We start from the raw sequence: 64,017 nt of genomic DNA, 5'->3' as shown, positions 1-64,017 counted from the left end.
TCAGGCCCGCGCCTGGGATTTGAACCTGCAAACCTGGGCCCGGAATGCGCGGACTTAAGCACTATGCCAGGAGGTCCTAAGTAAAGTGCAACCCCATGACTCTAAACAGAGGCCCCTAAATGCCAACTCTGGAGAATCAGCTCTTTCTCAGGCCCACTTCACTTCACCAAGGAGGCAGCAGGGGACTAGGGGACTGGTTCTGGGACCCTACACCTCTGAAACAGGGCTCAGGAATGAGGGTCTGAGGGTGTCTAGGAGAGCCCCTTACCTGGGAAGGGTGAAACACCACACTGGTGACCTTCTTGGTATGGCCTTTGAGGGTGGCCAGGATTTGCTCAGAACTCTTGTCGAAGACGACGACATTTTTATCCGCCCCACCTGGAGAGAACCCAAATGAGATCCAAAAATGAGTCAGGCCCACCCAGGTCCCTTTGCTGAAGAAGGTACTCTTGTCCCCAGCCCACGCTGAGGACAGGAGCATGCACCCTCCCCGCCGCCCTCCCCACCTTACTCGGCCCGCTGGGCCAGGCCGGCTCTCACCAGTGAGGATCTTGTTGGTGTCGGAGGGGCAGAGGTCCAGGGCAAGGATCCCAGGAATGCTGGCACTGTGCAACCCCTGTGCAGAGAGCGCCACACCAAACCCAATCACGGCCAATAATCAAGGCAGGCCACAAAGCCATGCAACTCCCCCATTCCCATCCCCAGGGAAGGGGAACAAGAGTGACTTCTGTTCCTTATCCATTGTGCTTGGCTTTGTGCCTGGACGCAATAACTCCCTCACTGCATGACTGGGAAAGCCAGGGCTGGGCTGGAAGAGAAGTCCTGACCACTTAGCTGCCACCAAGGCTAGAAACAGGGCCAGGGGTCCTGGATAGCTCTCCACCCACTGCTCTCCATGCTGGCCTGCCTACCCCAGAAACAGCACAGGCCGCCCTTGCCTCCAAGTCAGTGGGAACCAGCCACTCACCACGTGGGAGGCCACCTGCCGGTATTTGCTGAGCTCTTCTGGCTTCACCAGCTCCTCAGGCACCGTCTTCCCTCTCTGAGAAAAAGAAAAAGCCCCGCAGGAAAAATGGCAATGAGTGTAGGATTCACCTGTCTCCCTTTCTCCTAGGGTCAACCGCCTCCCACCAGCCAACTCTCTCCCGGCTCTGGGAGAGGACTCACCTTCTTACGCTCCGTGGTTAGCACAGTAGCCTTGTCTTGAAGCTGGGAAAGAAGAGGGGAACAGGCTCAACGCGAGACAAATCATTTGGCCATGACAACGGCACACTGGACACTGGTCACAGCTATGCTTTCAGAGTCAAGAATTCATTATCTGCCAAGTTCTCTGCTAAAGGCTTACGTGCATTCTCTGTTTCTACTTTCACCCCAACCTTCTGAGGTGGGTGATGATGACCTTATTTCACAGAGGAGGCAACTGAGCCTCAGAGAAGTGAAATCACTTGCCCAAGGCCACATGGCAGAGCGAGGACAGAACGAGGTCTGCAGAGCCCCCAGACCAGGTCTGCTCCACTAAGACGAGAGCTGACATGCATGTCGACAATCTGAACTGCTGGGAAAAGACACCAACTATCAATTCCTACAAAGGAGGATCTGTGCGTATAACAGAGCACTGGACCCGCAATCAGGGGCCAGCTCTGCCTCTTGTGAGCTGAGCCTCTGAATCTCAGTGTCAGACTCTTCATCTGTAAAGTGAAAATGCTAACTCCTGTCACATTTCCCTCAGAGAAAGAAACATGAAGACACGTAATGAAGTGTTTTAATATCTGCAAAGAACCCCAATAACAAAAGCTACACAAGTTGCACTTATCAGTAATTAAAATCTTTTCAATTCCTACAAGTCTATAAAGTAGATACCACTATTCTCATTTTAGAAGCAAGGGACACAAGGCACAGAAGGGTTGGTTAAGGCAGCCCAAGGTCATAAAGCTCCTAAGTGGTGGCAGCAAGATACAAAGCCAGCCAGTCTAGTCTGAGTCTGTGCTGGCACCGCTCTGCTTTATCCTCATATGGATACAATTCTTTTCTTTTTGGTGAGGATTGGCCCTGAGCTAACACCTGCTGCCAATCTTCCTCTTTTCTGCTTGAGGAAGATGAGCTCCAAGCTAACATCTGTGCCAATCTTCCTCTATTTTGTATGTGGGATGCAGCCACAGTATGGCTTGATGAGCAGTGTGTAGGCCCACGCCCGGGATCCGAACCGGTGAACCCTGGGCCGCTAAAGCAGAGCATGCGCACTTAACCACTATGCCACCGGGCCGGCCCCCAGATAGGATTCTTATTCATATTGGACTCAAGGGAGATGGTGAAAAGTGAGGGCCCTCAGCATTCCCATCAACCGAGAGCAGGACATACCTTCTGGATAATCTCGGGGGTCATTCCCACAAGCTCGCCCAAATCCATTGGCTCGCCTGCACCCTGAAGAGAAGAGAGATGAGGGTAAGAGAGGCATAGACTGTCGAAGACACTTGCACAAGGAGGGCTGCTGGTAGGGAAGGGGGACACACTCACCACGACACTTGGCTGGGAGCTTGGCACAGCCTGGGGCACGATGAGACCCGCCTGCGGCTTCAGGGTAGCCAGGGCTGAGAGAGAAGATAATGTTAGAAAGGGGATATGACAAAGGTGGACCAGCCCAGAGTGGGAGTGACGGGGGAGAGGCTGCACCTTCTCGGGCCGCAGTGACTTCCTTGGTGAGACGGGCAATGACACGGCAGGCGGCATCGTGCTGGTACAGAGCATGGGACAGCTCCTGGCGGGTTGTCTGCAGCTGCTGGCGCAGAGTGAAGCTGTGCAGCATGACCGCATCCTACGAGAGGGAGACACCAGTGTGAGGGGCTGGGGAGGGGCAGGGAGCATCCAGCAGAAGAGCCTGCCCTTGATAAGAGGACACTGCCTCCTATGCCACAGCCTAGACCAGTATCAGTGATGCAGGCAGCATCTGAGTGACCCTGAATGCCAGTGCTGGCAGCCACTCCCGAGCTCCTAGCTCACGCCAAACACCAGGCACACAGACAGGAGTGGGAGCCAACTCTTTTCCATCCCCCTCGTCTTTAATTTACCAGCAAACCTCAGATGGCATGCTGTCACCTCACCAAAAGGGAATAATAATGCCTCTGCTGCTATTTATTGAATGTCCTCATTGTGTCAGGCACTGTCCCAGACAGTCCCTCAAGATGTATGCATTCATTTATTCATATTTTAGAGCACCTACTATGTACCAGGCGCTGCTCTCGTGCTGAGGACATATTGATGAATAAAACAAGTCCCTGACGTCACAAAGTTTATACTCTAATCTTATTCTGATTCTCCCAACACCCTAAGAGGTGGGCACTAATCCATGTCACACAGTCAGGAAAATCAAGACTGGGATATGAGGCACATGACCAAGGTCACACGGTAAGGGAGCAATGGAGCTATGCGTGAAACCCAGATCTGTGTGATTTCAACAACCGGGCTCCTCCTCTGCTATCATCCTACCCCTCAAAAAAGAAACTAATGCTCCATCCCTCCCACCCCCTAGTTCTAGTCCAGTGATCCATTCTCTTCGAGTAGGGAAGACATCAATTCTCATCCAGGGACTCACCCACTCATCCTGCAAGGCTTTCAGAATGGCTGGGATGCTGGTAGCTGAGGGAGGTTTGGGCCGGATGGGGTGAGCAACTGCCAAGAGAGGGAAAGCAGGTATGAAGATCCATAACCCGGGGACTCTTCCTCTCCACCACTCTTTTCTCTTTAGCCTGCATTAACACACAACCATCTCCTCCTCCAGTGCACTGGTACCACCTCCCACCCTCTCAGGCTCTGAGCTAAGATGGCCCTGGACTGAGGCCAGCCACTGGGCACCTTTGATGTCGATGAGCTGCTCCTCGGACAGAGGCTGGTTGTTGATGGGGTCTGTGCCATTCTCTGCAATATACTTCTCAATGAGCCGCCGCTCGTAGACATGGTGAGAGACAGGGGACACGCACGGGTGCTCTGGCACTTCATTGGAGACTGCAGAGAAAAGGCAGGCAGTGAGCAGGGGTGGTGAAAGGGACCTTGGGCCAAAGAGATGCCTCACTCACTACTGGCCCCCACAAGACCATGCATCCCCACACTCAACTCACAGGAATCAAGACATGACACCAAGCCAGTTTTGTCCTGTCTCCAGAATGCTTTCCAGCTACATAACTGGCTTCTCCATCAGTCTCCTGACACTCAGATAGTCAACAAGTAATTATTGCACAACAACTACGTACGAGACACCTAAAGAGCAGTCAATAACCCTGCCCATCTTGTTTTTGAACAAAGATGCTTAGTCACTCCTTATACTCCAGGACATGGAGATACACATGAAGCCACTCAAATCTCAGTCTAGAGCCTAGATGGATTATTAGACAAAGAAATTACAAAGCAATATGACAAGTGCTATAAGAATAAAAAACATTTACATGGTGTTTACTAGGTACCAAGCACGATTGGAAACACTTTCCAGAGATTTAATTCATCCTCACCACAACCCCCAACAGAGGTATCATTTACACGCCTGCCTCAGTAGACTGTGCACCCCTGAGCATAGGGATTACAGCTGGTCTCTGACTTCCAGGACAATGCAGATGCCCAGCAGGCACTGGGTTAACATCTAACATGAGCGAATGAGAGGAAGGATGGTGGTGGGGAACACAGAAGAGAGGTTCTTCAAGATACAAAAGAAACAATGAATGGGACAATACTGTGCAACCTGTAATTTTTTCAATGTGAAGGTTCCTCTTTCTAGACATCATTTTCCTTCCTTCCTTATTCCCTCCCTTTTTTTTGATTTATGGAGAGGTTCTGAGAAGAGTCAAGGGCTTGACAATTAGGACGCAAATAGAGAAAAGGATGAGAGACCAGTCACGGGATGAAACAATAACGGAAAACATCTCTATGCCACAATAAAATACCAAAAGGAAAGACAGTACAAGGCATGAAAAAAGCACGGATTCAGGGTCAGAGAACCCAGCTCCATCACCCAGCTCTGCCAATTACTAGCTGTGCAGCTTTAGATAAGCCACACTCTCCTGGAGCCTTACACCCTCATCTGTAAACCCGGCCGGGACCTTTATTCCTGCTTTGGAGAATTCTTGGGAGGATAAAATGAGATCACCGACTTGGAAGTGCGTTGTAAACCAATAAAGGCTTCATAAATGCACGCTGTTTTTATTAGTCGTGCAAGATGAGGTTGGGAGCCGGAGACCTGGCTTCCAGCCCTGTCACTGCCTCCATCTCACTGCGTGACCTTGGCAATCTGCAGAAGCTCTGACTCCAGGGCGGGACCTCAGACAACATCCAGTGCAAAGCCCTCATTTTGCAAATGGGGTAACTGAGGCCCAGAGGCTTAAGCCAGGTCACAAAGCCAATCTGAGGCGGCTCCTGCACCAGCCTTCGGGTTCCCCGATTCCTGCACCAGCTCCCCCCGTCCAGGCCCCAGTCCCCACTACGTAAACGAGGTGGCTGGCCCCAGGGATGCCTGCGACCATAAACTTGAGGCGTTACGTAAACTGTGAAGCGCTGCGCAAACGCACCCCCAGCTGAGGGGGAGGAGAAGGACCCCCGTGCTGACAGGCCGCCGCCCGGCCTCCCGGGAGCCCTGCTTTCACCTCCGCCCCGACCCCAGATCCTCCCGCTCGGCTCTCCGGCCTCCTGCGACCCGCGATCGGCCGCCGCCGATACTCACTCGAGCAGATCAGGGACATGGCGCCGTCGCCGCGCTCCGAGGCGCCTCGCACCGAGCTCCGGGATTAGCTTCTGAGCCGCCGCGGGCCACTTCCGGTTCCCGGCGGCTTCCGGAACGCTCCGCGGCGAGCGGGGAGCGACCCGCCGAGCGATGCTCGCGTCGCGCTTCACGTGGGACTGCGGCCGGTCGCGCGCCTCAGCCTCCAGCACCTAACGGAAACTGCCCTTTCCCAGAATGCAACCGTGCAGGAAAGGGCCCGCCAGGGAGCACTCGTCTATTTCCGGACTGACTCGGCTCCTTCCGTAAAGCGGTCCCGCGGCGAGGGGAGAGGCGAGCCGAAACTACATTTCCCATGATGCAGTTGGAATTTAAAGCCAAAGCAATGCAGCAACGCTTTTCTGAGACTGGCCCTCTGCCGGGCCATGGGATCGTACGGAGTCTTGCAGTCTTTGGTGTGCGTGAGAATTTACTAACGAACTTGTTAAAATGCGTATTCCTGGGCCTGCCTTGGAAAGTCTGCATTTTCAGTGCATGCCCCATGTGATTCTGAGACAGGTGTTTCTCGGACTACCCAGGGACACTGCTGGGTGACACGGTGAAGAAAGTACAGATGCAGACAGGTAGAGAAACTAACACGGGTCAAGAAACTGTTCTGGTCCTGCGTTTACTACCAATTTGCTCTGTGATCTTGGGCAAGTCATCAGCTTCTCTGCCCCTTTCCTACATGGCTTCTAGGTCCTTTCCAGCTCAGATCGTGTGGGATTCTTTGTGGATATCTATAAGTGATAAATAAATGGCAAGCAATAGGATATATTGGAGCATATGAGGAAGCCATTTGGTGTAAAACTAATTAGGCCTGAGTTTGTTTTCCCAAAAGGGCCTGTCACCATTAAACATGCATTGTGTATCTGCTTTACCATGTCCCAAAGAGAAGAGTAAATGTCCTTAAGATAAGGATGCAACGTCCCCCACATTGGCATTTCCTTAAGGATAAGCATTTCTCCTTAGGCTAGGATTTGATTGCTGCACTCATCCTGTGACCACCCAACTTGAGAACAGACCTGCATCCAGCCACGCCCATCGAGACAGCAGACCTGCCACGCTCTGTGTCCATCAATAGCTATTCTGGCAGGGCAATCTGACACGGCGATCTTGTGGCTATTGTAAAAGGGACATTGCAATCATATGTGATATGTGCTCTTTGACAGTATATAACTGCTCTGTACACCCCACTTCTCTGGTGCCCCTCCTTCCTTGGGGAAGGAAGGTCCCAGGCTATGGTCCTCAAAAGTTGGCTCGTAATAAACCCACCCCAATTTTGATTTATAGATTGATTACGGATTATTTACGTCGACAAAGATAAGATACTTTCAGGAATCATGTACAGAACATGTGGTGTGGGATCCAGACAAAGCAGCAGGAGAGACAGGTGTGGTCAGTGAAGTCTTCTTCACTGGAGAGGTGTGAACGAGCTGGACTTTGACAGATGGGCAATATTCAGATAGAAGAGAAGGAGACTAGAGGGCAGCTCAAGAGCAGGTACAGCATAAGCAAAAGCTTGGAGAGAAGAAGAAAAGTTGCAGGTATGAAAGGCAGACAGCATAGTGGCCAAAGGCGTGGACTCTAAAGTCGGATTGTGTTCTAACCCCAGCTCCACTCAGCTAGTAAGCTGTGTGAACTTCTCTGCCTTAATTTCCTCATCTGTAAAATGGAGGGAGTGATAACAAGGGTTGAATTAACTCACAGGGTTGTTGTGAGGAGTTAATGTTTAAAAAAATGCTTTGAACTAAGCCTGACACATAGTAAGTACAATATAAATATTCATGTTTGTTATCATTATCCCTAAAGCCAAGCAAGATTGTCCAAACTACTATCATCTCTCCCCTGCACCAATAAAATAGCATCCTAATTGGTCTTCTTGATCCCAGCCTGGCCCCCTTCTAATCCACTTTCCTCAGAAGAGCCAGTGATCTACTTTCAATGAAAACTCTATTCCCGATACTCCCCAGGCTTTTCATTCATTCAGCAAATACTGGTTGGGTGCCTCCTAGGTGCCAGGCCGTGTTCTGATAACTGGAGATACAAATGATGAACAAGAAAGACAAGGTTTCTGCTCTCTTGGTGCTTACATTGGGTTTGGGGGGTGGGGCAGCATAGACAATCAGCACATAAGAAGAAAATTCCAGAGAGTAAGTGCTAAGAATAAAACAAATCAGAGTAAGGTGGATAGGATGGATCAGAGGGATGGACTATTTTAGGCAGGATATTCAGGGAGGGCATCTCCGAGGAGGTGACACTTTTGCTGAGACCTGAATGAGGGAGAGTGGTTCTGGCAGAGGAAACTCACCCCCACGTCCTGCACCATCTGGCCCATTCTGACCCTCACAGTCTCACCTCAACTTCTCTCCTGCCATACTGGCCTTTTAAGTCCTCAAACTTACCCACTCTGGCTGGTTCCAGTATTTTTGTCTGGAACACTTTCCCCAACTCCCTCTTTTCTTCTCCTCCCCTCCCATCCCCTCCAATGTAAACACCAGTCTCGCCTTAAATGGCACTTCCTCTGGCGCGTTTTTCTTGACCCCTGACTGAAGTTTGGTCCCCACAGCACGCTGTAATTCTCCTCTGGGCCACTCTGGATAACTAGAATCATTTAATTATTTACAAGTATCTGTTCGATGTCTGGGTTCTCCATTCAACTGTAAACTCCATGATGGCAGAACCATAGTTGTTCTAGCCACTGTTGTTTCTGAGAGTCTAACATGGTGCCTGACACATAGCAGGAACTTCATAACTATTGTTGGTTGGATGACAGGCTGCCTGACAGGCCAGGCGTCTTCCGTACTTGGACATGGTAGGAAATAAAATGGATCCATTTACGTGGAGCCTTGAAGCAGAGGTGGTTAGACTTGATTGGGCTGGCAGCAGAAGAGCAGTTGAGCTATGGAGAGATAACCACACATCCAGAAGATTCCTCTGGAAGACACTCACTGGATGGGTTGGAGGACAGACTGGAAGGAGAGAGATGCAGTGGTTCATTTATTGGACAAATATTTATTGAGTGCCCATTGTGTGCCAGTAAGGCACTGTACTAGGCATTGGGGATTCCACTGTGAGCAAAACCAGAGGAGTCCCTATACTGGGGAGCTTATGGCTGTGACAGAAGAATGGAGGAAAAAGGGAGTCCTTTCAAGCCTTCTGAGTTTCAAAGCCAGCCCCTCATGGAATAGAAAGGATTCAGGGCGACTGATTTTGGAGTAAATATTAAACAGGTAAGAACTCAATCTCAAGCCAGGGCCAGCCCCGCGGCTTAGTGGTTAAGTGCGCGCGCTCTGCTACTGGCGGCACCGGGTTCGGATCCCAGGCACGCACCCGATGCTGAGGCCGCGTCCCACATACAGCAACTAGAAGGATGTGCAACTATGACATACAACTATCTACTGGGGCTTTGGGGAAAAAAAAAAGGAGGAGGATTGGCAATAGATGTTAGCTCACAGCCAGTCTTCCTCAGCAAAAAGAGGAGGATTAGCATGGATGTTAGCTCAGGGCTGATCTTCCTCACACACACACAAAAAAAAACCTCAATCTCAGATTTCTCCCAGTCTCCCCCTAGAAGAGATAAAGATTCCCTAGGCTGGGAAAGGAGACATAGGGGATAGCTGTTGGTGGGTCCCCAAGAAAGGAACTCTATGCCCTTCTCCCCCCCGCCAAGGCTGCTGCTGCTTGGGAAGCAAGGGGACACATTGGCCAATAACCCAGAAGAAGCTCTGTTTCCCAGGAAGATTAAATGGCAACCTGTGTGGACAAGTGACGGAGGATCAGGCAGGACGATATAGCTCAAACAACTGACACTGAGGATTCAATGAATTCCCACCCCCACAACCTTGGCCCTAATTAATTTTCCAAAAAGTGTGTACAAGCTGAAAATCAAGGGTAGGAAGAACCCTGAACTATCTGAGGAAGAACCCTGAACTATCTGAGATTGTTTCTACAACACTTAGATGGAAAACAGAGTTGAACAGAAATGAACTCCTTATAGGAAAAAAAGAAAATTATGTTTCTTGCACAGGGAAGTCTGTGATTTGAGATTGGTAGTTCTACAAATCACAAATCTCACAAGCAAATGTAAAGTTGCAACTGTTAGAAAGACTGGAAAGTGAGGCTCAGAATGCTACCAGAGCCTGTTCTGGAACAGAGACCCTTCGCTGATGCAGGAAGTGATGAGGGTCCAGAGGAGGATGGATGTGTCTGAGAAACATCTGAAGGAAAGGAACAACTGGAAGAGGTGACAGACTGGATGCTACTAGAGTGTGTAGTCTGGGAAGAAGGCAGAATTAGAAGGCTGATTCAGGAAGCGGGGGACAAAAGAGTTCCGCTTTAGAGTGTTGGGTTTCAGGAACTGTTTTAACATCAAAGGGGCAGCCTCCCTATGGCAGTCAATGTGATCAAAGCATTCCCAAAGCATCTTGGATGTTTTTTTAAAATGTTCACTCTCGTTATTTCATGAATCTCCACACCTACAGTGGAGCGAAATGGTATTTTTAGAACTTTATAATACTTTATAGTAAAGTTGAAATAACTGAGACCCAGAGAGATGAAGCGGGATGCCTAGAATCACAAAGCAGGCAAGGGATCACCTTTTGCCAAGTCCCTGGTCGTTCCCCCTCGTACTGCTTGCTGCCTTTTTATAGAAATGGGGTCTGGGAGTTGGTTCCTTTTCTTTAAAATTGAGTGAACGTTTGGGAGCTATCTGCAGAGTGCTGGTGTGGAATTGCTCTCAGAAGGAGCAGATGCATTTTCCCAGCGTTGTGTGCCTCTAACTTCTTCTCTAACACCTTTTTCCTTTGTGCCTTTTTAGCGCGAAAAGTTTCTCAAAACACCAGGTGCCCTCTGGCGCCTCTTCGTTAGAACTACATTTCCCACAATGCCCCTGGAGGCATCTGTAGCTCGAGAACTACATTGCCCGAAATGCCGAGGGCCTGAAGAGGCGGATAGGCTTCGATCCCAAATTCAAAGATCCAGTTTACGCACTTTACAGCCCAGCTATACAGTAGTCACTTCTTCTCCTTTCCTGCCAGAGACTTTCGTTCCCAGCTCGAAATTCCGATCTCACTCTTCTCTCGGAAGGAATGCTTGGGGGAAAAAAACGTAATCGAGAAAGTACGGCGCATGCGCCCACTGCCGCGGTCTGAACCGTGGAGGAGGCCGGCGGGTCCCCGGGCTCCTCCCGCCTTGCGCGTGCGCAGACGATAAACCAACGCCCCAGTATTGAGGCGCGGGTTTGGTGGCGCGTTTTAGCGAAGTTGCACGTGAAGGGCAGCAGTAGCTGGAGCCGGGTGAGTGCGACCCGAGAGCGGGGCTCGGCGGCGGCACGAGGGACGGGAGGGCGGCAGCCCCTGCAGGCCGGGGCAGGGAGATGCCGCGAGGCCCTGAAAGCATGACTGGGGAGGGGTCCTACGTCGCGCGGCGGGGAAACAAACTGGGGACCCGGATCCTCGTTGCTATGCAACAGGGGGCGTCGTTACTAGGTAACAGGGGAGGCATGCGTTTCCGCGGAGAGGAAGGTTCCGAGCGCTGCTCCGAGGTTCGGCCGTTCCGAGCGCTGCTCCGAGGTTCGGCCGAGCGGGGAGCGGTTGCCAGGCTGGGGGGCGAGATTAGCGCTGAGCCCCTAGTCCCCGCCTCCTGCCCCACGGCCCAGTCTCCCCTGGCCTTGCTCTGAGCCCTTTGGGGTACCCTGAACCTATGGGCTACGCCGTGTCCCTTTCCAGCGACGCCACCCAGCAGGGCTTGGCAGGGGACACGCTGTTCGAAATAGCACATGCCACTGACACCCTGTCTCAGGCTGGGCCCTGGGGAGAGCCCGGCGCGGCTGGGAAGCTGCCCCTTTGCCCGTCGCCCTGCCCCCAAACAGTTGCTGGGCAGCAGCTGTCAGGGGTTTAGCGGGGGCCGCCCCCACCTGCCAGGACGCTGACTTCATTCTCCTCAGTGGCAGCATCGCCTCATCTAGGAGCTTCCCTTTAACGCAGCTGTTCTGTTCCGGTGGCCGCTGCATATTTAGATCCACTGTAAAATAAGCCCCCTCTCCCTATCTCTCCATGGCTCCCCATTGCTACCCTCACGGCCTCTTGGCGGACCTGTAATATTCATTTAACAAGCATTTACTAGTCATGGTTCTATGCTAGGCGCTGGGGATTCCAAGAAAAGTTAGTGTCAGCCGGACCAGCAGGTGCTCAGTCTCATGGAGGAGGCAGGCATATAAACTAACTAATGCTACATTGTAATGAGTTAGGTATATTGGCAGTTTGCGTACTGCAACGTTTCTGTAGATGTTTACAGTTTACAGAGTTCTTGCAGAAACGTGTTAACTTCTTGCAACGACTTTTTTTTTTTTTTTTTTTTGGTAACAAACTTTATTCCTATTCCAGCTTGGTATTTTAGAGTTGTTAGCGTCTCATTAAATTCGCTTAGTTCAGTTGTGAAATATTAAGGTTTAAATTCAGTAAATTGTAATATTAATTTCTTTTTTTTTATTTTTTGTTTATTAAAGTAACATTGGTTTATAACATTGTAAAAATTTCAGGTGTACATCATTATACTTCTATTCTTGCAAGGACTCTTAACCTCCTTTTACATTTGAAGAGACTGAAACTCAGGTTAAGTGATAGGCATAAGGTAGTGGCTTCTAGTTTGTGGCAGAATTGAGCCTGGGACGGAAGTGGAGGGTCCTTGGTACACTGCTGCACTTTTATTTTATTTTATTTTTTGACTTTTTTTTTGTGAGGAAGATAAGCCCTGAGCTAACATCCATGCCAATCCTCCTCTTTTTGCTGAGGAAGACTGGCCCTGGGCTAACAACTGTGCCCATCTTCCTCTACTTTATATGGGACGCCACCACAGCATGGCCTGACAAGCGGTGTGTCGGTGCACGCCTGGGATCTGACCCTGGGCTGCCAGCAGCGGAGCGCGCACATTTAACCGCTGCGCCATGGGGCCGGCCCCATACTGCTGCACTTTTAGACCTTTGCCTAAAGTAGACTTTGCTGCTGATCATTTGTGGCAGCTGTCTGGTTATGCATCAGAAATCCCTGAAGAGCTCTAAAAACAGAAGCCTGAAAGCCCCTCTCTGGGAGAGTCTGAGTAAGTTGGCCCCGGATGCAGACATTCTTGCTTTAACGGGCTCCCCTGTCTGTTCTGATGGGTGACCAGAGCTGAGAACCACTGCTCCATAGGGGCAGCTCTGAGCAATGATGGGAAAATCAGGGCCAGCAGAGGGCACCAAATCAGCTGCCCCTCCTGCCACGTAGTGATTCAGAGTGTGAAAGGAAACTAATCAGAGGAACAAGCCTTGGCAGAGGGTGTGTGGACTGCCCCACCCTGCCCTCTTAGCAAACCACAGCTAAACATATAGTGCCCATCACCACCAGAGTAAGTGAAGCAGGCTCCCCAGCTCAGCCGGTTTCTCCTGGCCCTGCCTGTCCTTACTGCAGCTGCCTGAACAGAAGTGGCAGGTCTCGTCCCTGTTTTTGCTGCCCTCATACCTCTTGGTGCAAAACCATGACCTCTAAGCCCAGCAGGTAGGTCATCTCCTGGTGTGTGGTCTCCTCATGGCAGTCTGAATGTCCTCTCCCTTTGAGCTGGTTGATTTGGGGCAGAACCCGAAGCGCCTTGAGGGCAGGGACCATGTCTTATGATCAGCAGCGTGGGGGTGTGGAACAAGCCAAAGGATAAGATTTAGATCCTGGGTTCTGGAGTCAAGTGCCAGTTCTGTTGGTGAACTTGAACAAGTCACTTGATCTCTCTAAGCCATAGTTTTCTGAGTAAAATATGGAGAGTAGCAGTACCTTATAAGATTGTTGTAAGAGTTAAATGAGATGGTGACATAACAAGCACTTGGTAAATTATAAAGCAACACAAAAAATATGTGTGTTTGTGTGTGTATACACACAATTTGTTGTTGTTGTTGCGTGCATACTATTTGTCTGAGGCTGGGCACTGCGGGAGGTGAAGACCTTTAAGACATACTTCCTCTCAGAGCAGGAGACTGCTTAGCTCTTGACTACATGGCATCTCTTTATGAAAAGTATTTGATTGGGACGAAGTGAGGAGGTGTAATGGCAGTGGGTCAGGTTCTTGCTGCCTGAGATTAACCTGGAAGAAATGAGAAGGAATCCTGTTAAAGAAAACAACTTCAGAAAAACGGACCAGCCAGTAACCTGCACTCTTATCTGCACAGGGCACATTCCAGAATCCTGTTAGATTTGGTTTCCGGTGCCTTTCAGAAGGTCAGCTAGCAGGGCAATGCCAGCCTCACTGTAGAGAGTTACTTCACAGTCCCCCAGCTCCTCTCGACCAGGGCAGATGGCCGCTTAAAAGTTGAGGCTGGCACAGAATGCAGGAGGCTGCCATGGGGGAAGCAGCTCACATCACCCTGACCTTTTAGAATGGAGGAGAAGACATCTGATTCCTCTTGGTGGAGGTCCTTGGATATAGAATCCAGCCCAAGATAGCAACCCTGCTCTTTAGTCCCCAGTGTGGTTATGACCCAGATAGCTCAGGAACTGACCTGTGCTGTCCTCATCGCCGACCACTGGCAGGCAGGAACCATCTGGTTCTTGATTTGTGCCAAAAAAGAGTAGAATGCTTCTCAGCCTGAGCTCCTTCCACGGGAATTGTGTATTTTGCAGCCCTGCTTGATCCTACAGGTCTCTGGAGGGACTTAGAAATCCAGAAAGTGGGGCCTGCCCAGTGGCATAGTGGTTAAATTCGCATGCTCCGCTTTGGCAGCCTGGGTTTGCAGGCTCGGATCCTGGGTGCGGACCTACACACCCCTCGTCAAGCCATGCTGAGGTGGCGTCCCACATAGAGCAACTAGAAGGATGTACAACTATGACATACAACTATCCACTGGGGCTTTGGGGAGGAAAAAAGGAACATTGGCAACAGTTCAGGGCCAATCTTCCTCAAAAACAAAAAGAAATCCAGAAAATGCCTGAATGTGATATTTTTAGATTCCTTTCTTGGACCTTCCTTCTTCCCACTAAGCAAGACTGGGAACATCTTCTCTTCCGTCTCCTCCATCCTGGTGGTTCCAGATCTCTATCCAACTCCCTAAAGTTGCAAAACTTCAAATACTTGGCTGCTCCTGCCTCTGGGATGGCTTAGCCTCTGATCCTTGGGTCTGAATCATGGAAACTCCCTGGAGCTACAGGTTCCTTTCTGAGCCTGGAAGAGAACAGGAGATTTGCTGGTGCTGTTTGCCATTTCTCAAGCATGGTGGCAAATAGAAGTCAGAATTGAACACATTTTTCTTGGCTGATCCTCATCTGCTTCAATGAGTCCGTACCTGTTGGATCTTAACTTGCCTATAGCATCCTGTTACAGATGAGGTCAGAGCACAGAGTGGTTAAGTGAATTGTCATCAGTAATTCACAGAGATGATTGGGACATCCCAAGTCTATTTACCTCATGAATAGTCCATCGTATGACTGTCTAAATCATTTCGGAGGCTTAAGTTGGAGACGATACAGCAGTGTGGTGTGTGTGAGGGGGTCTGGCGTCAGAGGCACCTCCATTCAAATCTTGGATTCCTCACTTACTACTTATCCTGTCTTGGTTTCTCCATCAGTAGAATGGGGGATAATAGCAATACCCACCTGCTGGGTTGTTGTGAGAATTAAATGAGATAGGTGGCACGTGGTTAGCTTTTTATTAACAATATCTTTCCTTAAAGGTTGTGTGTTAACCCTTTGCCTACACTGGGGGCTGGAGAGTTGAGCTCACTCTGTGTCAGTGGGTCTCGACTTTGCACAGTGGCATCACCAGGGAGCTTTTATAGGTCTAAGCCTGGGCCACACCCAGATAGTGACATCTGAGCCTCTGGGCTTGGGACAGAAGCGTCAGTATGTTGTGACTCTCCCAGATGATTCTAATGAGCAGTCACAGTTCAGCTCCACTGCATTGCTTTCACTCCCAACGAGTATGCGATGGGGAAGCAGAAGTTTGGCTTCAAATTCTGGCCGTTCTCCTTAGCCTTGTGACCTTGGCAAACACTTAACTCCTAAGTCTCAGTTTCTTCTCATGTGTACAGTAGGGGCGAGGAGGATAATAGCACCCCTCATGATGGTCCTGCAGAGCAAATGGCATCTGTGCAGTTGTAGTTTTGCTGGAGCAGATAACTGAGCGCTTTTCTTTACATAGTTATACAGTGGTAATCCTACTTGTGTGCTACTTTTTAGTTTTTTTTTTTTTTTTAGAGGAAGATCAGCCCTGAGCTAACGTCCACGCCAATCCTCCTCTTTTTGCCGAGGAAGACTGGCCCTGAGCTAACATCTATTGCCAATCCTCCTCCTTTTTTCCCCTTTTTCTCCCCAAAGCCCCGGTAAGTAGTTGTATGTCGTAGTTGCACATCCTGCTAGTTGCTGTATGTGGGACGCCGCCTCAGCATGGCCGGACAAGTGGTGCGTCGGTGCGCGCCCAGGATCCAAACCCTGGGCTGCCAGCAGGAGAGCGCGCGCACCTAACCGCTAAGCCATGGGGCCGGCCCCTAAGTTGTTTTTTATATCAGCCTTATCTTAAGTAGGTTATAACCTCCTTGGTGACAAAGCCTTAGATTAGAGTCTTATCATTTTTTTATGCCCATAGCACCAAGACACAGAGACAGGCTTTCAGACTTTTAGAACTGGAATAAGCCTTAGAGAGATCTTCTCATCTACCCTAAGGCGTTGAATAATACTAGCTGGCTAATTAATATGCAAGTGGTAAAGAATGTGGAAGAGAAACCCGTGAATCAGATGGTTGTGCCCAGCTTTAGTCACAAGTCCCAGTTCTGCCTTTCTCAGTTAACAGGGTAGGGGAGGACGAAGGTGTTGGGGCAAGTCCTAGCTGGGACAGTGGGTTTCTATGCCACTTCTGGCTCTCTGCTCACTCTGTGCTTCTCTCCTGGCAGACCCAGCCATGGCAGGCACAGGCAGCAGTTCGCCATGGAGCAAGCATCTGTTCAAAGTCATCCTGATGGTCCTAGTGGCCCTCATCCTCCTCCACTCAGCGTCATGCCAGTCCCATCCAGACTTTGTGTCACCAGGCCAGCAGAAGAGGGAGGTCCCGGTTGATCTCTTGAGCGAGATAGGTCGATCTGTGCGGGGAACACTGGAGGCCTGGATCGGGCCAGAGACGGTGCACCTGGTTTCCGAGGTAAGGAGGGTGGTCCTGCTGTGACGACACACACTGAGGAAAGATAAAGGAGGAGACGTTGTTCACGGCCACCCCGTCCTGGCCCCATGTCCTCTGTGTGTCATAACCCCTGGTGCAGAGAGCCCCACATTCCGCAGAGTGAAGCCAGACAGTACCTGCCTTTTGCACTCTCGTTGTTTGCATCCTACCCTAGGGCCTTTAGCTCCACCCACATCTTTCCCATGGTCCTGACCTTTCTTTGCCAGAAAGGCTGGGAAATGAGCCATCTTTATAAACCCATGCCACTGGGTGACTACAGAGCCTGACTTTGGTCTAAATCTGACCTTGAGTCTTATTTTAGCAATCAAGACCTGAGTGCATTCCTCCACCTGTCGAGGTGGGGGTGGGGCTGACTCAGGGGCTTCAGGCAGGCCTGTCTCTTCTACCTGATGGCATCCTAAGCATGGTGTCGCATACTTTTGATAGGTTGTACTAAACGGCTGAGCCGATCCTTTATAAAATCCATAATAGAGTAGAGCTGATTGACTCCTTTTTCATTAAAACATCCTAGACAGATTCTTTATAGATCTTTACAGGTGTTACTTCACACACCTCATGATTCCCTTGGAGCCTAGGGGGACCCCAATTTTATAGGGTGACTACTACAGGATTTGATGATTCCCCCCCACACACGTACACCTATTACTACCACCAAAGTATTCTAGCAAATCAGTTGAATGAGGGCCCAGATGTCCTGGGTTCCAGTTGAGGAAGGAGAAATGGCCTGCCATCCATCCCTGTCCCCTGGAAGGTGGCTGTGGAAGGGACCCCTTAGCCAAGCCCGGGTGGGCAAACCTCTGGCTGAGAAGCAGGTGAGACACCTTCCAGCCGAGCCTTGCCTGGGCAGTGGTGGTGAGGCTTGGAGGAGAAGAGCATCATTAATTATGAACTCACCTCAGCCCTGCTCCTTCCACAGACCTTGTCTCAGGTGATGTGGGCCATCTCGTCAGCCATCTCCGTGGCCTTCTTCGCCCTGTCTGGGATCGCTGCACAGCTGCTGAGTGCCTTGGGGCTAGATGGTGAGTGGCAGAGAACTGGTTGGGTCAGCTGGAGCTTGGCCGGTCACTTCCTGTTTGTGGGAGTTTATGTTTTCAGGGTCTAGACTTTTCCGCAGCTGCTCGACCCCTCCTGGGTCTCCCCAGAGGCACGCCGAGGAGCAGGCTAATTACCACCACCTCCCAGGCCTTCGCTTCATGTCAGACTAAGCAAGGCACCCGTAGTATCTCATTTAGCTGTTACCACAGCCCAGAGCTTTAACCCCATTTAGTAGATGAAAGAGGCTCAGCCAAGGGAAGTAATCTACCCACAGCTGGCAGGAAGCAGAACTGAGATTCCTGCTCACGTCTCTGTGACCTGTGGGAAGGGGTCTTCCTTTGCAAGGGGGTTAGTTCCTCCCCCTTTTTTGGTTCCTGCCCCCCGGTCCCCTCACTACTCCAGGTTGACTGATCCTGCGATTCTCCTCCTTCCAGGAGATCAGCTCACCCAGGGCCTGAAGCTCAGCCCCAGCCAGGTCCAGACCTTCCTGCTGTGGGGAGCTGGGGCCCTGGTGGTCTATTGGCTCCTGTCCTTGCTCCTCGGCTTGATCTTGGCCTTGCTGGGGCGGATCCTGTGGGGCCTGAAGCTTGTCCTCTTCCTGGCCGGCTTTGTGGCCCTGGTGCGGTCTGTGCCCGACCCTTCCACCCGGGCCTTGCTCCTCCTGGCCCTGCTGACCCTCTACGCCCTGCTGAGCCGGCTCCTTGGCACCCGGGCCTCAGCCCACCTGGAGGCCAAGGTGCGTGGGCTGGAGCGCCAGGTAGAGGAGCTGCGCTGGCGGCAGAGGCGAGCGGCCAAGGGGCCCCGGAGCGTGGAGGAGGAGTGAGAAGGCAAAGTGACAACGCCAGCCACCTTGGTTGTACCAAAGAGCTGTGCCGCTTCTGGGTCGCACAGCCCTCCTTCCAGCCCTCCTGCCCTTTTCTTGCCCTCTGACCCTTGAGAACCTTTATCTCTGCGTCAGACCCCCTAGCTGAGACAGAGGAAGACCGGTCCCCCTGCTGGTCCTCTGTCTGGGGTTGGTTCTCTTAACCCTTCCTCTGCTCCCAGCCTGTCCCGGCCAGTGAGAGTCAGAGGGGCCTCCCCTCCAGCTTCTGCATCTGCTCTCAGCGAACAAACATCACTGCCATCGGGCTCCCGCGACTCCGCTGCTGCCTTGCCTTCCTTGGATGGTCTTGCTCTTCTGTCTTCCAGCTCCTCCTCTTGGAAGTCCTCAGTTCCCTTCCTGTTTGTCTCTCTCCAGCCCTGTTCTCCCACCAACCCCCAGTCCCTCAAGGCGTGCTCCTGTCCCCTTCATTGCCCAGCCACGGGGAAGAGGCTTGGGAGCTGAGGGGATGGGAGTGGGGGAAGTTCTCACGTGGGGCTGGGGCCGAGGATGTACACTGAGTCCCTTACAAGTGCCTTAATCCGAGCCAGCGGGGCCCTCCGCTTGCCCGCTCCTGTACTGAATGTAGGAAGGTGCACTGTGGCTGCTTTGTGTCAAGAAGAGAGTGGTCCCTCTCAGAAGCTTGATTCCCCTTCAGCAAAGCAAAAGATGACCGCTTCCTAGGCTTGTGCTGGCAAGTAGGACCCCGCAGTGGCCATCAGATCCCCTGTGGGGGTTTCAGAGACCCTGAAGGAGGAAGGAGGACTCATCTCCTTGTCTGCACAGCTCCAGGCGGTTCTCCACCATCTCCCTCCCTCAGTACCACCAAGGAGTTGCTGATCAGGACCCACCCCAGTGGCCTAGGAAGCACAAAGCAGACCCACCAGAAATGCGCACACAGCTCTTTCCCTCCACTTGCTCTGCGGGGAGCAGGGGAGCCTGCCGGCTGACCCCTCTCCATCAGGACTCTTATTCTTCCTTTGAGGCTCTGGTGGAGGTGAATGTCCTCTCTGCCAGGCCCAGCACATGATATGAAGAATAAACGCCCAGTGCTTACTGTTCAGGTTTGACATGGAATCACAGCTACGGTGATATATATTTTTATCAGCGCTTGGTTGGTTTTAAATAAAATGCACGCTATTTTATTATCTTGTTCTGTATAAAATGTATTTACTCAAAGTCCGGATTGCTTTGATTTCTTGCTCTACAGCTAAACCCACTTCTGTGGAGCCGCCTGGCTTTCTAGACTTTTCCCTACATCAGGCAATGTGAAGCTAGGAGAAAGGGGGGAAGGGAGGGAGCACAAAGAAGGCCTCCAGGAGTGAGGAATGAGGAAGGCATGCCCTCATTACAAAACTTTCAGGAACTGACTGGCCCTGAGCTGTTGGAATAGTGTGTATGTGGGGGAGGAAGGTACCCCTTTCACCATTGGAGTGCAGGAGTGTCAAAGGCTGGCCCATAGCCTGGAGACCTGCCTGCCCCCCCCCCCGCCCCCCCAGGAGTTTCCTGCACTGTGATTCTCAACCAGGCCCATAGATTGGATTGGTTTTGTGGAGGGGCCTGGGGTATGGCTTTTTGTTTTTAAGCTGCCCAGGAGATGCTAATGTGCAACCAATTGCCTTGCTCTGACCTGTCCCACACTGCCTGGCAGGGACGCTGGGCCTGGAGGCCAGGACCTGGGAGACAGGCCTGCTCTCAGGAGCAGAGACCAGCCCCCACCCTTCCTAGGCCCACAAGCCTCTCCCTGGGATGGGGCTGGACAGGAAACTCCAGCTGCCTGCACCTGGAGCCCTTCCTCCACAGGAGTGGCCCAGGGCTCTGTCAGGCAGGCCCAGGTGGCTGTCACCTGGCCCTTTGGCCCTCTTTCATCCCCTTTACACCCCTGCAGCTCAGTTCCCCATGTCCTTGAGTTCTGGTTCTGATGCGGGTGTCAGATGCCTTCATAGGTGAGCTGCTTGTGGGGTGGGAGTGAGGCAGAGGAAGTGGCTTTTTCCTCCTGGGTCAGGAGCCTCCGAGAGGGAGCGAACAGAACCTGTGATGTCTCTCTTGGCAGAGGCGGGTCGGTTGCCTGTTGTTCAGTCCTCAGGGAAGTGGCCTGCTTCCCGACCTTGAGCCTAGGGGTGCTGTGGGGCTCGGGATCCGCAGGGCACTAGGACCCGGCGGGGCGGAGGGGCAGTCCATGTGCGGCGCCCGCTCGCTCCCACCCCTGCTCCGGCTCCGGCTCCCGCTCCATTGTCTGCGAACTGCGGCCGCGGGGCGGGCGGCGGCGGGGACCCAGCCCGCCGGGCGCGGAGAGGGCGCGGGAGATGCCGGGCGGGCCGCGGCCGCCTGAGCCGCTCGCCTAGTTCCCGCCTTCCGTGGGAAGGATGTGCGCCCGGATGGCGGGGCGCGCGGCAGCGGCTCCCCGGGGGCCCCGCGGCCCCTGGCTCTGCCTCCTGGTGGCCCTCGCCCTGGACATCGTGAGAGGTCAGCGGGAGGGGTGGGCAGGGGCGGGGCGAGGGGTGACTGGGCGGCCGGGAGGGATGCCCGGGAGCCGGGAACCTGCGCGTTCTCGGACTAAACCCCGAGCGGGTCGCCCCGCAGCGTGCCCCGAGGGCTGGAGAGGTCTCACCCCCGGGATCGTCCCCCCAGCCGCTCGCCTCTGTTGCTTCACTCACTTGCATAACCCGGCAACTCCTTCCTGACCCAGGACCAGCCGGGTCCGCGGGCTCTCACCGCCTTCCTCCCACCCACCCAAGGAAGGTGCCCGGTCCCGCACCTTCCTTGAGCTTCCCTTCCAGCCGGGGCGTCTAACCCGGCTGCCCTGCCCCGGGCGCACCAGCTCCCTAATCTGCGGTCCATGGAGCTGCACCCCGTGTTCTCTTCCCTCCACCATCAACCCACTCCCTACGGGAAGCAGCCCCTTTGCCTGGGAACTGGGAGGTACAAAGCCACCCTCCTCCTGCTCCAACGAGGTCTCTGACCTGGGAGTCTCCAGGGATCGCCCCATCCGTGCCTTCCTGAGTCCTTATGGGGATCAGGAAGGAGCAGCGACTCCCCTGTGCCTCGGGGTGGGGGTCAGACCGCCCTTGGCATGGTCTGTGGCTGCTACGTGGACGATGCCACGGAAGAGTGGAGGAGAGTGAGGCATTCTCTCCCGGCCTCACCCCCCACCGCTAGAGCTGAGCTCTGGGTGATGGGAGTCCGTGAGAGTCAGGCCACAGAGCATCTTGTAATTATGGAGGCAATGGAATAGGAGGATGGCAGGCCAGGGGCTGTCCCCAGGGAGCCATAGTCACTCACCTGTTGCTTGTGGGGGCGGGATGGATGGAGCATCTCCAATACGCGCTCCTTGGTGGAGAGGGTCTTGAAGGAGGGTGAAACCATCAAATCCCCCTCCCAGCAGTGGAGCTGAGAGGGAGCTGGCTCTAGGGCTGCTTTCAGCCACCTGCTCCCCTCCCCAGGGGACCTGGCGGGAGCCCTAATAACCCCTTACACAGAGATGAGGAAAGCCTCGTCACATCCATTAGCCAGCAGCAGTAACCCCTCCCCCAGACAGCGCTCCACTGTTTACAAAGCCCTCCCCTGTCCACAGCCTCACTAAATGCCTGTTCTACTCGTGAGGAAACTGAGATGTTAAATGACTGACCCAAGCTTCTTGGACGCAGAGTTAGGACGTAAATGCAGGTCTCCAGGCTCCCCGGACATCCTCTCCAGGGAGAGCTGCCCAGCTTGGGGGATTCTGGAATGAGTAAGACAAGTCCCCCTGTTGATAGATAGGAAGATAACTAATTCAGAAGAGGCAACCAGGGTGCAAAAGACCGAGGGGACTGGTGGGAGGGCAAGCAATCAACGAGGGCTTCCTTGAGAAGGAGGCAACATTCCATCTTGGCCGGGAAGGAGGGGAGACCCACAGTCCAGGGAGTGAAGGCTACAGGATTACCGTTGCCAGCAGCGCAGGGTGGAGAGAGAGGTGGAGGGTAGAGTAGTGGTTGATGCCTGGGCTCTGACTACCAGCTCTACCACGCTCTAGCCGTGGGACCACAGGCCACTACCTTAATCTCTCAGCCTCACCTTCTACATCCATAAAATGGGATTAATAGTGATACAGCCTAGTTCTCAGAGTTATTACAAAAACTGAAAGAGTTAATACATATAAAGTATTTAAAATAGTAGCCTGCATATAGTTAGTGTTAAAAATTGTTAGTTATTATTATTAGAGCTAATTAGTAGTCACTTGGTAGAAACCATGGTCTTAGTGTTCCTTTGTCCTTCTAATTGTTGAATATTTGACTGTTTCCCCAGGCTCATGGTTCCCATCCCCAACCCACCCCCCATCGCACTCTTGCACTCCAATACCCAATTGGGACAGGGAAGAAGGGAGCAAGTTTGGGAAACCAGAGCGAGGTTGCCATGGTGATGATGTAGGGGGAGGGAGGGTGGATGCCCAGCCAAGTTTGGCCAAGGACCCACTGGCAGAGAAAGGGTCTCTACCTGCAGCTCACCTTGTTCTCACCATCTTTTACCACATAGGCCCTGTCTGGGGAGAGCTGTACCCCACAAATGCCTTGGTGTCAGGGGCAAGTAGATAGGAGGCAGGAATGGTGAAGGAGGAGACATGGAGAAGGTTCTGCGGTTCTGCTGGAGGGAGGAAGGCCTGGATCTGTGGGAGGTAGAAGGAATGGCTCGGAAGATGGCATCTAGTCCTGGCCTCAGATTCAAATCCTGGCCCTGTTACATGCTCCCTGTGTGAGGCTCTCTGTGCCCCAGTTCCTCGTCTGTGAGATGGGGAGATTCCCCCCACATCCTGGGGGGAGGGGACATGTATAACCCCTCTCTCCCTCCACTGCCCACCACCACTGCCCCAGGATGGCACTCAGCTCAGCCCCTGCTGGCTCTGGAGCTGTCACTGCCTCTACCCCTTCTCCCTCTTCAGTGGACTGTGACCAGGACCCCCTGGACCCCGTCTACCTGCCTGCTGCCCTGGAGCTCCTGGATGCCCCTGAGCACTTCCGTGTGCAGCAGGTGGGCCGTTACCCACCTGCCAACTCCTCTCTGGGCTCCAGATCTGAGACCTTTCTGCTCCTGCAGCCCTGGCCCAGGGCCCAGTCACTTCTCCGGGCCTCCTACCCACCCTTTGCCACTCAGCAGGTAAGGAGGGGGCACCAGGGACTCCCAGGCTAAAGGACTCAGAGGTCTGCTGTATGTGGCTCAGGGGCCTTCCGCAGTCCCAGCTGTGCTCCCATCTTCCAGAGGGAGAAACTGAGGCCCATAAAGGCTCTCTCCTGCCTGCCTGGGATGGGAAGCCTGGCATCCCATCTTCCATCCACCCCCTCCTTTGTTGAGCATCCCCATTCCCCCTCCAGGTGGTCCCTCCTCTGGTCACTGAGCCCCACCAACGGCCAGTCCCATGGGACGTGCGGGCTGTGTCCGTGGAAGCAGCCGTCACTCCAGCAGAGCCCCATGCCCGCGTCCTCTTCCACCTCAAAGGGCAGGATTGGCCGCCGGGACCTGGCAGCCTGCCTTGTGCCCGGCTCCATGCCACACACCCTGCGGGCACTACTCACCGAGCCTGCCGCTTCCAGGTGAGTGGGCCAGCCCCACCTAGGCTGGCCTTGCTGCTGTGCCAGCCAGAGTGTGGTCCTGGGGTAGGGAAGAGAGGGCTCACCACTCCTGGGAAGTTTGAGGTTCACAGACCACCTGACTCCATTCCTGCTCTGCCAGCTTTCACAGGGCCCTATGAAGGGTCATTTAGGGCCCCATAAGGAGTTCAGTCCATTGTATATGACTTTGGGTAAGCTACTTAATCTCTGAGACTCAGTTTCCTCATCTGTAAAATGGGATAATAACAATTCCTACCTCATATGGAGTTAGAATAAAGAATCAATGAGATGAATGCAAGAATAGCTGTTAGCACAATGCCCTGTACAGAGCAATCCCTCAGCGAGTGTTTGCATTATTGTTCGTATTACTTTCATAATCGCAGTTTCCACTGTGTTAGAGCCTAGCACAGGCATCCGCTGGCGAGAGGTATTTCACAGGCTTTGGGATTCTGAGAAAGCTGAGCTGTAGTCTGAGCGGTCCTGGGGCACGGGTAGGGAGGCGTGGGGATTGGCTCACTTTGGAATGAGACTGTCCCCAAAGGTGGAAGAGTGGTCTGTGGACATGTTCTGAGACCTAGCTCCAGCCCTGTTCTAGTTGGCTTTGTCACTCTGGTCCTTGCTGGTCCCACCTTTCCTGGACCCCTCCAGCTCTAGGTTTCCTGCCATGGATGCTAGCCACTGCCATTGTGTCTTTGCAGCCGTCCCTGGGCGCCTGTGTGGTGGAGCTGGAGTTTCCCTCACAGTGGTTCCCCCAAGGCTCCCCAACACGGGCCGAGCTGGCCTACACACTGGAGCCCGCAGCCGAGGGCCCTGGGGGCTGTGGGCTCGGCGGGGTGGAGGACCCCGGGGAGCAGGCCCTCCCAGTGGGCAGCGTGGAGCTGCGCCCGGCGGACCCCCCACGATACCAGGAGGTGCCCCTGGATGAAGCAGTGACTCTGAGGGTGCCCGACGTGCCCGTGCGGCCCGGACAGCTCTTCAGTGCCATCCTCCTGCTTGGGCACAACTTCACAGCCAGCGTCCTGACCCTGCGGTGAGCACCAGGCCCCTGGGTGTGGTCGGAGGTGGGAACCTCTACAGAAAGACTGGGCGAGTACCTACTCCTCTTGGGGTCCTTACTGGAATCCTTGACCTCTGCAAAACATGGGTCCACCAAGCCCCATCCAGGCCAAGCACTCTGACTGCCCTGGCAGCAGGCAGGACCCGGCGATGAACTTGGAGTCAGAAATAGGAAGCCCCCCTCCTGGCACCTCCCTGAGACTCCTTTGTGGGGCTAACTATGCCCGCTTCATAGGGCAGCTGCAAGGCTCCAGGGAGGGGAAATAGGAAAGGGCTTAGAAACTGGAAAGTGCAATACCCGGGGGTGGTTAATGCTCTAATGCCCCAGGACAGGTATCTGTCCCAGTCACATTCATCTGCGTGTTCTCCCACTTGCCACCCTCGCCACGGGTCCCTAGCCTTTGGACAGGGCATGCTGCTCCTCACAGGAAGGCCCTCCTCTTTGTGGCCTTTTCTGCAGGAAGTCCCTGCAGAGCAGCCCCCACCCCAATCCCACGGATAAGGATTTGCAGAGTGTGACTTGCCTCTTTCATATTTGGGTTTGTGTGTGTCCTGTCCTGTCTCCCTGTCTCTCACGCCCTCCTATGCTCACTTGCACACTCATTAGATTTTTCCTGGACATTTAAAATATGCCAAGCCCTGTGTCTCCACCCTGGAGCTACGAGAGGAGCAAGGGCTGGTCCCCATCTGGCACTAAGGGGCCCCCAGGGTAGGGAAGGGAGCTGGACGGGCATGAACTGGATTATATGCTCTGATGAAGGTATAAAGTACTGCGGGGGCTCGGGTTAGGGGGTGGAAGAGGGGGAAATTCATCCTGCCACAGGAAAAGCTTTCTAAAGGAAACAGTGTTTGAGTTCCTGGAGGCTTGAAGAATGGGCAGATGAGGAAAGGAAGGGCAGACCAGGCTGAAGGCACAGCCTGAGCAAAGGCGTAGAGGCATGAATGGGCTTTGTGTATGTGGGGAAGAATTTTGGGTGTAGCTGAAGCCAAGAGTGATGGAGAGACGTCACAGCTGAAGATGAAACTGGACCAGACCCTGGAGGGCTTCCACCGCCAGGCTAAGACTTGACCTTGTGGGCAGTGGGGAGTCATAAGTGATCTTTGAGTGGGGAGAGCTGTATGGCACGACGTGCATTGAGATGGGGTCTTTCTGGGTTGGAGGATGGCGAGGAGGACATTCAGACCGGAGTAGGGGAGGCTAGACAGGAGGCGTCTTTAACCTCTTGTCTTCCTTGTCCCATCCAGTCCACAGTTCAGTACCCACCTTGACAAACTGGACCTGTGTCCTCTCCCCCAGGATCAAAGTGAAGAAGGGGCTGCATGTGATGGCTGCCCGCCTAGCCCAGCCCACCCTCTGGACTGCCAAGCTGGACCGCTTCAAGGGCTCCAAGCACCACACCACCCTCATCACCTGCCACCATGCCGGGCCCACAGGGCCGCACTCCAGGTAGGCAGCTCCCTCCCCTGCTGGGCAGAGGAGGGAGGGCTGGTCCTAGAGTGCTAGTGAGCAGATTGATGGGACCCCAGGGTTGGGGGCTGCCAGGCTGCCTCCATATTCCCATGCAAGCAGGCCCGAGAACAGACTCCTTCAAGGAAGCAGCACAAAGCAGATAACACTGTTCATTCATTCACTCATTTAGCTACTACTGACCCATCCCCAGCCACGTGCCAGGTACGGTGAGTGTCTGTGAGTCTTATTCCAGGGGATGCCAACCTCTCCTGGTCACCCAAAGACAACCCTCACAGCCACTACCCCACCTTTTTCTGGGCCATTAACATTCCCCAAAAAACCCAGCTATAGTTCTTAACATTTGTGAACTCTTCTTATTCACGCTCTAAGCCTGGTCAAGGCCATGGGCTTTGTAGCGCCTGTTTGAATCCTGCTTCGGACACTTTTTGGATGAATAACCTTGGGCAAGCCAGTTATCCTCCCTCCATCCCCCCACACTCCCCACCAGAGCCTCAGTTTCCTCACTTGTAAAATGGAGATGATAATGCATCCCTTAGGGTTTGTGGAAATAAAATAAGATGGCACATAGCAAGCACCCAGGCCAGTTCCTGGCACATAGCAGGTGCTTGATCAAAGGAAGCTGTGAGTGTTATTAATCAGGGGGTCGAGTACCAGTCCCGGGGCTTGGAAGTACATCTTCCTCCTTGGTAGAAATTGACATCAGGTGCTGTATGCCACCTTGATGGCTGTGGAAAGCTGAAGTCCGAGTAGAGGGTCTCAGGAAGGCAGGAGAGCCAGCAACCATCTTGGGGAGTGGGTGGTATTGAAGTGGCTACATGGATCTTGTCAAGGCCAAGAGTGGACGAGAGCTTGGCTCTAGAGCCGGGATGCTTGGGTTCAATCCCAGCACTGCCACTTTTCACTGTGTGACCTTGGACGAGTTATAAAACCTCTGTTTCCTTATCTGTAAAGTGGGGATAACCATAGGACCTATCTCATGAGGACAGGAGGCGCTTACAACAGTGTCTGGCCACTAGCAAACACTCAGTTTCTCTCTCTTCTGGCCAGCAGCCCCCTTGAGCTGTCCGAGTTCCTGTGGGTGGACTTTTTGGTGGAGAATGGCACTAGCGGGGGCGTGGCGGTCACTCGCCCTGTCACCTGGCAGCTGGAGTACCCAGGCCAGGCCCCCGAAGCAGAGAAGGACAAAATGGTGTGGGAGATTCTGGTGTCGGAGCGGGATGTAAGAGCTCTCGTTCCACTGGCCAAGGTAAGGGGTCCCCCCGCTGCCCGGCCGGGTGGGGGGCCAAGTGAGGTGAAGAGCTTGGGGCTCAGCTCCTCCTGCTGTCTCCCCTAGACCGAGGAGCTGGTGAATACGGCGCCACTGACTGGAGTGCTACGGCGTGTCCCTGTGCGCCTTGTCACCGTGGACAGTGGGGGGGCTCTGGTGGAGGTGACAGAGCACATCGGCTGTGAGTCAGCCAACACACAGGTCCTGCAGGTGAGTGTGCATTAGTGTGTGCAGTGATGCCCAGCTTTCCCCCTTCCCCATTTAGGTCTCCAAGAGAACACCTTCTTCTTGACACCAGAAACCTCATGAAGGAACCACAGCTTCAACTTCTTTCCCGCCACCTCTCTCCAGAGTCAAGTGGCAGCCTTGTAACCCCAGTAGCCCCCGACTGAGGCACTTCCATGGTCATTACTGCACTGGCAAATGAACTGACGTGGGAGAGTTAAGAGCATGTACTTGGAGATCAGAAGGTTTTAGTCTGAATCCCATCTTTGTTATTAACTAGCTGTGTGATTGTGGACAAGTCTCTTAACCTCTCTGAGCCTCAGTTTCTTAAGCTTTAAAATGGGAATCTATTTTAGGGCGGTTGTAAGAATTAAAAGCACCCTAAGACAGTATTTGCTAAAACAACAGCAGCTACTGCCGTTATAATAACAATACAATACAATAATTATATAATGATAAAAATAATGATAATTATTGTTATTGGAGCCTCATAATGACCTGGGAGGTGAAAAAAAGGGCAGGACACCTTTCCATTTTGAAGTTCAAAGAGGGGAAGCCTGGAGCCCGCATTTGCACAAATCCTGGCCGCCTGAGTGGAGGAGGTGTCATTCACCACTTGGGGTGGCATATTGCCCCTGTGTAAGTGGTTCCTACCTGAGGGCCCTTGGGTGGGTAGGTTTGCCTTGCCCCTACACCTCTGCCGAGCTGCCAGTTGCCTCCAGCACGGAAGTCAGAGCCCAGCACAAAGGAGGAGCCAAATTTGTGGGTTCAAACGCTCCTCTGTCAGGAGAAAGATTTTGCTGTATGCAGATAGCCAGTTTCTCCAACTGAGCCCCAGGTGAACTCAGGGAATGGCTGGTTCCTCCAGGGGGAATGGATCTTGGATGCATGGTGAAAGCTTCTTAATATAAAGACATGCATTACAGTAAGATACAGAACCAAATTTCAGCTGTCCCCCTTCTTATGGCATGGGATCAGGGCTGTCCTCTCCCATCCACACCTGTCTTCTGTGGCTTAGCCTACCCCCTGCCCTCTGCCCTCCCACAGGTGTCCGAGGCCTGTGATGCCGTGTTTGTGGCTGGCAAGGAGAGCCGGGGCGCCCAGGGGGTGCGGGTGGACTTCTGGTGGCGCCGGCTGCGGGCTGCGCTGTGGCTGACGGTGTGGGCCCCTCTGCTGCCCCTGCGCATCGAGCTGACCGACACCACCCTCGAGCAGGTCCGAGGCTGGAGGGTACCCGGCCCAGCTGAAGGGTGAGTGGAGGCCTGGGGAAGCGGGCAAGCCCTGGCAAAGTCACTCTGGGACTGAGAGAGGGTACAGGGGACACAGCCATGGGCCCGAGCTGGGATCTGGAAAAGTGCCCAGTTGCTTGCGGTTCCTTCTACCCATCTCCGCCCCCCACCCCCCACCGGCCTCTGTCCACTTTATTTGAAATTGCCCACCTCCACCCTCCCTCTCCTCCTTCCCTGCTCCTCCCCTACAATGTAAGCCCTTGAAGTCAGGGGTTTTTTATTCTGTTCACTGCTGGGTCCCCAAAGGCTAAGATGCCACCTAGCTCAGCAAATGTTGAGGGGTCCCACCAGAGCCCAAGGGGTGAGGTGGCCTCGGGCCTCAGCGATCTGAGCTCCCAGGCCCTCCAGGGAATAAGCATCCCTAGGTCGCCCGCATCAGAGGGTCTCCTGGCCTCCTCTGTAGCCACAGAGTTCCAATTAGGAGCAAGAGGAGGGCGAGAGCGGCTTGATGGATAGGCACAGGCACCAATCAGAACGGGGCTGGGGCGCAGCGCCGGCAGGTGAAGGGGCCTGACCCCAAGAGGTGCGGCTGTGGGCGGAGTTGGAAGTAGTGCGCGGGTTGGGAGCCCGGGGGGTCGTCCCCGGTGGCTGGGGGCGGGGCCTGCGCTGACGCCCCGCCCTCGGACCGTCCCTCCCCACAGGGCGCCGGAGCCCGAGGCTGTGGCGGTGGCGGAGGAGGCGGAGCGGCGCGCCCGCGGCTGCCGCCTGCAGTACCAGCGCGCTGGCGTGCGCTTCCTCGTCCCCTTCGTGGCCCACCCGCTGGACGGCGGCCGCCGCCTCACCCACCTGCTCGGCCCCGACTGGCTGCTGGACGTGTCCCACCTCGTGGCGCCGCACGCCCGCGTGCTGGACCCGCGCGTAGCCTCGCTGGAGGGCGGCCGCGTCCTTGTGGGCCGGGAGCCCGGCGTCACCTCCATCGAGGTAAGCAGACCCTCTGAGAAGGGTGTAGGTGGCCCCCAGAATGTTCTTGGGCAGGTGTGAAGAGTGTCGGAAGGGCCCAGGGTGTACCTGGGGAGATATGAGCCCCATAGGATTGGGGATTCGGTAAGAATAGGGTGGCCAGGGTAATGGGGGTATAAAGTTTGGGTATGTGGGGACCAGATCTTGAGAGAGGAGGGATTGTGGTCCAGGTATGTATAGGGCGGATGGTTGGGGTGCAAAGGGTGGGGGAGAGCAGCCTATGTGGATGCTGGGAGAAAGCAGATCTCTTTGTGGGGTGCTGGGGTCTCAGGAGAGGCTGTGTCCACGGTCCCCCCCACCTCCAGCTCCCTCTCACCCTCAGGTGCGTTCCCCGCTGTCTGACTCCATCCTGGGGGAGCAGGCACTGGCCGTGACGGATGACAAGGTCTCAGTGCTGGAGCTGCAGGTGCAGCCAGTGATGGGCATCTCACTGGCCCTGAGCCGGGGCACTGCCCACCCCGGGAAGGTCACAGCCACGTGCTGGGCACAGTCAGCCCTTCCCGCCCCAAAGCAGGTGACAGCTGGGGGTCAGGGGGACGCGGTCAACATCTCCAGATGGGGGCTGATGACAGGGGGATGGGAGGTACCTCGACCCTACACCTTAGAGTTTTCAGAATGAGGACTGACTGCCCTGTAAGGTAGTGAGCTCTCTGCAGCTGGAGGTGATCAAGCAGTGGCTGGCCTAAGTGTGGCAGTGGGAGGTTGATTAGATGGCTCTGAGGACACTCCCAATGACTCAGACCCTGGGGCTGAGGGGCAGACAGGTAATTGACACACGTCCCCTCTCTCCCTGTGTTTTGTCCATCTGCCTGTGTCTGTTTTCTCTCTGGTCTCTCCTCCTCCGTGTGGCCTGTCTCTGTGGGAGTGGTCTCTGTGTGCATGCGTACGTGCCCTCGCGTGTCTCTTCCTGTGTCCGTGTGCCCCACAGGAGGCTGCCCTCTCCCTATGGCTGTCCTTTTCTGACCACACCCTGGCACCCGCCGAACTTTACGACCACCGTGACCTGGGATTATCCATCTCCACCGAGGAGCCTGGCGCTGTCCTGCCAGCCGAGGAGCAGGGCGCCCAGCTCAGGGTGGTGGTGAGTGGGGCGGGCACCGAGGGGCTGCCACTGCATGTGGCTCTGCACCCGCCTGAGCCCTGCCGCCGGGGCCGTCACCGTGTGCCTCTGGCTTCTGGCACCGCCTGGCTAGGGCTGCCCCCTGCCCCCACCCCAACCCCTGCCCTCCCATCTAGCCCTGCCCGGAGCTCACCAGCCACGGAGGCCAGCATGGGTGGTGAGCGCCAGGTGGCGGGCAGTGCGGGGGACAGTGGGGGTGTGAGGGCCAAGTTTGAGCGGGCAGAGGAGGAGGCCAGGAAGGAGACAGAGGCCGGGGAGGAGGAGGAGGAGGAGGAAGAGGAGGAGATGATCCCTGCCCCTCAGCGGGTCACCGACCTAGAGCTGGGCATGTACGCCCTGCTGGGCATCTTCTGTGTGGCCATCCTCATCTTCCTGGTCAATGGTGTGGTCTTCGTGCTACGCTACCAGCGCAAGGAGCCTCCCGATGGTGCCACTGACCCTGCCTCCCCCCAGCCCCACAACTGGGTCTGGCTGGGCACTGACCAGGAGGAACTGAGCCGCCAGCTGGACCGGCAGTCCCCTGGCCTGCCCAAGGGGGAGGGGAGCTGCCCCTGCGAGAGCGGGGGCAGCGGGGAGGCCCTGTCCCTGACCCAGGCACCCGCTGGGGCCACCACCAGCTCCCCGAGCACCCTGGCCCGGAAGGAAGCCGGGGGGCGGCGGAAGCGCGTCGAGTTTGTGACGTTTGCGCCAGCCCCCCCAGCCCAGCTGCCCGAGGAGCCCGTCGGGGCCCCTGCCGTGCAGTCCATCCTGGTGGCGGGCGAGGAGGACATCCGCTGGGTGTGTGAGGACATGGGGCTGAAAGACCCCGAGGAGCTGAGCAGCTACATGGAGAGGATCCGGGGCAGCTCCTGACCCCTCCCCGCCGGCCTGGTCCAGCGTCGTCGGCCACGAGCCCTGGCAGCCTCCTGCTCATCCTCTGGTGCTTGTTGATCCAAGTCCCCTGCCTGGTCCCTCGCAAGGACTCCCACCCAGGCCCCCTCTGCCCTGCCTCTTGTCACGGACTATGGTCGCGAGGAAGGGCTCATGCCCCTTATTTATGGGAACCATTTCATCCTAATGTTGGGTACAAAATAAACTGAGAAGGAAACTCCAGCCTGGATTGCTGCTGTCTGTGTCCCGGGGGGCAGAGAGGTGAGGAGGTGGGGTGGGGGCGTGTTCAGCCCCTGTCCCTGCTGGAGCTGCTTTGGGACACTGAGGCCTGAGCCGCCCTCTCATAGCGACGAGCAATCCAGATAAACAGGAGGGCCGTGGCGGCCTGAATGCCGGCCAGCAGGAAGAAGTAGTGGTCCATCTGGCAATTGTTGATATTCCCTGGGGAAAGGAGGGGTTGGCCTTTGGGTCAGGGTGGGGCTCCCCTGGGGCAGGCAGCTGAAGCACTGTGGGCAGTGGGTGGGACCTGGACACTGGGCAGAGAGCCGTCTAGCAGCTGGCTGCCCTGGGTGTCTCCTGTGGTGTCTACCATTCCCTGTGAGCTGGCTGTTCTTTCGAGGGCTTGAAACACAAATACCACAGGGAAAGGTGGCCCTTCAGCTAGAATGGCAGAGTTCCAGAAGCTGGAAGGAGCCTTGGCAGTCTGTTGAGTTCCACGCTTCCTTTCTTTTTTTTTTTTTTTTGTGAGGAAGATTAGCCCTGAGCTAACATCTGTTGCCAATCCTCCTCTTTTTGCTGAGGAAGATTGGCCCTGGGCTAACATCTGTGCCCATCTTCCTCTACTTTATATGGGATGCCATCACAGTATGGCTTGACAAGCGGTGCGACAGTCCGCACCCGGTATCCAAACCTGTGAACCCCACGCCAGCAAAGCGGAGCGCAAGAACTTAACCGCTATGCCTCAGAGCCGGCCCCTCATGCTTCCTTTTTGACAGTTAGGAAACTGAGGCCCAAGGAGGGGAGGCCATGCTGTGGGTGTTTAGCCAAATTTGGGCTAGAACCCCATTCTGAGTCCCGCCTGCTACTTCATTCTGCCTGGGGCCAAAGCCCTTAGCAGTTGCCGCCTCCTTTCCAAGCCTCCCTCCACCTGTGTCCCACCCCCAGGGAGGCTCCCACACTCACCGAAGTCCTTGGGGCAGTACATCCAGCCCCCAGGCAGTGACAGGAGTGCCACCAGGCTGGAGCCCAACAGTGAGCCCACGCCCGAGAGGCAGAAGAAGATGCCCATGATGGCGCCCTGCATGGACCGTGGGGCCTCTGAGTACGCAAACTCCAGGCCTGCAGAGAGGGAGTGGGGACAACCCAAGGGGCCGGTGGAGGAGCAGAGAATGGGCCCAGGTGCCAGCCTGTTGGCCCACAGCCCCCACCCTGCTCCACCAAGCCTCCATCCCACTTCCCCTGGATGGCCGCCCACTCCGTTGCCACGACAACACTGGGCACCAATGACCTCTCACCTCTGCCCTGCTCATCCACCTCCTGATGAGCACCTCCACCTGGATGCTCCCACATTGCTGTCTCCCCTCCTCCCCTTCCTCCTGGGTCTCCACCTCTGAGCCATCTTCACTCTCTCTCTCTCCCCTACCCTCTCTGCCCACTTTCAGTGTCATCACCAAATCATTCTGATTCAACCTCAGAAATCTGTCTGCCTCCTCTCTGTTCCCTCTGCCCTCGGCCAAACCCCAGGCCTGTCATTTCCTGCCCGGCCCTCGCAAATGCCTCTTAAACTCCCCTGTCTCCTGTCGTCCTCCTCAGACAGCCAGATGGGTCTGTCTAAAGCATCTCTGATGGGGTCCTTTCCCTGCCAAAAACCCCTTGGAGGGGCCCTTGCCCTCAGGAGAAACCTCAACATCCAGGCTCGGCCCACAAGGCCCTGGCCTCTCAAGCCTTCCCCCCCACACTTCCCATAAGGCCTGGCTCTTTGCTTATGCTGTTCCCTCTGTCTGTGAGGTCCTTCCTGCCACCCACTGAATTCTGCCTCTCCAAACTGGCTCACCTGCTTTCTCCCCGCCTTGGGCTTCCCCAACACCCTACAGTCCCTTCTACAGCACTGCCCTGGGTTTATTGTTTGTGGGAACATTTAGCCCCCACTTGAGTGAGTCCCACCCAGCCTAGCCCTGCGCCCCCAGCTAAGTAAGCCTCTGCTGCTTGGCTGATTGACGAGCCGCCCCAGGCCTGCAGCTCTGGCTCATGGCCCAGCGGGCAGGCAAACATATGACTGTATGAGTGCATCATTACAACACAGCAACCTGTGTGCCGCGATAGAGACAAACAAAGGCAGGAGAGGGAGGGCCCCCCTCTGTCCAGGGGCCTTGGAGAGAACCTCAGGGAGGAGATGGCATTTAGGCTAGAACTGAAGGAGACATAGGAGTTCACTTTCACTCTGAAGCAGAGGGAGCAGCAACAGCAAAGATACAGGGCGTGGGGATACCGGCACAGGGGGAGTACGTGGAAAGTTGGTATGGGAAGTGTCTTGTTCACTTCCAAATCCCCAGTGCCGATCCTAATGCCTGGCACAAACCAGATGCTAATATAACCTCATTGGGTGAATGCAGCCCCACTCAGAAAACCCTGCCTTCCTCCATGAGGATGAGCCCTGGTGGCTGTGCCCGTGACACCCCTGGCTTCGAGGCATCACCAGGCAGAGCCCATCTCTGGCACGAGAGCAGGGGAGGTGTCCAGGGATGCAGGTACCTGGGATGCTGGCAAAAATCTCACTGATCCCGATGAGCAGGTACTGAGGGATCTGCCACCAGATAGAGAGGGGTGCTGCGTAGTACACGTTCTCCCCGATCAGCTGGGACACTGTCTGGTTGTTCCTGATGTAGTCTAAACGCTCCATCTCCAGGACTCCTGGGGTGGGGAAGGGAGGGAGACTACATCCAGGCCCGCTCTAGGCAGCTTAGCCCGTGGCAGAGCTTGGCATGTGGTGGGTATTCACTAAGTAGTCAATGATTGACTGGGCAGCAGGTAAGGAAAAGAATACCAGTGGGGGTGAGGTGGTCAAGATTTGAATTCCAACTCTTCCCTTTTTGCCTTGGCTGCTAGGAAGCTCAGAACTAGGTTTTGCACTCAATAACAGTAACAACTCTTATTAATTGAGAGCCTGTTATGTGCCAGGCATTTCATATGCATTCTTGCAAATGAAGAAAGATCAATTGACGTTAAGCAACCAGCCCAGAGTCACACAGCTGACAAGTAGTTGGGGCTGGATTTGAGCCCCAGTGGGTCTGGTTTCAAAGCTGGCCCAGTTTCCATGACATCACATGACTCTATTGCAGCATCAAGTATTACAGTAAGGTTTCTAATAATTTTATTTATTTGTTTTTTCCCCAAAGCCCCAGTAGATAGTTGTATGTCATAGCTGCACATCCTTCTAATTGCTGAATGTGGGACACGGCCTCAGCATGGCCGGAGAAGCGGTGCGTTGGTGTGTGCCCGGGATCCGAACCCAGGCCGCCAGTAGCGGAGCGCGCGCACTTAACCGCTAAGCCACGGGGCCGGCCCTACAGTAAGGTTTCTAAAAGTTGATTTTATCTCCTTCCCCTTCATTGTTTAGGAGACAGCTGTGCTCTAGAGGAATGAACCCTGGATGTGGAGTTAGGCTTCTTGGGTTCCAATCCTGGCCCTGCCACTGGCTAGCTGTGTGACCTTGGGCAAATCACTTAACCTCTCTGAGACCCAGTTCCCTTATGCAAGAAGTATGAATAAAAATCCCAGGATTATTGTGAGGATGAAATAGGACAAAACCACATAGACAAAAAAGCATCTAATTTGGTTTTCATCCCGGCAACACAATGCTATTTATTGAGCTTTAATTTTTCTGGCTCTTACGGTGCTGGGCGCCTTACAGACTTCATCTCCTTTAATCCTCACAACACTCCTGATGGACTTCATTCCATGAGAGCAGAGCCCGGGCCCTGCACAGGGTCTGAATGAATTATCGTCCTCATTTTAAAGATGACACTCAGAGACTCTAAGTAACTTCAGGATCATTAAGTGACTAAGTAAAAGGGCTGAGATTTGTGCAATAGCACAAAAGCCTTCTTTACCAGACCCTTTTTCTATAAGTGGCTTCAAATCCTTTTGAAATGGAAGAAGAAAGAGAATAAGTAACACTTATTTTAAAAAGTCCCCATTTGCCCCTAAGTGGCTATGTGTCTTGGGAAAATTATTTCAACACATTTTTTGATTGCCCACATGCATGATTCATAGCAGTGAATAAAAAAGAAAAAAATCCCTGCCTTCAGGGAGCTTTTAGTCCACTGGGGAAAATCATTTTTACTCTCTCGGCCTGAGGTTTCTCATCTGTCAAAACGAGGGAAAGCTAGACTCGAGGAGGAGGGTCTCCTTCTGGGAAGCCAAGACCGGCACCCATGGGTGGAGGGTGTACTCGGCCCAGGCCCACAGCTCCAGCATCAGCCCATGGTAGAGCCAGCCTCCCCTCCCCCTAGACAAAGGCCAGCCTCCCTCCCCACGCCCCTCCACCCGGGCCCACACACCTGCCACAATGACGGACGTGAAACCAAAGAACATCCCCAGTGCCATCTTCTGCAGAGCTGAGGGAAGCAGCTTGCACCGCAGCAGTAGAGGGTCAAGCAGGTGGTCCTTCACGGGCACCAGGATCAGCACCATGATGACGTTGGCCAGCAGAAGCCAGGCTTCCGGGATCTGGGCAAGACGGAGCAGAGAGGGGCAGGCTAGCAGAGCATAAGGACCTCTGGGCTGGTGTCGGGAGACCTGGACTCCAGACTGTCCCCAGGTGACCCAGCATCAGCCCCTTCCCCTCTCCGGAACGCACGCTCCTCGGCTGTGTAACCAGGGGCTGGAAATAGATCAGGGATGGCAAATAGGTTCCTCTAACTTCTACCAATCAGTAGTGGCTGCCTGGAACATTTGTGGAATCAGTGTGAAAGAATGTCGTGATTGATTAGTGATGTCTGCCATGGGCAAGGAAGGGAGGCATGGTAGCAAATACTTCATTTATCTGCTGGCTCTGAAAATCTTTGATTTTATGAGTCTTGAAATGCCAAGTTTCTGGTTTGGAAAGTCCTGGTGAAAGGCAGAGATGTGGGCATGCAGGGGTCCCAGAGAGGGAGGGAACAGAGGGACCTGAGTGTGCCTGATCTGGGGGCCTGGTGCAAACTGGGCAGTGAGGCCTGCTCCAGAGCAGCAGCGGGTAGGAGTGAAGCTGGCCTGAATTCTTTTAAGTCGTTGAGCATTGCAGCAGGATGTCTGGGCTGTGGCACAATTCGCCCACCCTCCAGGTGCTTATCCTGTACTCTGAGGACGCCCTGCCGCTGGGGGAGGGGAGTGTGGAGGCAGCTTCATTTCCTCCTCTTCTCACAGGAAGCCCCAGCCCGGCCTGAGGTGGGAGCCGAACACATGCGCTGTCTCTCACCCTGTAGCTGCTGGCCTGGGCTCCCAGCGCCACGGACCTGTTGGCAGCGTAGCCTGGGAAAATGTTCGGGATGTGGAGGTGAAGGCCTTGCAGGACGTATGTGGACTGCATCTGCCAAGAGAGATGGGGGGGAGGCTGGAACAGAGCTGGCCGCCTCACCTCCAGCCCCAGGAGGCTCCCAGCTCCAAAGCAGGCATTCCTCAGCGTAGCACAGGGCAGCTGGGCAGCTAGCTGTCCCCTCTCCCAGCCTCAGAGGGAAAGTGACCTTCCTACCCTCCTTCCCCCTTGGCAGCTAGCCTTGGCCGGAGGGCTTCCCTGACTCTGCTCCCAGGCCCATAAGCTGTGCATGCAGCCTTATTCCAGAGCGCAGGCACAGCTGGTCTGACTCACATTTGTGTCTCCAGGGCCTGACACAGAGTAGGCATGGATAAATGTTTGCTGACATGGGGAAGATAATGACATGGCTGTCCCCATGGGGAGCGCTCATTTGATACTGAGGCCAAGCTGAATCCCACAGGTTGACACAGCCAGCACTGCATAAGCACTGACCCACCAGCACGGCTGTGGACACAGCAGCAGAAGCAGGCTCCGGGGCCCCACCCTACCAGGCATTACCTCTTCAGTTGCTGGATAATGGAGGGGGACCCAGGAGAGTCCCACAGAAGGGTCTGCCCAGGGGAGGGCACTTGGGTTGCTCAGGGCAGCGGCTATTTAGCAGCTGAGATGGAAGGATGTCAATATTCTGACAACTGGTATAACTGGGAATCAGCCATGGACACACACCCCGCCCCATGTCCCTGTCCCATCATGGACATCTTCCACCTCTGTGCCACCCCCACGTAGCAGCCTGGCCCTACATGACCCTCATCTGCAGCTTGTAACAAGGTTCCTATGACAGGCGGATGGGAGGCAATGACCTTGTTGTCTGGGGATTAGGGGCCGGGGTGAGACTGCTGCCTACCCTAGACACACACACACCCACGTGCGCCCAGGCACGTGCATGCACATGCACACAGGCACTCACACACGCAGCCCGATAACCTTCCCCTTAAGGAGTGGTGGGAAGCAGCAGTTCTGAAACCTGCCTGAGCATGAGTATCATCTGAGAAGTTTATTACACCAGAGAATTCCCCCAGCTGTTCTCTGTCAGCAGTCTGGGGTGGGACTTCGGAATCTGTATTTTTTTTTTTTTTGTGAGAAAGATTGGCCCTGAGCTAACATCTGTGCCCATCTTCCTCTATTTTGTATGTGGGACGCCACCACAGCATGACTTGATGAGCGGTGCGTCGGTCCGTGCCCAGGATTCAAACCTGCGAACCCTGGGCTGCTGAAGCGGAGTGCACGAACTTAACCACCACGCCACCGGGCTGGCCCCTGGAATATGTAATTTTTAAAAGCTCTCTAGGCAGGTGATTCTGAGGCACAGCTGGGGTAGGGAACCACTGTCGTAAATACTCAATGACTGAGCTTGCCCCTAACTTGCTGTGTGGCCTTGGGCAACCGACACACCTTCTCTGGGCCTCAGCTGCCCAGTGGGAGACTCTGACTGCTGCAGGGCTGTTGGAGCCTCTAGCCTGAGAGGCTCATTTTACACAAGAGGAAACTGAGGCCCAGAGTGATGGGGTGACCTATTCAAGTCACTGTGCCTAAGGCCCGTCTCCAGAGTTCCTCGTGCTATACCACCCAAGGGAGTTTCATTCTTGGGATGGCTTTGTGCCGGGCCCCACACCAACGTCTCCACAGCAGCAGTTCACTTTGTGAACTCCTTTCCCCTTTCCGCACACCCTGGGCTTCTACAGTGAGAGTTCAGACCAGAGAGGGGACTGGGGAGCCAGTCCTCCCAGAGTGGAAGGGCAGGGTGCTTACCTGGAAGTACACCATCCAGTAGGGCACCAAGGTCGCCATGACGGGCAGGATCTTCACCAGCACCTGGAAGTTGGCCATGTCCTCTTGTGGGGAAGGGCCAGGCTGGGCAGACCTCTGGTCGGGCAGCAGCTGGGCACCTTGAGAGTATCTGTGGGACCAGGGGGCAGCAGACAAAAGGGCAGTCATCCTCATCACCATCACGGCCATCATTTTCACCTCCACCATCATCCCTAATTCAATCGTCTTCCTCGATCACCAGTTATCACAGCCGTCATCTCTGAAATCACCACCTCATCTCCTCCACTCCACCATTAGCATCACCTTCGCCATCGTCACCATCATCACCAATGCCAGCATCCTTCCCATCATCACCGTTGGTAAGGTGATCACTGTCCCCAAAGCCATCCTCTCCATGAAGTTTTCATTGCTGTCACCATCGTTTTTTTCAGTGCTAACACTGCCACTGTCAATATTATCACTAACATCTCCTTTGTAGCAAAGGTGGCTGATCAGGACCCATTCCCCCCTAGAGCCATGCCCCCTTGGGTCCTGGGGGAAGTAAGACCAGAGATTGTGGCGAGCAGAGTCTTGGGGGATTTTTAGTGTCAATTTGCCATGGGAACCAGGAAAGCCACACTCCAAGGCTGACTTGGAGAGAGAGGCTGTCACAGATTTGATACACCAAAATTCCCCCTCGTGCTGTCTCCAAGTCCATCCTCCTCCACAGTCAACATGATGGCTCTCTCCCCACATGACAAGGAGGTATGCAGTGGAGAGGTGGGGCTGGAGGGAACATTATTAGGAAGCAAGATAGATCGACCACTTCTGTGACCTTTATCCTTTGCCCGTTGTCCTGAGAGGTTTCTAATCTCTTCCTGCCTAAGAGCCTTGCCTCATCCATTGAGATTCCAAAAGGGACAATACAGGGTACTGGTTTCCAAAAATGGCCACCATCAGCTTCTCCCTCCCAGTACGTGACGCTACTCCTCCACCAACAGGAGTTTACCACCCCAGCCCTGAAATGTGGACCAGCCTTGTGACTGTGCTGACCAACAGAAGAGGCAGAAGTGATGCTCTGGGCCTTCAAACCTCCTGAAGGCCTTACGAGGACTGATAGCTTCCGCTTCCTTCCCTTGGGAACATTCGCTCTTAGAATGCTCCCTCCTCCAGCAACCCAGACACCTTGCTGTGAGAAGCTCCAGCCACACGGCAAAGCCACAGGAAGAGGAACTGAGATGCCCTCACTGACAGCCGACATTGATTGCCAGCTGTGTAAGTGAGCCACCTTGGATGTTCCAGCCACTTTAAATCCCCAGATGACTGCAGCCCCCAATGACATCACAAGAAGCAGGACTGCCAAGCTGAGCCCAGTTACCCACGGAATTGTGAGAGGTAAAAAAAAAAAAGGTGGTTGCTTAAGCCACTAAGTTCTGGAAAGGTTTGTTAGGGAGCAATGAATCATTAAAACAAAACCTCCCAGCAGTGCACCAAGCTGGGGGACAGCATGTTCTGCACTTTTTCCATCTAGATCCTACTGACAGGAGCTATAACTAGCTCCAAGGTCTGGAGACAGGTATGCTTAGCATATGTAGCCAATAAACTAGGCAGGAGAGGGGCAAAAGGAAGCCACTGTGCATATGCAAGGCCATTCAGAACATTCCTCTATTGGATGCCATCTAATGGGAAAGGGAGTCAGTTTGGCTGATTTCCTAGGCTTTCTTATGCTTAATATCAGGGTAGTGTAGAATTATATTATATCCCAACAGCTTTCAGTGGTACCATCATCTCCATATTCACCAGCTCGACTGCCATTGTTATCATCATTACTAGTGTTGATCTTCATTGTAGCTAATAACACCATCATCCCCATCTTTATCACCACTGTCACTGTCAAGACCATTAACATCCTCATACTTCCTACAGTTAGCCCATCACCAATACCACCACCACCTTGACCTCCATCGCATCTTCAGTCACAGTTGGCAGCTCTGGCCCACTGAAGAGCAGGTCATCATAAATGGCTCCCACTGGGGCTGAACCAGAATATCTTCACACTGGACCATGCCTCCCCAGGAGAAGCACGGCGCTTCTCCAGGCTCGGTGGCCCCCTTCACCCAGAGCGCCCTCCTTACCTGGTGAAGTGTCGGCACCACAGCTGGGGACAGCACTTTTGGAGAGCAATTTTAAGCATAGAGGACACTTGGCTGCCCACGGGGGGCTTGGAGATGAAGATGGGAGTGGCGAAGAGGAAGATGAAGAAGGCCAGGCCCACACAGCCCATGGGGATGCTGTAGCCCAGCAGGAAGCTGATGTTCTGCTGGATAAAGGCCACGACCAACAGCGACAGCACAGCACCCACATTGATGCTCCAATAAAACCAGTTGAAGAAGCGACGGTTGGCATGGCGGCCGAGATCCATCACCTGCCAGCAGGGGTGAGAGTAAGGGCCAGAGAGGACCAGGGGCACCCAGCCATGCCGTACTCTCTGTGCCTGCCCCCCCTCTCCCACAGAGACATTTCTTGTGTCAGCAAGTGGGCATTCCAGCACTTTCCTGGTCCCTGATCATTAAATGGATGCTCAATAAATATTTGTTGAATGAATGAATACACCCTTCTCTTGGGAGTCCCTTGTTAATGATCAGGACATTTTGGCACAGCTGTTTTCTCACGCCCATGACACATATTGCTTTTTTATTGTCACCAAGGAGTGCACACAACAGAGGTCTCTGATGCCACTTGGTTCATTTCTAGTTGATTTATCCCTTTGTCTTTGACCGAGTAACCTACAGGATACGTCACCTTTATAATCAGAAAAAAGCCAATAAAGATCTCAGGGCTGTCCCACATTATTAAATACGATGTGTGCATATTACTGAAAGAACAGTTAGAAGTCGAATTGAGAATTTCCTCTGCAATTTGAAGATGCAAACGGAGTTTTCTATTGTGGCCCATCCCCTCACCCCTTGCCTCCCTCTGATATATGCCAGTCAAACAAGGTTGGCATTATCAGAGAAAGCAGAGATGGTCCCAGACACAGCCTGGTAAAAAAAAAAAAATTCAGGCCCCCCAGCAAGGGCAGAAGGGCTGAAAATCTTGACCCAGGATTTGAATCAATCGCAACAGTCAGGCCCCAGTCCCCCTTCTGGTCTGCTGGCTTGGGTCAGCTGTCTTGGCTGCCCCCACCTCTCCCTGACCCTGGTCCCAGATTCTGACTCAGCAGGTCTCGAGAAGGGCCCAGGCATCTGCATTTTAAATTTTATTTATTTTATTTTTTCCCCCAAAGCCCCAGTAGATAGTTGTATGTCATTGTTGCACATCCTTCTAGTTGCTGTATGTGGGATGCGGCCTCAGCATGGCCGGAGAAGCGGTATGTCAGTTCGCGCCCGGGATCCGAACCCAGGTCGCCAGCAGCGGAGCACGCGCACTTAACCGCTAAGCCACGGGGCCGGCCCGCATCTGCATTTTAAAAAAGCTTAAAAAAGCAGTGTGGCCTCGAGGTCACTTCTCTAGATAAATGATTTTGTACACCATCACCCTTTCAATAACCCCCCAAATCTCAGAATCCACGGCTCTTCTTCCACCCAGAGATAACATATTTCCACTAGCTAAGAAGATTTTGTCAAGCTTCAATTTCTGTAGTTGCTTTGGGAAAAAGGTAAGTAGTTTGTTCCTTTTCCAAATGTAAAGCACTAGTCCATAGAGATGCCTTTAAAACCGCATTCCCTCGGAGATGCTGAGGGGTCCTCCTGGCGACGGGGAGGGAGGGGCATGCCCACTCACTGAGAATCCTTGCTGTAGACTTTCAAGCAGAGAACTGAATAAGTCCCATTATGAACGGCCACTTCCATTTATTAACTGGATGTAAATGAATATGACAATTGCAACTCTAAGGGGAAGATCAAGCAGCCTGTTCAGGATATAAATGAGTTCTCCCCAAATGAGCAGACACGTTGTCGAGAGTGATGGATGGCCCTTTCTGAAATCAGCAAGTGTGTTCAACACGCAGCTCCTGGGCATAGCTGTCTGCCAGATGGTGCCAACCCCTTCCACCCCCACATCCCCCATCTGACTGCGCCCCCTGAACTCTGCAGCAGCCCCCTCACTGCTCTGACGCACCCGCTCTTGTTACCCCCCATCCACTGTCTACACTGTACCCAGAGCCATTTTTATTTTTATTTATTTATTTTTTGTGTGTGAGTAGGATCAGCCCTGAGCTAACATCGATGCCAGTCCTCCTCTTTTTGCTGATGAAGACTGGCCCTGGGCTAACATCCGTGCCCATCTTCCTCCACTTTATATGGGACGCCGCCACAGCATGGCTTGACGAGCGGTGCGTTGGTGTGCTCCGGGGATCCGAACCCGGGCCGCCAGCAGCAGAGCGCGCGCACTTAAGCGCTGTGCCGCGGGGCTGGCCCCGGAGTTATTTTTAAAGAACTCGAACCCAAGGATGTCCATCCCTGCCTCAAATCATTTCAGTGTTTCCAAACTGCCCTCAGGGTTAGGCCCAGACCCCTAAGGCAGCCTTCCAGCCCAACCTTGCCCCACCCAAAGTCCGTGCTTTGGGAGTAAATGGGAGAATGCTCGGGAGCTGTTGTCACCATCGATGCCACTGGAGGATCTGCCTAGTGGCCTAACCTCCGGGAGGCCAGTTCTGCCACCAGCAGGAAGAAGAGATGAGAGGCACCAGATGGCAAGGCCCTCTGAAGGTCAATGAGATCAAGGGCACAGATTAAGGGCACCTGGGGGTATAGTGGGATGTCAAGACAAGAGCAGAACTAAAGGAATATGAGAGATTTCTATCAACAGATATTGCGGGTCTTCTGGGCTGAAAGAAGGCCAACAGTGGCTGAGAAATGGACAGGGTTGCCCTGGGGGCACTGAGTTCCCCGCCTTCAAAGGAATCCAAACTGGCCGGATGACTAATTCCTTGGCAGGGAGACTGGAAATTATATTGGATGATGGATAGTGGATGCCAGTTGGATGCAATGATTCCTTTATGTCCCCTTTATGATCCTAATACATGTAATTAAAGAACATCTGAACAACAGAGACAACAAGGAAAAAAGTACAGTTAGTCCAGTGGCCTGATCACACTGCTGTTACAATTTTTTTCCAGTGTCCCCCTTTAGTTGACACCTAGTCCTTTCACATGGCTGTCATCATACTCTGTACACAGTTCTGCATCGCTTTTGTTCATTAACACTGTATGTGGTTGTTTTCATCATATCACAAATTATTTAAAATTATTGTCTAATATCTCACTGAGCAGAGCTATCAAAATATAGCTGTGTTGTTAGGCATTTACTCATTCACTTAGCAAATATTTATTGAGTTTCTCCCATGTGTTCGGTCCAAGAGCATACAGAGAAAGGCTCAAAGGTTAAGATAGTTGCCCAAGTGCCCCTGGCTAGGGAGTGCCAGAGTTGGGATCTGAACAAATTGGCCTGACTGAACCTCTGTTTGGCACTCCTGGTAGGAAGAGGCTTGCCCGCTCCTAGCCCCCAAATCCCTATAATACGTCAAGCTAGGGCTCATGGTGGGGCCTGAAGTCCAGCTATCCTTCACAGGCTCCTTGACTTGCTCTCTATGGGACCTTGGACAGGTTGATTAATGCTGTGAGACCTCAGTGTCCTCATCTGTAAAATGGACATAATAATACTACCTACCTCCTGGATAGTTAAGAGGATGATACGAGTCAAAATATGGTGGCCTGGCCAACTATGGTTATTATTATTGTTGCCATCGTTATCGTTGTTGGAGTTAGCACCCTGTCCTCTTTCAAATAAGGAAACTGGGGCCGGAGAGGGGAAGTGGTTTGTCCGAGGTCACGCTAGGAGCCTCCTGACTCCGGGGTCTCAGCCTCAAGTCCATTGCTTTCCCACTGCCCTTCCTCGGCCTCCGGATGGGCCGGGCCCTCCTGCCACTCACCTGGTCAGCCCCAAAAGAGGTGAGGTTGCTCCGGACGGAGCTGGCGGCCAGGGCGAGCAGCAGCAGCCCGACGTAGAGGGTGGGCGCGCAGTAGGCGGTGGGCGAGGCGCGCGGGCAGCCGGGCGAGGGGCAGGCGGGCGACAGCGGCGACACGGGCATCTCGCCGCAGAAGGAGCTGCGGCCGTCGGGGAAGGCCGTGATGGGCAGCAGGCTGGAGGCGACCAGGTAGAGCAGCAGGCTGAGCACGATGGCGCGGCGGCGGCCCAGGTACACGTCGGCCAGCCAGCCGCCCACGGGCGCCAGCAGGTAGGAGGCGCCCAGGAAGACGAGCGCTGCGCGCGACGCCTGCTCGCCGGCCCACTGGAAGTTGGTGCTGTTGAGATAGAGCACGAGGTTGCCCGAGACGCCGAAGAAGGCGGCGCGCTCCAGCATCTCCACCAGCAGCACCGCGGCGGCCGCCGCCCGCCGCCACCGTCGGGGCCCCCGCGGCCTGCGCGCCAGCAGCGGCCGGAGCTCCCCGGACCCCCGGGGCTCCCCCGGGGCGCGCGGCCCGGGCATCCTGGGCCTCTGCTGCTCGGCTCTACCCCCACTTCCCCCGCGGCCCCACTTTTCTCCTCCCCCACAAACTGGCTGCCCTCCTTGCTCACCCCTTTTGGCTCCCCCTTGACCCCTCTCTCCCCAGTCCCCTCTCCCTGTCTTTCTTTCCCCCTCGGGTCCCTCTGCTGCTACCAGATTCTACCCCCCAGTCCCTAATTCTCAACTCTCTCCTCTCCCCTCTCCCCGCGCCCAAATCTTCCTTTTTCCGCCACTCTGACCCTTTGTCTTCCTCCTCTGTCCTTACTGCCGACCCTTCCTCTCTCCACTTCTCTGCCCCTCCCCCACTTTCCGGTCGTTCTCCCCGGTTGGTCACCCTTTCTTAACTGTTGTCCCCTCCCCTTGTGACACTTGGGGAGAAGGTCTCCCCCTGCCCCCACCGGCCCTGCGTCTCCTCCACCGACTGCGTCCCTGCCTCCCCTCCTTGTCCCCTCTGGCTCTCCCTCCGGGCTCAGCCTCTGTCCAGCTCTCTGCTTCTTGAGAAACTCAGGGCTTCCCTCGCTTCCCCTTTCACGGCTTCTGTGGCCGGGCCGCATCACATGATGCTGTGGGGTGTTTAGGAGAAATGAAAGCCTAGGTCACAGGGTCCCTGCCCGCCCAGCTTTCTAAAAATCTCCCTTCCTCCCCCGCCTCCTAAGCCCGTCCCAACCTAAGCCCGTCCCAACCTCGGACTGTTTTCCCTGAGCCTGGAGAAATAGTTTCCATCTTTCACTTTCATTTATACCTCGATCCCACTTTTGCTGCATCCTCTTCCAATCACAGTTCAAAGCTAGGATGATAGAACTGGAAAGGCACTTGCATTATTTGGTTCCACTCCCCCACTTCATGGATGCAAAGACTGAGGCCCAGTGGAGCGGGGAGGAAGGCAGGTCAGGGGTGGGTGGGGGGAGTGGGGGAGTGGTTGACTGGTTCAGGGTAACTGAACTACGGGTAAACCACCGCCTGGGCTCCTGAGTAACAGGGGAAGCTCTCAGAATGCAATTCAGATTGGGCAAATGCTACAGTGAGGAAGGAAGTGGGGGCACCTTCAAGAAGCATGTGGCAGCATAGAGGGCCCACAAGTGAGTCGAGATTGCGAGGGACCTCAGATGAACTCAAGATCAGGCCTCAACACTCTGTTCCTCAGAGCCCTGCAGGGCACTTGGATTAAGAGCCAGCCCTCACTCTGACCTAAAAGCCCATGAAGATCTGACCCCTGCCCTCCTCCAACCTCACCGTGGCCCCAAGTCCACTCAAGTCCAGCCACACCAACCTTCTTTCTGTTCCCCTCCCGTGCTGGGCTCCCTCCTGCCTCAGGGCCTTTGTCTCTGCCGTTTCCTCTGCCAGAACTGCTCTTCCTTCAGATCTTCCCATGGCTGGCCTCTTCTCTTTACTTAGGTTTCAGTTGAAATGTCTCCCCATGATAGAGACCTCCCCTAATCTTCCTATCTAGGTAGATGCCTACTGGATTCTCAGCACCCTCTCTCTGTCACATTGTCCTGTTTTAATGTCTTTGGAACACGTAATACTCATTCAATTGTTTGTTTACTGTCTTTCCCAGTAGAATAGAAGTTCTACTGGGTCAAGGACCTTGTCTAACTTTTTCTTTTTTTAAGACTATTTTCTCTTTAGAGCAGTTCTAGGTTTACAACAAAATCGAGAGGAAGGTACAGAGATTTCCCATATACCCACTGCCTGCACACATGCGTAGCCACCCCATTATCAACATCCCTCACCAAAATGGTACATTTGTTACCAAGGACGAACCTACATTAACACATCATAGTCACCCAAGTCCATAGTTTACCTTAGGGTTCACTCTTGCTGTTGTACATTCTATGGGTTTGCACAAATGTATAATAACATATATCCGTCATTATAATATCATACAGAGTATTTTCACTGCCGTAATAGTCCTCTGTGCTCTGTCTATTTATCTCCCCACCCCCACTCCCAACCCCCGGCAACCACTGATCTTTTCATTGTCTCCATTTTTGCCTTCTCCAGAATGTCATGCAGTTGGAATTATACAGTATATAGCCTTTTCAGATTGCCTTCTTTCACATAGTAGTATGCATTTAAAGTTTCTCCATGTCTTTTCATGACTTGATAGCTCATTTCTTTTTAAGCACTGAGTAATATTCCATTGTCTGGATGGACCAGTTTATTTATACATTCACCTACTGAAGAACATCTTCGATGCTTCAAAGTTTTGGCAGTTACGTGATAAACATATATACGCAGGTTTTTGTGTGGACATAAATTTTCAACTCTTTTGGATAAATAACAAGGAGTGTGACTGTTAGATTGTATAGTAAGAGTATGTTTATTTTATTTATTTATTTATTTTATTTTATTGAGGTCATGATAGTTTATAACTGTGAAATTTCTGGTGTACGTTATTATTATTATCAGTCATCATATATATATGCCCCTTTACCCCTTATGCCCACCTCCCAACCCCCTTCCCCTCTGGTAACCACTAATCTGTTCTCTTTATCCATTTATTTGTTTATCTTCCACTTATGAGTGAAATCATATGGTGTTTGCCTTGCACTGTCTGGCTTTTTTCCTTAAAGTCATACCCTCAAGGTCCATCCGTGTTATTGCAAATGGGATGATTTTGTCTTTTTTATTGCCAAGGAGTGTTCTGTTGTGTATATATATACCACATCTTCTTTATGCATTCGTCAGTCAATGGGCACTTGCGTGGCTTCCACATCTCGGCTATTGTGAATAATGCTGCTATGGACATAAGGGAGCATAAATCTCTTTGAATTGTTGATTTCAAGTTCTTTGGATAAATACCCGGTAGTGGGTTAGCTGGATTGTGTGGTATTTCTATTTTTAATTTTTGAGAAATCTCCATACTGTTTTCCATAGTGGCTGCACTGGTTTGCATTCCCACCAGCAGTGTATGAGGGTTCCCTTTTCTCCACATCCTCTCCAACATTGGTTATTTTTCGCTTTGGTAATTACAGCCATTCTAACAGGTGTAGGATGAAATCTCATTGTACTTTTGATTTGCATTTCCCTAATAATTAGTGATGTTGAACATCTTTTCATGTGCCTGTTGGCCATCTGTCTATCTTCTTTGGAAAAATGTCTTTTAGTATCCTCCGCCCATTTTTTGATCGGGTTGTTTGTTTTTTTTTGTTGTTGAGTTGCATGAGTTCTTTATATATTTTGGAGATTAACCCCTTGTTGGATATATGATTTGCAAATATTTTCTCCCAGTTGGTGGGTTGTCTTTCATTTTGTTCCTGGTTTCCTTTGCCTTGCAGAAGCTCTTTAGTCTGATGGAGTCCCATTTGTTCATTTTTTCTTTTGTTCCCCATGCCTGAGGAGACACAGTATTTGAAAAGAAGCTGCTAAGACTGGTGTCAAAGAGTGCACTGCTTATATTTTTTTCTAGGATTTTTATGGTTTCAGGTCTTACATTCCTCTTTAATCCACTTTGAGTTAAGTTTCATGTATGGTGTAAGATTAATGGTCCACTTTCATTCTTTTGCATGTGGCTGTCCAGTTTTCCCAACACCATTTATGGAAGAGACTTTCCTTTCTCCGTTGTATGTTCTTGGCTCTTTTGTCAAAGATTAGCTGTCCTTAGATGTGAGGTTTTGTTTCTAGGCTTTCAATTCTGTTGCATTGATCTGTGTGTCTGTTTTTGTGCCAGGACCATGCTGTTTTGCTCACTATAGCTTTGCAGTATATTTTGAAGTCAGGGATTGTGATGCCTCCAACTTCATTCTTTTTTCTCAGGATTGCTTTAGCTCTTTGAGGTCTTTTGTTGCCCCATATGAATTTTAGGATTCTTTATTCTAATTCCATGAAGAATGTCATTGGGAGTCTGATTGGGATTGCACTGAATCTGTAGATTGCTTTAGGTAATATGGACATTTTAACTATGTTTATTCTTCCAATCCATGTGCATGGGATATCTTTCCATTTCTTTATGTCATCGTCAATTTCTTTCAATAATGTCTTATAGTCTTCATTGTATAAGTCTTTCACTTCCTTGGTTAAATTTATTCCTAGATATTTTATTCTTTTTTGTTGCAATTGTAAATGGGATTGTATTCTTGAGTTCTCTTTCTGTTAGTTTGTTATTAGAGTATAGAAATGCAACTGATTGTAAGTTGATTTTGTACCTGCAACTTTGTTGTAGTTGTTGATTCTTTCTAATATCTTTCTGATGGATTCTTTAGGGTTTTCTGTATATAGAATCATGTCGTCTGCACACAGTGAGTGTTTCAGTTCTTCCTTACCAATTTGGATACCTTTTATTTCTTTTTCTTGCCTAATTGCTCTGGCCAAAACCTCCAGTACAATGTTGAAAAAGAGCGGCGAGAGTCGGCACCCTTGTCTTGTTGCTGTTCTCAGAGGGATGGCTTTCAGTTTTTCCCTATTGAGTATGATGTTGGTTGTGGGTTTGTCATATGTGACCTTTCTTATGTTGAGGTACTTTCTTTCTGTATCCGTTTTATTGAGAGTCTTTATCTTAAATGGATGTTGGATCTTGTCAAATGCTTTCTCTGCATCTATTGAGATGACCATGTGATTTTTATTCCTCATTTTGTTAATGTGGTGTATCACAATGATTGATTTGCAGGTGTTGAACCATCCCTCCATTCATGGAATAAATCTCACTTGATCATAGTATATAATCCTTTTAATGTGTTGCTGTATTTGGTTTGCCAGCATTTTGTTGAGGATTTTTGCATCTACGTTCATCAGCGATATGGGCCTGTAATTTTCCTTCTTCGTGTTGTCCTTGTCTGGTTTTGGTATCAGGGTGATGTTGGCCTCACAGAATGAGTAAAGAAGCGTTCTGTCTTCTTCAGTTTTTTTGGAATAGTATAGATGGATAGGTATTAAGTCTTCTTTGAATGTTTTGTAGAATTATGCAGAGAAGCCATCTGGTCCTGGACTTCTGTTTTGTAGGAGGTTTTTGATTACTGTTTCAATCTCTTTACTTGTGGTTGGTGTATTCAGGTTCTCTATTTCTTCTTGATTCAGTTTTGGGAGGTTGTATGAATCTAAGAATTTTCTATTTCTCCTAGGTTCTCCAATTTTTTAGCATATAGTTTTTCATAGTATTCTCTTATAATCTTTTGTATTTCTGAGGTATCGGTTGTAATTTCTCCTCTTTCATTTCTAATTTTATTTATTTGAGCCTTCTCTCTTTTTTTCTTTTTGAGTCTGGCTAAAGGTTTGTCAATTTTGTTTATCTTCTCAAAGAACTAGCTCTTAGTTTCATTGATCATTTCTACTGTTTTTTTTTTTTTTGGTTTCTATTTTATTCATTTCTGCTCTAATTTTTATTATTTGCCTCCTTATGCTGACTTTGACCTTTGTTTATTCTTCTCTTTCTAGTTCTGTTAGATGTAGTTTAAGATTACTTAATTGAGATTTTTCTTATTTGTTGAGGTGGGCCTGTATTGCTATGAATTTCCCTCTTAGCACCACTTTTGTTGCATCCCATAAGAGTTGGTATGATGTGTTTTCATTTTCATTTGTCTCTAGATATTTTTTGATTTCTCCTTTGATTTCTTCATTGATCCATTGGTTCTTCAGTAGCATATTGTTTAGTCTCCACGTATTTGTCACTTTCCTAGTTTTTTTCTTGTAGTTGATGTCTGGTTTCATAGCATTATGGTCAGAAAAGATGCTTGATATGATTTCAATCTTCTTAAATTTATTGAGGCTTGCCTTGTTTCCCAACATGTGGTCTATCTTTGAGAATGTTCCACGTTCACTTGAAAGGAATGTATATTCTTCTGTTTTTGGATGGAGTGCTCTATATATATCTGTTAAGTCCAATTGGTCTAATTTTTCATCTAATTCCACTATTTCCGTGTTGACTTTCTGTCTGGATGATCTATCCATTGATGTAAGCGGGGTGTGGAGGTCCCCTATTATTATTGTGTTGCCGTTAATTTCTAACTTTAGGTCTGTTACTAGTTGCTTTATGTACTTTGGTACTCCTGTGCTAGGTGGATATATATTCATAAGTGTTATGCCCTCTTGGTGCAATGTCCCTTTTATCATAATATACTGCCCCTCTTTGTCTCTCATTGCATTTTTTATTTTGAAGTTTACTTTGTCTGATATAAGTATGGCAACACCTGCTTTCTTTTGTTTTCCATTTGCTTGGAGTATCACCTTCCATCCCTTCACTCTGAGCCTGTGTTTTTCTTTAGAGCTGATGTGTTTCCTGGAGGCAGCATATTGTTGGGTCTTGCTTTTTAACCCATTCAGCCACTCTGTGTCTTTTGATTGGAGACTTCAATCCATTTACATTTAGAGTGATTATTGATATATCAGGGCTTAATCTTGCCATTTTATCTCTTGTTTTCTGGTTGTTCTGTATTTCCCTTCTTTCTCATCCCCTGTATTTCTCCCTGCCATTTCAGTTTGGTGATTTTCTCTGTTGGTTTTCTCAGTTTTCTCTTTATTTATCATTTGTGTCTCTGTTCTGATTTTTTGTTTAGTGGTTACCATGAGATTTGTATAAAAGATCTTGTGTATAAGATAGTCCATTTTCTGATAGCTTCTTATCTTTTTAGCCTAAGTAGTTTCCATCCCTTTCCTCTTCACTGTCTAAGTTATTATCGTCACAACTTATTCCGTTTTGTATTGAGTTTGTGATTAAAATGAAGTGATTATAGTTATTTTTGATGCTTTCCTTCCCTTTATCTTTAATATTATAATTAAGTGTTTGCTAACCTGTTCTGATAGAGAGCTGCAATTTTCTGATTTTGTCTATCTATTTATCTCCTTGTTCCAGGCTTTCTAAAACTTTTTCTTTTATTTTCAGGTATTAGGGCCTTCTTGATCATTTCTTGTAGGATGGACCTTTTGGCAATGAACTTACTCAGCATTTATTTATCTAAGAAAGATTTTACTTCTCCATCATAGCTGAAGGATAGTTTCACTGGATAGAGTATTCTTGGCTGAAAATTTTTGTCTGTTAGTATTTTGAATATATCATTCCACTCTCCCCTAACCTGCAAGGTTTCTGCTGAGAAATCTGCTGAAAGCCTGAAAGGGCTTCCTTTGTAGGTTATTTTCTTCTGCCTTGCTGCCCTTAGTATTTTTTCTTTGTCATTGACTTTTGCCCATTTTACTAATATATACTTTGGAGAAGGTCTTTTTATATTGATGTAATTAGGAGTTCTATTGGCTTCATTTACCTGTAATTCCAGCTCCTTTCCCAGGTTTGGGAAGGTCTCAGCTATTATTTCTTTGAACAAGCTCTCTGCTCCTTTCTCCCTCTGGAATACATATAATCCTTATGTTGCATTTCCTAATTGAGTTGGATATTTCTTGGAAAATTTCTTCATTTCTTTTTAGTCTTAATTCTCTCTCCTCCTCCTCCTGAAGCATTTCTATATTTCTTTCCTCTAAATTATTAATTCTGTCCTCCATGATGTCAGCTCTGTTTTTTAAAGCTTCTAGATTGTTTTTTACCTTATTTATTGTGCTCTTCATCTCCAGCCTGTCTGTTTGGTTGTTTTTAGAGTTTCAATCTCTTTCGTGAATAATTCCCTCTGCTCATTAGTTTTATTCCTGAGTTCATTGAACTGTCTTTCTGAGTTTTCTTGTAACTTGTTGACCTTCTTTATGATAAGTATTTTGAATTCTCTGTCATATAGGTTGTAAATTTCTGTGACTTCAGGATTGGTTACTGGACACTTATCATTATGCTCCTGCTCTGGAGTGTTAATGTATTTCTTCATGGTGTTTGATGGTGTGGACCTTTGCTGACGATAGTGGTAGTATCTAGTCACAGATTCCACCTGCCACCGCTGGGGGGTGCAGGAGCTGTATTTTCCACATCTGCTGGCAGTTGTGCTGATAGGGCTCTCTGTGCTTGCCCACTGGCTGCTGCTGCTTCACACACACAGGCACAGGCGCTCTGGTGGGGATCCCCTGTGCTGCCTGACCCATACATGTGCCAAGTCCCAGACGACCCAGCCTAGAACCTTCATACAGCCCAGCCCATGAACCCAGCTTAGAACCTTCCATGACTAATGAATCCTGGTCCCTCAAGACTTGACCAAGATGTCACCTCTTCCAGGAAGTCTCCCCTGATTTCCCAAGGTTGGATTAGCTCTCAGAGCCCTGCAGTGACTCATGTCATAATTACCTGCTTCTTTGCCTATTTCTTCCATTGGACTAGAGACTTTTTGAGGACGGGGGCTGTATCTTCTGCACCTCTGTGTTCCAGGGCCTGGGACCATGAATGGCACATAGTAGGCACATCCTTTCCAAGGGAATAAACTCTGGTGTTGGACATCTGAGAAAAGGCCCCGTCTTGACCTCTTAAGTGCTGTGCGATCTTTGGCAAGTTACTGAAATTCTTCAATTTCTTTAACTGAAGAATGGAGGAGAATAATATTTACCTTATAGGTTTTTTGCTGAGTACCAAAATGAGATAACCAAGCACTATGGCAGGCATATAATAAAAGCTCAAGAAAAGTCTGCACCTTAATTAACTAATAAATAAATTAAATAAGTTTAAATATTGCTTACTATGTGTGGGGCGCTGTTCAAGGTGCTGAGGATGTAACAGTGGACTAAACGGACGCAAGTCTCCCCTCATTGAACTGACATTCTAGTGTTTGGAGGAACAGATGATAAACAAATGAAGAGATGAGAAGAGGATGTATTTAATGTCACATATAATAAATGCTATAATGAAAAATAAAGATGGATAGAGATGGAGATGACAGTGGAGGTTTTTTAGATAGGGTACAATGTAATAATAATTTATTGTAAATCAGGGTTTCTCAACCTCGACACTACTGACACTTTGAACAGGAAATTCTTTTTTGTGGAGGGCTATCCTGTGCATTGTAGGGTATTTAGCAGAATCCCTGGCCTCTATTAACAAGAGGCTAGCTGCATGCCTGCCCCTCAGATGTGACAACCAAAACATTTCCAGACATTACCAAGTATCCCCCAGGGGCAAAATCATCCCCGGTTGAGAACTGCTGTTATAAATAAGTGTCTGCTGTAAGGGGGTGTCGTGGGCTGAATGGGGGCCCCCCAAAAGATATGTCCACATCCTCATCCCTGGAACCTATGAATATTATATGATATGGCAAAAGATGTGATTAAATTAAGAGTTTTGAGAGGAGGCACTTATTCTGGGTTATCCCGGTGGGTCCTAAATGCCATCATAAGTATCCTTATAAGAGAAAGGCAAGTGCTGGTAAGGATGTGGAGAAAGGGAACCCCAGTGCACTGTTGATGGGATGTAAATTGGTGCAACCACTGTGGAAAACAGTATGGAGGGTCCTCAAAAAAATTAAAACTAGAACTACCATATGATCTAGCAATTCTACTTCTGGGTATGTATTGGAAGGAAATGAAATCACTATCTTGAAAAGATACCTGCACTCCCATGTTCGTTGCAGCATTATTTACAATAATCAAGACATGGAAACAACCTAAGTATCTACTGAAAGATGAATAAATAAAGAAAATGTGGTATGTATTTATGATGGAATATTATACAGCCATAAAGAGAAGGAAATCCTGCCATTTGTGACAACATGGATGTACCTTCAGAGCATTATGCTAAGTGAGATAAGTCAGAAAGAGAAACACAAATACTGTATGATCCCACTTATATGTGGAATCTAAAAAAACTGAACTCATAGAAACAGAGAACAGATTGGTGGTTGCCAGAGGTGGGGGTGGGGGATGGGAGAAATGGGTGAAAGTGCTCAATTTAAAAAAAAAATAGAGAAAGAGGCAGAGGGAGATCAGACAGACCAATATGGAAGAGAAGGCACTGTGAAGACAGAAGCAAAGATTGAAGCGATGTGGCCACAAGCCAAGGAATGCCAAGGAACTCCTGTCACCACAAGAAGGTGGAAGAAGCACGGGACAGAGTCTTGCCTAGAGCCTCTGGAGGGAGTGTGACCCTGCTGACACCTTGATATCAAACTTCTGGCCTTGAGAATAAATTTCTGTTGTCTAAGTCACCGAATCTGTGGTAACTTGTTACAGCAGCCACAGGAAACTAATACAGAAGAGTTACATCATCAGTGGGTAGGGTTTCACTATTGAGCATTATAATCCAAGATTCAAATTCCTGTAGGAGGGTGACCCTATTTGCAGATTACACAAAGCTGGATAGGTTAGTAAAAACTTTGGCCGATGGACTTCAGATGCCAGAAGATGTCCACAGGGCAGCTCTATATGGATAAAAGGGACAGATCTGAAGGTCAGGCCCTCTTCTTGGGGCCCTCAGACCCAACTGGAAAGAGCCAGGATGACGTGGCTTAGCTGCAGCAGGACAAAAAAAGCCTTGGGGATTTTCATCAACGGTAAATTCAGGATGAGTCAACATTGTTTGGGGCCACCTGAGGCCACAACATAACAGTGGTTGTCAAGGTGATGAGATAATAGTGGTTCTTATCCTTTCCTAATTTTCCAGAGTTCCTTTAATGTGGTTCTGAGGCTTTATTACACAAAACTCAAATTCAGTATCACGGTGGTACCAGTCTTCTCAACTCCAGGTTGATCAGGAAGGGTCCTCAAGACCCTTTCAGGGATCTATGAGGTCAAAACTGTTTTCATAACGATATTAAGACAGAATTTGTCCTTTTACTGATGTAATTTTTCTGTTTCAAAAGCAGTGATGGCTAAAATTGCTAGTGCCTTAGCATGAATGAGAGCAGGGCCATTAAATGGTACTAGTAGCCAGTGAATTCTTTCTTTATTTTTATTTTTATTGAAGTCATACTGGTTTATAACAGTGTGTAAATTTCATGTGTACAACATTATATTTCAGCTTCTGTATAGCCTGCATTGTGCTCGCCACCAAAAGTCCAGTTTCCATCCATCACTGTACACATGTGCCCCTTTACCCCTTTTGCCCTACCCCCACCCCTTCCCCTCTGGTAACCACCAATCTGTTCTCTTTGTCCGTGTGTTTGTTTATCTTCCACATATGAGTGAGATCATACAGTATTTGTCTTTCTCTGTCTGACTTATTTCATTTAACATAATAACTTCAAGGTCCATCCGTGTTGTCGCAAATGGCACAGTTTCATCTTTTTTTAATGGCTGAGTAGTGTTCCATTGTGTCCATATGTATATACCACATCTTCTTCATTCATTCATCCATTGATGTGCACTTGAGTTGCTTCTATGTCTTGGCTATTGTGAATAATCCTGCAATGAAAATAGGGGTGCACACACCTTTTCGAATTGGTGTTTTCATGTTCTTCTGATAAATTCCCAACAGTGGAATAGCTGGATCACACAGTATTTCTATTTTTAATTTTTTGAGAAAGCTCCATACTATTTTCCTTAGTTAGCCATTGGATTCTTCACCCCCATGCACTCAGATCAAAAATGGGAAAAAAAATTGCGAGTTTTACTTAAGGGTGTCCTCAGTGAAGGAGTTAAAATTATTAATATTATTAAAGCACAATCCTTGAGTACATGTCTTTTTAATATTCTATGTGACAAAATGAGAAGTATGCACAGAGCACTTCTGCTGAATACCAACTGCAGCACGATGATTGCCTCTGGGAAGAGCATTTGTGCTATTGTTTGATTTGCCAGCTGAACTAGCTGGGTTGTGTTTTTTTTTTTTTTACATGGAATACTATCTTTACTTGAAACTCTGGTTATTCAGACTTGAGATTTTGGCAGACAATTTTTCGAAAATGAACGATATGAGCCTGTCACTTCAAAGAAAACAACTAACAGTATTTGTTGCCAAGGATGAAATTGGAGCTTTTAAGCAAAAATGTGAACTTTAGAAAACTCGTATCTGCTACCGTGATCTTGACAGCTTTTCGATACTTAAAATTTTCTAATGATATCAGAGATTATATTAAGGAATATGATTTTTTGATATTGTGTAATGAAATATGTCAACATTTGGAAGATCTGCATAACTCCGTGAACCAGTATGTTCCAGAATGATCGATGTGTGTTGTTACAAAATCGTGCATGGACAAAAGATCTATTCAAAGTCCAAGACAGATCAATGGATTTTAATTTAACAGTGTATTAAAGTTCACTGACACAATTTCAGATCCCACATTGCAACTAACCTTTAGAAACTATCTCTTGTTGAGCTTCATTGTGGTATCAGAGAAGAATATCTAAAATTATCTCTAAATACTCCTCTTTTTAAAAATTGCATATCATGAGGCCAGATTTTTTCTGTATACTTCAACCGAAACAACATATCTCAACAGATTGAATGAAGAAACAGATATGAGAATCCAAGTGTCTTCTACAAAGCCAGACATGAAAGAGATTTGCAAACATGTAAAACAATGCTCCTCTTCCCAATCATTTCATTTGGTTTGGAATATATAGTAATTTTTCATAAAAGTGTTATTTACATTGACATATAATGAGTTTGTTGCTATTTTTGAACAAAATAAATAAATATTTTAAATTTCTCAGTTTAATTTCTAATATGATAAGTATCGATAGATATAACCCACCTGAACAAAAGTTCTCTGGGTCCTTGATAATTTTTTTTACGATTTTATTGAGGTCATAATAGTTTATAACATTGTGAAATTTCAGTTGTACATTATTATTTGTCAGTCACCATATATATGTGCCCCTTTACACCTTATGCCGATCCCCCAACCCCCTTCCCCTCTGGTAATCGCTAATCTGTTCTCTCTGTCCACATGTCTGTTTATCTTCCACATATGAGTGAAATCACATGGTGTTTGTCATTCTCTGTCTGGCTTATTTCGCTTAACATAATACCCTCAAGGTCCATCCATGTTGTTGCGAATGGGACGATTTTGTCTTTTTTTATGGCTGAGTAGTATTCCATTGTGTATATGTGTATATATATCACATCTTTGTCCAATCATCAGTTAATGGGCACTTGGGTTACTTCCACTTCTTGGCTATAGTGAATAATGCTGCAATGAACATAGAAGTGCATAAGGCTCTTTGGATTGTTGATTTCAAGTTCTTTGGGTAAACACCCAGTAGTGGGATAGCAACATCGTATGGTATTTCTATTTTTAGTTTTTTGAGAAATCGTGTCCTTGATCACTTTTAAGAACATAAAGGAGTCTTGAAACCAAAAATGTCAAGAACTACTACCCTTTGTGTGCGAAAAGATGGGAGATAAACCCCACTAAGATTTGGGTGGTTGCCATATTGGGGAAGATTTTAGGGATCCAAAGCTCTGGGGCACGCTGGGACACTGCATCCAGTGTAAAGAGCAAACCTTTTCATCTTGCATCCCCTACCACCAAGAACGGGGCACCGGATGTGGTGGGCCTCTTTGGAATTTGGAGCATGTACTATCCTTGGGAATTCTGTTCTGACCCATTTATCATGTGACTTGGGGAGCTGCCAGTTCTGAGCGGGGTGCAGAGCAAGAGAAGACTCTGTAGTAGGTCCAGGCGATGGCGTAAGCAACTGTGCCACCCTGGCCGGAAGACTCATACAGTCCAGGCATGCCAGAGATACCAAGATGGATAAAGATACTGTGTGGAGTCTGTGGGAGGCTCTACTGGGGGAGAATTTGCAGCATAAACCTCTACACTCCTGGAGCAAAGCCATGACTCTCGTGGCAGGGAACCACTTGTCATTTGAAAATCATCTCCTGGTATGCTACTGGGCCCTGATAGAGACCTGTGCCTGATGATGGGTCACCAAGGACTAGGTGACCTGAGGGCCCGTCATAAGCTGGGTATTACCATACACCAGGTTGTAAGATCTAGGGAGAGAGCAGCAGTGATTCATTGTACAACAGCTCCAGGCCCAAACAGGCCCAGAAGGTGCAAGTAAGTTACACGAACAGATGGCCCCCACCTCTGCTGCATCCATGTTTCTCTTTTAATTCATACTTCTGGCTTCAAGGGGGCTGCCCTTGGTGGAGGAGGAAAACCTCAGTCCTGGTTCACAAATGGGACAGCACAACAGGTTGTTACTAACTGAAAATAGACAGAAGCTGCATTACAGCCTCACTCAGAGGTGGCCCTAAAGGATAATAGTGAAGAGAAATCCTCCCAGTGGGCAGGGATGTGAGAATACATTTGGGCATCCGCTGCATATGGAAGGAAAAGCAGCTGGAGGCATGGATATCCATGGACTCCTGGGCAGAAGCCTAGAAGGAGCAAGACTGGAAAATCAGAGACGAGGATATTGGGGGTAGAGGCATGTGGTTGGGTCTGTGGATGTGGGCACAAAGCATGTGGTTCTTTATGTCTTATGTTAATGCCCGTCAGAGAAGGTTCACACAAGGGAGGCCCAACAATCGAGAGGAAGGATGGCTTTTCCTGTGGGCATTAGCCAGCTTCTCTCCTTTGGTCACACCAGGGCTGGTGCAATGGGTGGCAGGAACGGAGGATATCCATGGGATGGACAGTTCTGAGAACCACTTCGTAAGTCTGACAGGGAGCACTAGCTGCACATGGTGTGGCCACTCCATGGTGCATCCTTCACTGACTTTCCTTCTTTCTTATTTCACTCCTCCTTGTCCCTCTCTCAGTTCGCTGGGATCACATTTGCAGGGCTCTATTTGGGGTTGGGAGGGAAGGCTAAGATACCACCATATTTAAAACTGTAACCCCTGGGGCAGACCCCGTGGCTTAGCGGTTAAGTGCACGCACTCTGCTGCTGGCCACCTGGGTTCGGATCCCGGGCGCCCACCGACACACCGCTTCTCTGGCCATGCTGAGGCCGCATCCCACATACAGCAACTAGGAGGATGCGCAGCTATGACATACAACTATCTACTGGGGCTTTGGGGGAAGAAAAATAAATAAAATTATAAAACTGTAACCCCTTCCTGGCACTCCTAACCCCCCTTACTCAGGGCTATTTCTTTTCTCCATGTAATTTACTTATTTATTGTGTCTACTATTTATTATGTGACTCTCCCACTATAACGTGAGCTCCGTTAGAACAGGCATATTTGTCTGTATTGTTCAGTGCTGTGCCCCCAGCACCTAGAACACATGATGAAGTTGTGTTCAATGAGTCACTAAGTGATTAGAGCTAATGTATGTACATGTCATGCTGAATACTTAGACTGTGGTAGAAAACTCTGGACCTCAGGAAACACAAAGGTTGGCTATGGCTGGTTTGGGGATTGTGGTCAGGGCTGAGGAGTGTCAGGACTCCAGAGACAGGAGTGGGCTTGACCTGGGCTCTGGGCAGGGCTGGTCCAAAGTTTAGGGTCCCATAGAGCCAGAGTCTTTCCTGGAAGGGATGCTGTGCTTCAGCCAAAGTCTTTATGCTTCCTCATATTCATCCCTCCCCTTCAAAAGGCTGAATTGCCCGTGGTAAGAGCTCAGGTCTTGGGTCAGGCAGACCTGAGTTCGGAGCCTGGCCTTACTACTTCTTTGCTGTGGGATCTTGAGCAAGCTACCTCTCTAGCTTCACTTTCCTTATCTGCAAGGATGTGTTAAGGATGGTACTTATCTAGTTGAGCTGTAGTGAGAATTGGGGTGAAAATCCCATGTAAAGCATTTAGCACAATTAGGAAGTGCTCACCAAGCATCAGTCAGCATTGAACTTTCCTCTACGCCACACGGTGGGGGATGCAGTTCTGGGCCATCCCTTCCTTCCTGCCAGAGAATCAGGCTCCCCTCAATCATGTTGCTTATTCCACGTTGCTGGGCCAAGGCCAGGAGAGAGATACAGTCTGCATGAAAAATGCATGGGATCTCCACAGGCTGGAGAAGCAGTAGGTGTCCTTGCAAACTGAATTCAAAAAGTCCCGGCTCCAAGAGTTATAAATAAAGATGAGCTCATTGATTTCGGCATCCAACTGGGTGCATCTTCCAGCTTCCTGTTCAGAGCTTCATGTCCATGAAATGTGGGCTGCTCAAGGTGTATCGACCAATTCCCAGTGATGCTCCCACTGTGCTGTCCTGTCTCTACTCACCCCGTGCCCCTTGTCAGGAGCACCCTTCCTGTCACCCACCTCTACCTGCTGAAACCTATGCATTCTTGGGTTTGTCCTGCCTTTCTTATTTCATTTCTTTTCCTTTCCTTTCCTGTTCTTGTAGTGGGCTTTCCCCCTAATTCCACTGTGTTGCTCTGCTAGTTTAACATGCACATTTAATTTAACAATGTCAAAAGCTAGTCAATATTTTGTGCTCCTGCCAAATAACAGATTTTTCGAACTCTGATCCCTCCTTACCAATTCTTTTGTTATTGTTTTCTGGTTCTTTATTTTTATCTTGTTTTTTTTCCTAACCCCACAAATTAGACATTCTTATAATGTATTATGCCATCGATGCTTATTTAATTTATCTCCATGTTCGTTTATTTCTTTCCTCATCATTCCCATTTGAATCTTGTACTTTTCCTTCTGGGATTATTTTCCTTGTTCTTGAAGAACATCCTTTAAAATTTCCTTAGGTGAGGGTCTGTTGGTTGTAAATGCTCTCAATTTTTATCTGAAAATGTATCTGTTCAACATCCTTCTTGAAACATATTCAAGGTTGACAGTTACCTTCTCTCAGCACTTTGGGAGGTGATTCCACTGGCTTCTGGCTTCAATCGTTGATGTTAAGAAGTTAGCTGTACATCTGCTTTGTAGTTCTTCCATCTTCTCTCTAGTGATTAGCAGTTTTCCTACCATAAGTGTTTGGTGTAGATTTCTTTTTATTTACCAGGCATGGGTTGGGGGAGCTTCCAGGATCTGAGGATTGTGTCTTTCATCAGTTCTGGAAATTTTCCATTTCCTTCTGGAACTCCAGTTGGACCTTTTCAAGTCCTTGTTCCATCCTCTGTGTGCTCTGTTTCATATTTTCCATCTCTTTGTCTCTCTCTGCTGCATTCTGGGTAAATTCTTCAGATCTATTGTCCAACTCACTATTCTCTCTTCAGCTATGTTAATCTGCTATTGAATTTGTCCATTGGATTGATATATATATTATATATTTAAAGTTTTTTTCATTTATAGAAGTATTATTTTTTTTTTCAAATCTTTCTGGTCGTTTGAAATAGTCTCTTGTTCCTTATCTATACCTTCAATTACCAACTTTTATTTCTTTAAGCATATGAAACATGCTTAGTTTATATTACGTATCCCATAATTCCAATATCTAAAGTTTTTGAAGGTTTGAGTCTATTGTTTACTGCTTTGTGCAATTCTCCCTTAAAGTGATTTGTTGTTATGGCTAATTTTATGTGTCAACTTGACTGGGCCATACGGTGCTCAGATATTTGGTTAAACATTATTCTGGGTACGTCTGTGAAGGTGTTTCTAGATAAGATCAGCATTTGAATCTATAGAGTGAGTAAAGCAGGTTGCCCTCCCCAGTGTGGGTGGGCCTCGCCCAACACATTGAAGGCCTGAATAGAACAAAGGAATGATTAAGAGAGACTTGTCCCTTTCTGCCTGTCTTTGAGCTAGAACACCTATCTTCTCCTACCTTTGGACTTGGACTTGGACTGGAAATTACACCATTGGCTTTCTTGGTGCTCAGGCCCTCAGACTTAGACTAGAACTACACCACCAGCTCTCCTGAGTCTCCAGCTTGCTGATTGAGATCTTA

General features: G+C 50.6%; 4 protein-coding genes across 5 annotated transcripts in view; 2 read left to right on the top strand and 2 right to left on the bottom strand.

Moving 5' to 3' along the window:
- The window catches only part of PRPF19 (pre-mRNA processing factor 19), a 10,537-nt gene extending 4,644 nt beyond the window's left edge, over positions 1-5,893 (bottom strand). Inside the window, exons 1-10 of the mRNA XM_058526750.1 lie at positions 5,702-5,893; positions 3,850-3,999; positions 3,590-3,666; positions 2,671-2,812; positions 2,515-2,588; positions 2,359-2,421; positions 1,168-1,209; positions 968-1,042; positions 541-616; positions 269-378 (exon numbers count right to left, since the gene is read on the bottom strand). Of these exons, the coding sequence (XP_058382733.1) occupies positions 269-378; positions 541-616; positions 968-1,042; positions 1,168-1,209; positions 2,359-2,421; positions 2,515-2,588; positions 2,671-2,812; positions 3,590-3,666; positions 3,850-3,999; positions 5,702-5,720 (828 nt within the window). The 5' untranslated portion in view covers positions 5,721-5,893. The remainder of the gene's footprint in view (positions 1-268; positions 379-540; positions 617-967; positions 1,043-1,167; positions 1,210-2,358; positions 2,422-2,514; positions 2,589-2,670; positions 2,813-3,589; positions 3,667-3,849; positions 4,000-5,701) is intronic.
- A 4,850-nt stretch (positions 5,894-10,743) lies between these two features.
- Positions 10,744-20,000, top strand: TMEM109 (transmembrane protein 109). Its single transcript, XM_058526752.1, has 4 exons — positions 10,744-11,034; positions 16,644-16,888; positions 17,844-17,946; positions 18,397-20,000. The coding sequence occupies exons 2-4, from the start codon at positions 16,652-16,654 to the stop codon at positions 18,783-18,785; spliced, it is 729 nt and encodes a 242-aa protein (XP_058382735.1). The 5' UTR covers positions 10,744-11,034; positions 16,644-16,651; the 3' UTR covers positions 18,786-20,000.
- Positions 20,001-21,094: 1,094 nt separating this feature from the next.
- Positions 21,095-32,883, top strand: TMEM132A (transmembrane protein 132A). Of its 2 annotated transcripts, none has more exons than XM_058526746.1 (11): positions 21,095-21,287; positions 23,737-23,951; positions 24,167-24,385; positions 25,102-25,433; positions 26,757-26,906; positions 27,978-28,176; positions 28,264-28,407; positions 29,470-29,672; positions 30,353-30,632; positions 30,994-31,185; positions 31,600-32,883. In XM_058526746.1, exons 1-11 carry the CDS (start codon positions 21,188-21,190, stop codon positions 32,641-32,643), a joined length of 3,078 nt encoding a protein of 1,025 aa, XP_058382729.1. In that variant the 5' UTR covers positions 21,095-21,187; the 3' UTR covers positions 32,644-32,883. The 2 variants fall into 2 exon arrangements, with proteins under 2 accessions (XP_058382729.1, XP_058382730.1); XM_058526747.1 differs by having other exon boundaries at positions 21,096-21,287; positions 27,981-28,176.
- Positions 32,880-47,002, bottom strand: SLC15A3 (solute carrier family 15 member 3). Its single transcript, XM_058526748.1, has 8 exons — positions 45,914-47,002; positions 42,118-42,407; positions 39,986-40,133; positions 38,120-38,230; positions 37,221-37,389; positions 35,413-35,571; positions 33,844-33,999; positions 32,880-33,102 (listed from the first exon to the last, which is right to left on the bottom strand). The coding sequence occupies exons 1-8, from the start codon at positions 46,469-46,471 to the stop codon at positions 32,948-32,950; spliced, it is 1,746 nt and encodes a 581-aa protein (XP_058382731.1). The 5' UTR covers positions 46,472-47,002; the 3' UTR covers positions 32,880-32,947.
- Positions 47,003-64,017: the final 17,015 nt, after the last annotated feature.

This window comes from Diceros bicornis, chromosome 31 (assembly GCF_020826845.1).
Source record: "Diceros bicornis minor isolate mBicDic1 chromosome 31, mDicBic1.mat.cur, whole genome shotgun sequence".
In the NCBI taxonomy this organism is placed as follows: Eukaryota; Metazoa; Chordata; class Mammalia; order Perissodactyla; family Rhinocerotidae; genus Diceros; species Diceros bicornis.
The sequence above is the reverse complement of the archived record's forward strand: the minus strand, read 5'-3'. Positions and strand labels throughout refer to the sequence as shown.

Coding starts and splice junctions, on each gene's coding strand:
- TMEM109 (XM_058526752.1), top strand. CDS start 16,652: ATGGCAGGCACAGGCAGCAGTTCGCCATGGAGCAAGCATCTGTTCAAA. Junction 16,889..17,843: donor CGGTGCACCTGGTTTCCGAG/GTAAGGAGGGTG, acceptor CTCCTTCCACAG/ACCTTGTCTCAGGTGATGTG. Junction 17,947..18,396: donor GAGTGCCTTGGGGCTAGATG/GTGAGTGGCAGA, acceptor TCCTCCTTCCAG/GAGATCAGCTCACCCAGGGC.
- TMEM132A (XM_058526746.1), top strand. CDS start 21,188: ATGTGCGCCCGGATGGCGGGGCGCGCGGCAGCGGCTCCCCGGGGGCCC. Junction 28,177..28,263: donor CTCTCGTTCCACTGGCCAAG/GTAAGGGGTCCC, acceptor TGTCTCCCCTAG/ACCGAGGAGCTGGTGAATAC. Junction 31,186..31,599: donor CCCTTCCCGCCCCAAAGCAG/GTGACAGCTGGG, acceptor TGTGCCCCACAG/GAGGCTGCCCTCTCCCTATG.
- SLC15A3 (XM_058526748.1), bottom strand. CDS start 46,471: ATGCCCGGGCCGCGCGCCCCGGGGGAGCCCCGGGGGTCCGGGGAGCTC. Junction 42,408..45,913: donor CCTCTTTTGGGGCTGACCAG/GTGAGTGGCAGG, acceptor CCCTGCTGGCAG/GTGATGGATCTCGGCCGCCA. Junction 38,231..39,985: donor ACTGGATGGTGTACTTCCAG/GTAAGCACCCTG, acceptor CTCTCTTGGCAG/ATGCAGTCCACATACGTCCT.